The 71,921-nt window shown below is 51.1% G+C and overlaps 1 protein-coding gene across 1 annotated transcript; it reads right to left on the bottom strand.

The window, feature by feature from the left end:
- Positions 1–42,390: 42,390 nt before the first annotated feature.
- Positions 42,391–64,444, bottom strand: LOC126544479 (uncharacterized). Its single transcript, XM_050191815.2, has 3 exons — positions 63,944–64,444; positions 49,594–49,704; positions 42,391–46,355 (listed from the first exon to the last, which is right to left on the bottom strand). The coding sequence occupies exons 1-3, from the start codon at positions 64,295–64,297 to the stop codon at positions 46,014–46,016; spliced, it is 807 nt and encodes a 268-aa protein (XP_050047772.1). The 5' UTR covers positions 64,298–64,444; the 3' UTR covers positions 42,391–46,013.
- Between the last annotated feature and the right edge of the window lie 7,477 nt (positions 64,445–71,921).

Below are 71,921 nucleotides of genomic sequence, written 5' to 3'. Positions count from 1 at the left end.
TCGAATGCCTACTTCGGGCACCTATCGTGGCTCCCGAAGGAATATCGAAGAAAACGTGAGACGCTTGGTCCACAGAGAACCATACGCATACTGCTCGGTATCCTACACCGGCCCGGCGAGACAAGACTTTCCGGAGAGGTTGCGCTAAAGCGAACGTGTTGCAATCCGTCCAGTCACCGCAGTGCTGGCAGCGAGCGACTATGCATTGTTTCGTTTTCTCGTCTGCTAGCCAGAAAGCGTCCAAAAGTCTGGCAGGCGAAAATCTAGTCGGCCAGAGAGAAACGAACCCGCATAAAGTGCGCCGCGCTGTGGTCGATGCAGCACAAGAAAAACGCATGCGCTCTGGCTGGTGCCGGCAGCCCGCGGATAGCGAGAACAAGAAAATTGGAGAGGGTCAATGTGTCCTCGCGAATAAAAGTCAAAGTAGAAAAAATAAATAAGAACTTAGTTACCTTTGCTGGCTTTAGCGTCCTGACATCGATTCTTTGGCGCACGTGAAAAAAAAAAAAAAAAAGTTGATATTCTTTTCTGTGATGACGGCACAAATGAACCACCACAACGCTTCGCCTCATCGGACCTCGCTGCGTGCTTTGTCAACTTGTCTGATAGTGTGTTGATTTGCCTTGTATCTTTGTATGGTCCGATGTACGACTTTAGAAAAGTCAATGCACTTTTGGCGTCAAATGTTTATAACAGCATTAAACCCACAAAGTTCCAGAATTTAAAATCTAAATCACGACTTTGGAAATGTCAGTGCACCTTTCGCATCAAAAGGTTATGAGAACTTCATACCCATAAAGTTTCAGAATTGAAATCCAAGCGCTCCGTAGAATTGGCGGCCTCCGCGAGATGCCGAGACGAGCCCGCTCGCCATCAAAACGCCCTTGAAACTTAGTGCTCGGTGGGGCGCCTTGCGTTACGATATGCGACTCCCGATGCATGCGCGTTGCCATGGAAACCAGCCCGATTTCGCAATGTTTGCGCTAAAATATCTATTCGAGCGTGAAAAGGACATCCTAGACAAAATCGAGCATGATTTCCGGCGCCCGAAGTGGTTTCGGTCGGCGGCGCATGACAGCACAAAAAAATTTCGGGGGGGGGGGGGGGGGGGGCTGAAGCCCCATGAGCCTCCCCCCCTGGCTACGCCCCTGCAAGCCACATATTGCTGCGCAATGAAACAAGGCAAAGGTAGTGTTTTGATCGGTTGGTTGCAATGACGAGAACATGAAGCCGATCGAACTATACATGCGCGACCTTGAGGTAAACGGGAAGCCATGTCGCATACTGCGAGACACCGCGGCTACTGGACGTGGTTCACAGCTCTTATGAGGAACCTGAGATGTTCACGGGTGAACGCGCCTGGGTTAAGCAAGCTGTAGAAGCTCAGAGTGCATGTCTTCCGGTCGCAAAGGTATCTATTAAAGGTCCTTTCGGCACACTTGAGATGGAAGCTGCCGTATCGCCTACGCTTCCTCCGCAGTACCCTCACCTGTTCTCAAGTAGGTCGGATGAGATTCTGCGCGAGAAAGGGCTAATGATCGGGGAGGCAAGCGTGAGGGCACTAACGAGAGCGAAAGCTCGTGAGTTACCAAAAGCAGTCGTGGAAACAGCACTAGCTGAAGTGGATGGTGGCTCGGAACCACAGAAAGCGGAGATCGAGAATGCCTCCGCGTTGAAACCGCAGGAGTTTGGATGCAGAGGCCCCGGTAGTGGCAGCAGCCGAGTTATTGGAACAGAAGTCGCCAGATTTTTTGAAGCGCCTTTGTCGGAAGGCCTACAGTGGCTGATAGAGATAGACAGTTCAGCCTTGAAGCATAGAGAAAGAAATTTAACAAGAGCGGACACTCCCACAGAGCCCAGCGACTGAATTGACTTTAGCGCTTCAAGCCACCGACGTTAATATCTGGACCACACTACCGATTTCGGTTTTGGGCGTGCGCGTTTTGAACGCTAGCTGGAACGCGTTACGCCGGCTGTGCTTATCGGCGCGGAATTTGTTTCCTTGCATCTACTACTCAACCGCGCGTGGTCTTAGTGCGGAATCGTTTTATTATCAAGTAAAAATGATTGCGAACGATCTCTGCAAGGCCTCCATTGAATATGTGCTGCGTGTTGATTACGTGCGTAGAAAATACCCGACACATCCCAAACAATACCGTACATAACATATCACGAAAACATCCGTTTTCCAAGCATTCCCCCATTCCCGTGCTTTATACTTTCTTTACTTTAAGAGAATAAATACACGGGCGACTGCGCGTTTCCAAAATAACTTGGCTAAAAACCGACGCGATATGCGCTACGTATACACAAAGGTGGCCACAACACAGGTTCTCAACCAGACCGTTCTATACTCCTTTCCATACATAGCAGTCAACGCTGTGGAAGCTACACAAGAAGTTCGGTCAAGAAAAGTTATCACTCCGCTTGTTCCGTCGATACTCCGCTGCGCGCCAATAGCGTTCCGTCGAGCAAGCATGCACGTGAGGCTCCTCGCGACGGGTTGCAAATAAAAAACCCGTAAAGAACAGCTAAAATAAATATGATCTATAACAACTCATTAGTAGCCGTATACCACAGTGTGTTTGCTTCCAGGAGTTAAAACTTGTTTCATTCAATACTCAGTCTATGTAAAAAAAAAACAGTTACGCATAACTGCGGTAAAAAAACATCTAACTATATCCGAGTGCATGCGAACGAAGCCACTGCAAGAAGTCCCTCTAGCCTCCACAGCGTTGACAGATGAACGGAGTATAAACGCTCGCAAAATTCGGTCTACTCGCACTCAAGACAAATGGGTGAGTCCAAAGCCTATTTTCAGTCGTTTAGAAGAAAGAACTTTCGAGTTACAAGCTCCTGGGGTTTGAGCTCCTTGGCGTTATCTTTTGCACGTTCTGCCGGTGCGTTCTCCCGTGTTATAACTCTTGGCAATCTCTCACCGCGTTTTTGACAAGTGTAGTTATACACTTGTTGTAGTGTAGTTATAGTGTAGTGGGGGGGGGGGGGGGCGACAATGAATGAAACAGAGGCCAAACGCCTGGGACAAGGCGTGCCTAATCGTCCCGCTCGTCAAGACGAAAAGACTTGTCCGTCGGGTGTGTGCGACGGGAATATGCGCGGAATGTGCAAATCCTACTCTCTTCTGTCCTACGTTCAACCTCTCTATGCCACGGAGTGGGTTCTTTCCCATGACCCGCTGTGTAGGTTGACCCGACGTATCCTGACAAGGCCCTCTACCAGGGAACAGCAGAGAATGAAGTTGCCCGGATGGTGGAGGGCACAACAAAGCCAGCGAGCCGCCACGTGTGGACACATCTCTGCCCTTGCGTGCAGGTGCACGCACGATGAACAGTTCTGTATTCTTTTTTTGTCTTGGAGCGCACCGTTCACCCGTAATGATATATTAAAGTTCCGTATTTTTGTTTTTACATCACCTTTACAACCCAGGAAGAGGACCATAGTGTTGAAGCAATGAACGACAATCTTATGGGCATCATTAAGGAGTGCGCAATAGAAGTCGGTGGTAACGCCGTTAAACAGGAAACCAGTAAGCTATCGCAGGAGACGAAAGAGCTGATCAAAAAACGCCAATGTATGAAAGCCTCTAACCCTACAGCTAGAATAGAGCTGGCAGAACTTTCTAAGTTAATCAACAAGCGTAAGACAGCGGACATAAGGACCTATAATATGGATAGAATTGAACAGGCTCTCAGGAACGGAGGAAAGAAGAAACTAGGAATAGGCAAGAATCAGATGTGTGCGTTAAGAGACAAAGCCGGCAATATCGTTACTAATATGGATGAGATGGTTCAAGTGGCTGAAGAGTTTTATAGAGATTTATACAGTACCAGTAACACCCATGACGATAAGGTGAGAGAGAATAGGCTAGAGGAACTTGAAATCCCACAAGTAACACCGGAAGAGGTAAAGAACGCCTTGTGAGCTATGCAAAGGGGGAAGGCAGCTGGGGAGGATCAGGTAACAGCAGATTTGTTGAAGGATGCTGGGAACACTGTCCTAGAAAGATTGGCCGCCCTATATACACAATGCCTCATGACCTCAACCGTACCGGAATCTTGGAAGAACGCTAACATAATCCTAATCCATAAGAAAGGGGACGCCAAAGACTTGAAAAATTATAGACCGATCAGCTTACTGTCCGTTGCCTACAAAGTATTTAGTAAGGTAATCGCAAATAGAATCAGGAATACCTTAGACTTCTTTCAACCAAAGGACCAGGCAAGATTCCGTAAAGGCTACTCAACAATAGATCATATTCACACTATCAATCAGGTGATACAGAAATGTACGGAATATAACCAACCCTTATATATAGCCTTCATTGATTACGAAAAAGCATTTGATTCAGTCGAAACCTCAGCAGTCATGAAGGCACTATGGAATCAGGGTGTAGATGAGTCATATGTAAAGATACTGGAAGATATCTATAGCGGTTCCACAGCCACCGTAATCCTCCACAAAGAAAGCAACAAAATCCCATTAAAGAAAGGCGTCAGACAGGGAGATACGATATCTCCAATGCTATTCACAGCATGTTTACAGGAGGTATTCAGAGACCTGGAGTGGGAAGAATTGGGGATAAAAGTTGATGGAGATTACCTTAGCAACTTGCGTTTCGCTGATGATATTGCCTTGCTTAGTAACTCAGGAGACCAATTGCAATGCATGCTCACTGACCTGGAGAGGCAAAGCAGAAGGGTGGGTCTGAAAATTAATCTACAGAAAACTAAAGTAATGTTTAACAGTCTCGGAAGAGAACAGCAGTTTACGATAGGTAGCGAGGCACTGGAAGTGGTAAGGGAATACATCTACTTAGGGCAGGTAGTGACCACGGACCGGGATCATGAGACTGAAATAACCAGAAGAATAAGAATGGGCTGGGGTGCGTTTGGCAGGCATTCTCAAATCATGAACAGCAGGTTGCCGCTATCCCTCAAGAGGAAAGTGTATAACAGCTGTGTCTTACCAGTACTCACGTACGGGGCAGAAACCTGGAGGCTTACGAAAAGGGTTCTGCTGAAATTGAGGACGACGCAACGTGCTATGGAAAGAAGAATGATAGGTGTAACGTTAAGGGATAAGAAAAGAGCAGATTGGGTGAGGGAACAAACGCGGGTAAATGACATCTTAGTTGAAATCAAGAAAAAGAAATGGGCATGGGCCGGACATGTAATGAGGAGGGAAGATAACCGATGGTCATTAAGGGTTACGGACTGGATTCCAAGGGAAGGGAAGCGTAGTAGGGGGCGGCAGAAAGTTAGGTGGGCGGATGACATTAAGACGTTTGCAGGGATAACATGGCCACAATTAGTACATGACCGGGGTAGCTGGAGAAGTGTGGGAGAGGCCTTTGCCCTGCAGTGGGCGTAACTAGGCTGATGATGATGATACCCTGCCAAACCCTCTCCGATGGTCGACCTGGTTCAAGCTCCTAGCAGATGCTGTTGAAGGTCACAAAACCCCGTCCCCATAACACTAGTAATAAGATCACTTCCAGCCCTTATCGAATGGGTGCCACAGTGCTACAGTTGACCTGCCGAGAGGGGAGGGGGGGGGGGGGCTGAGCGCCTCCTTAAAAAATGAAAGGGGAGCCCCCCTCCCCCCCCCCCCCTGGGCCCCCCTGACTTTAAGCATTTCTATCAGGGAACGAACGGCATGCGTGTATCAACGTCACAAGGCGTTCCTGACAGGAAAGTACCAAGTCGCAGAGGTCCTTGTACCACTTTTTATCGAAGTCGAGAAATGAATTTGAAGTTAAAATAGACAATTTCGAAAATACCTTGCCGCAAAAAGTACTTCAACGCGTTCAGCAGAATCGGAGTTATTGGCAATCAAACGTCCATATACAGGCGGTGCTTCCGCTCCTTCTTCAATGACTTGCACTTCGAAGGCTACGGCGCAGCGGGGCGCTTCCACAACGCTACGCCTACTGAGCGTCACCGTGGCCTGCACTTAAATTTTGATTTTGGATGTTCACGTAGACGCCACTACTTCCGATTTGGCGCCTACGACGCGCCAAACGTTAGCCAGAGGCTCTGTTCTCGACACGCATGGCGGCTGCACGGCCGCCATTATCCGCCATGTTGACTCTCTGGTTGGCTGTCGAGTGCTCACGTGTCTTGAAATTTGTACCTGGAAACGGAAGTTCTGCAAAATCCAATTTTGCGTTTTCTTCATGATGACGAAGCAGCCGCCGTGGTTGCTCAGTGGCTATGGTGTTAGGCTGTTGAGCACGAGGTCGCGGGATCGAATCCCGGCCACGGCGGCCGCATTTCGATGGGCGCGAAATGCGAAAACACCCGTGTACTTAGATTTAGGTGCACGTTAAAGAACCGCAGGTGGTCGAAATTTCCGGAGTCCCCCACTACGGCGTGCCTCATAATCAGGAAGTGGTTTTGGCACGTAAAACCCCATAATTTAATTTTTTTTAAGATGACGAAACGTGACGTGGAGCTGCAAATTTTATCGACTAATACACTTTTCTGGTCCTTGGCAGCTAGATTGCGACGTTAGCGCTTCAAAAAGAAAGTGAGCGCTAGCGTACACAAGCAAGTGCAATGCATCTGGCAATTTCGCGAATATGGGGTAGCGATCCAAGATAGCCGCCATGCCAGCTTCCTGATTGGCTGAAGGAATATGCCATGAGGAGCGTCACAGGAAGGGCTGCTTCGTAAACGCCAATTTGATGTTGCGTGACGTTGTGCTGGGCTGCCATTGCAGAGATTTCCCGCCATAATTTGTGGTGCCACGAGCCGCGCGAATTGTGCTGAGGAGCAGCCATATGCAATGGAGGCCGAGAAGAATGCATATTGCCACATTTTCCCCGTCGTTTGGCGCCATGAAAATGGTTTGTTCATAACACGTGCTCATGTTTGCATCGCTTTCGAGTGGCGTTGGCATATCTGTTTTGGGCCATCATTTTTTAAAGGAACGCGTTTATATGAAATAATATTGGTTGAACATAGCAACCTTTCGATAACGTTCTTCACTTTTCACTGCTGCGTTTGTATCGCAATCACGTTTAATGCCTTTTCGCACAATCAGAAGTTATGACAACGACGTCTTTTTAATTTATAAAAAGGTATGTACGTAAGGCGGCGCCTTGAAGTTTCCTCACGTATCGTCCCACGGTACGAGTAACCAGCGAAGTGAACAACAGATGGCACCGCCGGCGCTTGCTTCGCGCAAGCGGACACCTCTGGCGCGCGCAGCGCTATTCGGCCGTTTCTCAGCCAGCCGAGACGGGCTGTGTCACTTGCGCTTCGCGAGGTAGCGATAACGTGGCCTATAACGTGCGCCCGTCACCACTAGTAGGTCGGGTATGTTGTCTCAAGGTATAAAACAAGCACGTTGAAGCCAACATACGATGGTTCTTTCCGTTTACCGGGGACACGCATCCTAGCTAATAAAGCAGACGACGGCTTGTACGCAGCAGACGACGGATGTGAGAAGCGTTTCCGACGGAATAATCATGTGCTTTGAGTTAGCTGCTTTATTTTTACTGAGGAGGAAAATTGTTTTGCTTGATCAAGAACGTTGGGTTCAGTGCCTTCATTTCAGTTTCTTAGGCAAGATGTCAAGTTTGTGTCACGTTACGAAAGCAAAACGGGGCCACCAGCGCCATTTTGTACGCGTCGCACCTACGTCACGCCTCGAAGAAAATGGTGAAATGTCGAGAATAGAGTCCCAGGGCTTGATTGCACGATCCCACTCATGAGCTCCAGTCTGCCCGTGCTACGTGGTGCGGCCCGGCTTTCTCCTGCGCCAGCTTCACTGACGAATAGTAGCCACATTCAACTTGGTCATTTTGAAGCGCTATCAATAGCTCAAAACGCGATAGCATTCAAAGATCCCCCCCCCCCCAACTGCTTCTCACGCTTCCCGGCAACTGCAGCGTATGTAGCCGTAATGTTTACTGGGAAACGCTCGCGGCGTACGCTGTGCACGAAGGTGGGCTTTCTGGTCGAAAAGCGGCCTCAGGGGTGAATCTCCGCATGGCTGCCATTGGCTGTTTTTAAGCAGACGCTCTTTCGACGCTCGCGCCAAGGTCCCCTTCAGTTACGGCCCTAGCAGGAGGGCGATACTTTGGCAAAATGGCGGCCCACACGATTGTTTACTTTGTCATGGCAACAGGAACAGCAGCCGCGCGGCGCCTCCTCACCCTAGCGTTCTTTGTTGTTGTTGTTGTTTTTTGTTTTTTTTATCATGATGACCCGCTCCCTTTCCACCCTTCCCTATGCCCCATGCACCTTCACTTTTGCTTTCTTTTTGCCTGTCCGCGGCGGGTTTCTTTTTTTTTTTTTAATCACGCGCGCGCTACGCTAGGCATTGTTTGTGAACTGGCGCGTGGAGCACCATGGGTTCTTTATGCGTTAGCAAGCACGCAGTCTTGTCCATATGACAGCATATGCCAGAACATATATAAATTCCACTTCCTACACAACCGATTTTTGACCTCCTTTTACTGACTTGCGTTTCCGAAAACAAATATTTTCGCTTAAGTTGGTATGATACACGCTCAGAAAATGAATAAAATTAAAAAATGCATGACATATACATGACTACTAACCAACACAAAAATTCACAGACAGTGAAATAAAAAAAACTCAAGAAAACGCGAAGGCCGTTTCATGTACACACATATAAAATATTTCTATATAATGCCCTAAAGACCAAAGTGTAGAAGAGCTTCTGATATACAATGTACTCACTCAGATATTGCACAAAACTGGATCACTTGTATGACATAGTCATGACAACTAAAGAAAGGGAAAATTCACTGGTAATGACAAAAAACGACACGCAAATTCCCTGAAGAATAGAATAAAATGCTAAGATTGTTTTATTGACAGCCATACCAACAACAAAAAAACAAGAACTTACAAACCTGAACAAAAGTACATGAAATGCGTGACATGTTCATTACTACTGAACAAAATGAAAAAAGACACGGCAGAACAAAAATAACATTGTTCTAAAAACGGAAATACACATTATCACATTATTTTGCACTTGGCTACAGCTTGAGTAATGGTGGTAAGGGGGTGCAGAAGGTAGTCAGCTTTTGCAGCAGCACATAGAAAACATTCGCAGAAAGGCCTATTCCTCAATCAACGACCAGGTAAAACAAGCCAACACGACTTTTGTTTCACCCCGAATGCAATGCTTAGCAGTAACTTAAGGCACGAAGTCATACCTACTGGGAACTCCTTTGTGTAATAAACACGAACTGCAAAAATGTGCATATAGGACACTTGCAATGCTCATGCTTTCCAGAAGAAAAAGAAAGCGTATCATGCCTACACATGAAGGTTGTTCGCGCGGTTTTCCCATCGGAGAATACTGAGGTAATATATACACAAACAAGAACGGTAATTTTTCAGCTGTTAGTACTTTTGTAGAACGGTGACACACAGAAAAAGCACTGAGGGCGGAATGGAAATCTGACCGAGTTACTGAAGTTGCAGAATGAGACTTGGCACAGAAAACCACAAGTCATAGACCAGATGACAATGAGGAGGAACATCTATTTGTCAGATTTTTCTACCGGTAAGGGGGAAATGTAGCACAATCAAGGCGGAACGACGTCCGGAGACTCATGGAGCACACACATTCACAGTACCGTGTCCGTGTACAATCGACCAATTCTTTAAAAGTTCCGCGCGAGCGTCGACACGCCGGCCAGTCAGCGCCTTCTAACGGCGCGAAGCGACGAGATGATCAGTAGTAGCGCATGCGCACAAAGTTGACTCGAAGCGCAAGTTTCATCTGCTAGGCTCTTCCTACGTGTGTGACACTGCCCCTGTCCCAATTTACTCGGCGGAAGCTTGCGCCCCGTTTCAAACTAGATCGAAAAGTTGATAATCCGCTCTTGCGCTACTCTTTCTTGCCCCTACATTACGGTTGCATTGCAACTTTGCACGTTTTGTTCATTATTTTCCTGTGCATAACCACTAGAGCAGCACACGCCTAAAAAAAAGAAAGGACGCAAGCCATGAGGCACACGCTCCTCCTGGTCCCGATAAGCCGGGATGCTTGCGTCGAATTAATCATGCCAGGGAGTGTGTCGTGCTGGTAGGAAGAGCCAAGTGAACGAAACTTGCGCTTCGAGTGAACTTGGTGCGCATGCGCTACTCTTTCTGGTCTCGTCGCTTCACGCCGTTACAAGGCGCTGGCCAGTTGGTCAGTCGACTCTCGCGAGGTGCTGTTAAAGAACTGGTTGACTGTACATGCGCCTTCCGATGTCCTTGGGTCTGCGCGCTTACCTGTTGTCTTTAGGCATCCGGAACAATTTTGCAGGGCTTGTTTTTTAGGTATTCGTGCACCACTGCACGATGCACGAGCGGTGCGAGTCGTGAAACGGGTTAAACATCGCCAAGCAAAAGCACACAGCTATCGAGGACCATGAAACTGACGAAACTACACACGCCGGGCAACGCACAGCAGCGCACGCTTCCCGATAACAGGAGATAACGAAACATGAAGCCATGCACCGGGTTAACCAGGCGCCGGGCCGGCGAGCGCGCGCACAGACAGCCGAAGGTGAGGGAGTTATGAGGAAGGGCAAGGGGAGAGGAGCTGAGAGGAGGGGCGAAAGGGCACGGCTTCCTCGATCGGCACGCGCGAGCGCGCGCCGATCTAGGAGGCCGTACAAGGGAAGTTGATTTGCTTTCCCGCCCTCCATATGGATGGCGCCAATTACCTCTGCCACCGGAGCGGCCGAGTTTCTGAGGCCGGGCAACGCGGCCTCTTGCGTGGGCCGCGATGCGGCGGCGGCGAGTGCCAACTGGAAGTGTTTCAAGGAAGCGGGCGCGCCGCTCCGTGGACTCCGAGATATTTACGCTCCGGCGTGCGCAGATGGCGGACGCCGTCTCCAGTCTATGCATTGCAGAAACGCTAAAATTTTTGCTGGTAAGTTTTCGCGTAACAGAATTATGTTTTCTCGTATATTCAAATTGCAATCCGAGAGCTATCATATCTGTAGGTCGTGTGTAAGTCGTAGTTTACAATTTTTCTGCGTAATTTAGCTTGAGAAATTCAATTAGGTCAGTGGATTCCTTGCATCACATGAACGGCCTGGGTATGTGTGGTTCGCAAAGTTTTGCCGTAATGACGTCCGACGCCGGAAGCTATACGCCGACGCGGGACGCCAGAACATGGGCTCCTTAACGCTATCGCGTTAAAGGCGAAGTCTGTAAAGGCGTCTAAACAGGAGCGGGCAGGAGTGAGCGTGAGCTGGCAAGCGTGCCTGTGGCCTGACCAAGCGTGCCTGTGGCCTGACCTTAATTTTCATGTGGTTCGTGACTAGTTGGGCACGGCCGCACCGCAGTGAGCATGGCGCTCACGAACCACTTCATCTTTCTCGTCCAGGTCCTTGGTTTATTGTTGCCCCACAACGTCTATAAACAGGATCACGGCCCGGCTTCGCTGCTTGATCTTCCGTTTGCTGAAATCCATGGAACACAGCGGATGCGCACCCTGTCCGGCGCAGCCCTCGACGAGATGGACTGGCGGGAGAGCGCACCCTACCGCTTCACTTCTACAACTGAGATGGCAGCGATACCAACTGCGTATAAATGGAGCAACTTGTCGACCGTCGGCATTGGGCACGGCCGCACCGCAGTGAGCATGGCGCTCACGAACCACTTCATCTTTCTTTCCTTCCCAAACCAAGAATCTCTCTCTCTCCAGGTGAGGAAAAACTTCGGTAAATGTTTTCGTAGTAGCAATGTGTTTCTTGTGGTGCTGCCGTGCCCATGGCAAATGTGTTCACTTGTTGCCGAGTATGGTGTTTCCTTAAGAGATTTATCGCTCTTGTCTGGAGACATAGAAAGCAATCTTGGTCCTACTATTCAAGAAGTCATGAACTAAATACGCAAGATGGCTGCAGATATTAACGACATTAAAAGCGAGAACAAGGCGGCTTCTGAATCATTAGCAACCATTCACGCCAAACTGGATGGACTGTCGCACATCGAGGGTAAGGTAGGTGACGTAGAAGACAATATTATCCGATTGGAACGAACCGTGACTAACCTAGCACGGCAGGTTGACTACCTCGAAAACTGAAGTAGGCGATCGAACCTAATCGTTTACAGAATTAAGGAAGAACAAGAGGAGACTGTCGAGTGCCTTGAAAATGAAATATGTGTGAAACTCATTCAAAATAAACTTGGTGTCACTGTTACTAAAGTAGAGAGGATTCACCGCCTTGGGGCCAAAAAAGAAAACAAGACACGTCCTGTCACTTTTAAGCTGCTTGATTCCAGAGATAAAACTGAAATATTTAAGAACTGCACCAAACCTAAAGGTACCACCATATCAGTCAGCGAAGATTTCTCGTTAAGGGTGCGTAATATTAGGAAACAACTATGGCATAGCTGCAAGACCAATCGAGAAAATAAGGATAAAGTCAAATTGATTTTTGATAAAATTAAGGTTAATGATGACGTGTTCGTTTGGGACGAAGTGGCGACAAAGTACCATTAAACATAAAAAAGCAGAACTTTGCATAAAACGGGAACAGCCTGACCAACACGAAAAGCTAACTATAGTGAACATTAATTCCAGAAGCGTTGTAAACCAAACCGAAGAATTAGAAGCATTTCTTCTGGAGCACTCTCCGCAAATAGTCACAATCAGTGAAACATGGCTGTCGTCACGAATTCCGAGCAGCGGCATCTTTCCACCCGGCTATATTGTCCTGCGCAAAGATAGATGCACCCGGGGGGTGTGGTGTTGCAATTTTGGTGAGAGACGACATTCCAACGATGCCCATGCCTGACGTACATGGTATAGAAGCACTGTGGTGTCAGATTACTGTCGGTAAATTTGTATTCTTCGTCGGAACTATGTACCGGCCCCCAAACGCCGATTGCAGTATGCTTCACGCACTGGCTGATTACATGCAACGCCATCTTCGGGATACTCATAAAATTATACTCGCAGGTGACTATGACCTAGCCTCAATAGATTGGGCAACGCTTGACGGCGGAACTGTCGATCCGTCCTGCGCAGAAGCACTGCTGGAAATTGCCTTTAACTTTAGCCTCAAGCAGATTATACATGCACCAACACGTGTAACCACGAAAACCAGCAATATATTGTCATTATAATGTCTTAAGCGACAATATTCCCGATAACACAATCTCTTGATAAACAGTCAATGGCATTGCAGATCACAAAGCATCCATATGTTCATTAACATTACACAACCGGCCGCGAGCGCGAAAGAAAAAGACTCAAATATACGACTGGACAAATGCCGATGACGTTAGTGTTCTTGACTTCCTAGAAGAATCTTACCCAGAATTCCTTCGGTGTTTCCACGATGGAAGCATGCCAACTGATAACCTATGGGTGCTTTTCAGGGCCAATGTTGATCATTGTCTCAGAAAATTCATTCCTAAGAAAATAAAAACCGTACGCAAAACGAACCCATGGATATCAAGAGAGATTATATATTTAAAACGCAGAATTGCAAGGCTCAGAAAACTTAGAAACAAAAGAACTTTTTCTTCCAGCAGGCTCGCGCAGCGGCCGCCAGGTACTCCCTGTCGGTCCCTGCGTGGGAGACGCCCACTGCGCGCTGACGTGCGTCCTGCAGGACTTCTATTAAAATTTTTCCAATCCAATCAAGTGTACAAGAAAAATTAGCGAACTTTCTCACGCGTTGAAGATAGCAGCGAGAACGGCTAAACAAAAGTACTCAGATGAAACCTTAAATAACTTCATTAAAAAATCCCCTCATAAATTTTGGCACCATCTCAAATCTAGGATTCCGAAGAAGAGCAACTTATTGCCAACAGAAGCCTTAACCAAGACTACCCAATTCAATCAATTTTTCTAATCAGTTTTCACAGTGGACAATAACACTATCCCAGACAAGGTCGCACAGACAAGTGACATAGGTGAAGTACCATGTGAGCTAAATATAGCGGAAGCGAGAATTCTTTCTTTATTACTTAATCTAGATATAAAAACATCCAGCGGCCCAGATAACATTCCAAATACTTTTCTCAGAAGGTACGCTGAATGGGTTTCCAAATACTTATTGCTAATCTTTACAAAATCGTTGCAAACTTCTGAGGTTCCTCAAGAATGGAAAATTGCAAAAATTATTCCGATACATAAATCGGGTGATGCTACAAATCCTTCAAACTTCCGTCCTATTTCACTCACTTGTACAGCGGGGAAAATTTTTGAGCATTTAATATTAAAACACATCGTAACTTTTGTTGAAAGTCATTCTCTAATTAACCCTAACCAACATGGATTTAGGAGCGGTTTGTCTACAACAACTCAATAAATAGAGACTATTCATGACCTAGCATTAACAATCGATAAGCGAGGACAGGTAGACATAATTTTTCTAGACCTATCAAAAGCTTTTGATCAGGTATCGCATCCAAAACTAATCCATAAGCTGCAAGAAATTCTGGGACACGGTATTCTTACAAAATGGTTAAAAGCATATTTGTCAGGACGTCAACAATTCGTTCATTTCGAAGGGCAATCCTCAGACTACGTTGAAGTTTTATCCGGTGTGACTCAGGGCACAGTTTTAGCTCCCATTCTCTTCCTTCTTTTTATCAACGACATAGCAAATGGCATTGACGCAACGGTACGCATGTTCGCAGATGGCTGCATTATTTATAAACCAATACAGACCAAGGATGATCAGGTTGTTTTGAATGACGCACTTAAAAATATAGCAAAATGGTGTCAAGACTGGCAGATGACGCTAAATGCAGAAAAAACTGTCTGCATGACAGTCACGAGAAAGCAAGCACCATTAACCTTTCCATACCAAATTCAGCAAAGAGAACTACAAAGGGTAGAAGAATACAAGCATTTAGGTATAATTATTGCTTCCGATCTAAAATGGAACAAACACGTGTCATACGTGGCAGCGAAATCACTCTCAGCGCTTTCTTCCCTCAAACGGTCCCTCAGATACGCTTCACCCAACACCAAACTAGTCGCGTACACGTCACTCATTCGCTCCGTTATAGAATACGGCGCCATATGCTGGTTTCCATAGACTAAGTGTGCCATAGCGAAGTTAGAGAACGTACAAAGAAAAGCAGCCAGATTCATTTATAATAAATACCGTCGTCATGATTCCCCAACTGAACTTCTACGCTTAGCCGGACTCCCAACAATTAGCGATCGTGCTAGATATCTCCGACTAAAATTCCTGTTTATTCTCCAGAGAAATGCCCTAAAAATAGACAAAAAGATGTTTTTAGTACACTCTTACGCTAGAATTTGAAGAACGAAACACAATAAACAATTATCTGAGTATAGGTTTCACAATGACACCTTCAGATATTCATACTTCCCACAAGCTATCAGAGAATGGAATATGTTACCACAAGAGGTTGTCGATTGTACAACCCTCGATACTTTTTTGCCTAAGCTGTCTAACCATATCTTTGTTGCTGCATGATGAAATGTGGTTTTTACATTATGTTCTATTGTCACCAAGAATGTGCTTTGTCTATATCGCTGTACGTGTGTATGAATAAGCTTGTTTTAAACTAAAGCCAAGGCCTCTTGTAAACGATTATCGTTGAACCCTGTGTGAATGATGTATTTTCCCTTCTATGAATGTACCCTTTCCTGCCGAAGCCTTCGTTAAGGCTAGCAGTATGTACCAAGAGAGAGAGAGAGAAAACAAGGGTAGGAAAGGCAGGGAGGTCAACCAGAACAGCATCCGGTTTACAACCCTAAACTGGGGGTGGGGGAAAGGGGAATAGAAAGAGGAAGAAAGGGAGAGAGGAAGCACTGAGTACGTGTGGGAGCGACACCATACACAAGGACACTATAAACGGTCTGTTAAGCCCGTGCACTTCAAGTACCGCACTAGTGCACGAATCGCTTTTCGAGCCAGTGACGGGTGTGGCCACGGTCCGAGTAACTTTGACTCGGTGAAAGATCTCGAGTCCAGTCTGCGTAAAGTTGCCCGCAGAGAGAGGCGTTGGACATCGTAGCGAGGGCAGGTACACAATAGGTGCTCGATGGTCTCCTCGCACCCACAGGAGTCGCACATCGGGCTCTCGGCCATTCCCATACGGTAGGAGTATGCGTTCGTGAACGCCACTCCCAGCCACAAGCGACACAACAAGGTTGCTTCGCCGCGGGGAAGGCTAGATGGCAGTTGTAGCCGCAGCGTGGGCTCCAGTTTACGTAATCTGCAATTGAAGCCACTTGAAATCCAGAGATCTTGGGACTTCTTACGCGCAAGTTGGCGAAGTTCTCTGGCAGCGTCCGACCTCGCCAAAGGTGTTGGACGCGTCTTGGTATCTTCGTGGGCACACCGGGCAGCCTTGTCAGCTAGGTTGTTGCCGACGATGCCACAGTGAGCAGGAATCCACTGAAATATAATGTGGTGTCCACTTTCCAGAGCATGGTGGTGCAGTTCCCTGATTTCAGATGTCATTTGCTCGTAAGTTCTGTGACGTAATGCGGACTTGATGCTGTGAAGGGCTGCCTTAGAGTCACAAAATACGACCCATTTCTCTGTAGGCTCTTCAGTGATGTACATCATAGCGGCATGGAGAGCTGCAAGTTCTGCCGATGTAGATGTAGTCGTGTGCGACAATTTGAATTTAACTGTAACGTTCTTGGCTGGGACGACGAATGCGGCAGTTGAGCTGGTAGGTGAGGTGGAACCATCGGTATATATATGTATGCGGTCATGATACGTCTGGTGCAGTAATATGAGCGTAAGTTGCTTCAGAGCCGGCGATGGATGATTGGACTTTTTTGTAATTCCAGGAATAGCAAAATTCACTTGAGGCTGTCGCAGGCACCACAGGGGAGAGGAAGGCTTCGCCGCCGGTGTAGATGATGCCGGTATGTACTCATGATGAGCGCTAATAACTCGTGAAAAGGTCGCTTGAGGTCTCTCGGCTGGTAGGGAGGCCAAATGATGGTCGGGGATCCTTGACAGATGGCGAATGTGCGCTCTGAGAGAGTCGACAGCTACATGTGTCTGGATTGTATGGTCTCCTGCGATGGCGATTGTCGCTGCTGTTGAGGTGCACCTAGGCAGCCCTAAACACGTGCGTAGGGCTTGACCTTGTATGCTCTCCAAGGCGCGAAAGTTCGTCTTGCATGCATTTGACAATACTGGTAGGCTGTAACGAAGGAGTCCGAGAAACAAAGCCCTGTACAGCTGCAACATAGAATGGACTGGTGTACCCCAGTTTTTCCCGCATAGAAATTAGAAGACCTGAGCAATGGCGACTAGCTTCTTCTTCAGATAGACGCAGTGAGGGCTCCACGAGAGGTTGCGGTCAATGATGACGCCCAGAAAGCGATGCGTCTTAACATAGAGTACAGCTTGACCATTGATGGTAACAGGATACGATGACATTTGTTTCCGCGTAAAACCAAGTAATGCGCACTTTTCAGTAGACACACTGAGGCCTTGCTCTCGGAGATAAGAAGCCGTCATGGTTGCCGCCCGCTGAAGCCTGGCTCTTAGCTGAGGGCGAGTCACCGCAGAGGCCCAGATGCAAATGTCGTCGGCGTATATTGAGACATGTACTGTCTGCGGTAGGTAATCCGCTAGTCCTACCAGGACGAGGTTGAACAAAATAGGGCTCAACACTCCACCCTGCGGCACACCACGGCAGATGGAATGGTCTGAAGTTGGGCCGTCTTCGGTCTGTAAGAAAAAACGCCTCTCAGTCAAATAGTCCCGAATCCATTAATACATCCGGCCACCAACTCCAACAGCCTCAAGTGAGTTTAGTATGGCCTCATGGGCGACGTTGTCATATGCTCCGTTTATATCCAGAAAAAGTGCCGCAGATAGGCGCTTGAGGCTTTTTTGATTTTGGACCCATGTTACGATGTCGATGACGTTGTCGATGGACGTGCGACCTCGACGAAAACCTGTCATGGCGTCCGGATAGATGTTGAATCGTTCTAGGTACCATTCCAATCGAGCAACAATCATTCTTTCCATCACTTTGCCGACGCAGTTCGAAAGCGCAATTGGACGATATGATGAGATCTCAAGCGGAGACTTTCCAGGTTTCAGAATGGGGATCAAGCGGCTCGATTTCCATTGTTTAGGAACGGCGCCGTTCTGCCAAGATTCATTGTAGTAGTTGAGCAGCTCATCACGTGCGTCATGTCCAAGGTGGCATAGGGCAGCATACGTGATGCCATCAGGTCCTGGTGACGAAGAACGCCGGCAGGTCGCCAACGCAGCATCGAGCTCTTCGAGTGAAAATAGCACGTTCATTTCTGGTACACGTGCTTCAGGGATGTCATTCAATGCTGCGTCAGTAATGATGGCCACGGACCCAGCAACCCGTGCACAGAACTCTTCAGCCACTTGAAGTTCCGAGCGGAGTTGGTAGAGGGCCAGAGCAGCGAAGGGCTTCCTTTGATGCGGAGATGAGCGAAGACCCCTAACCGTTCTCCATATGTGCGAGAGCGATTTGCGGGGATCAAGCGACTGACAGAATGCTTTCCATCTCTTATCTTCCAATTTATCCATGCGACGCTGGACTTTCTTTTGTATGCGTCGTGAAGCCCTCAGATCCAAGACGGACTTCGTGCGCCGATACCTCCTCTCCGCTTGTCGGCGTGCTGCACGCAGCCTCTCCAGTTCCATGTCCAAGTCTGTTCGCCTTGTTGACCTTGGAAGCGAGCAGATGGATGTTTTCAATGCCTCTGCGATTGCTTCTTCGATAGTGTGTGAGAGGCCTTCCCGACATGTGTCATCCATATCTTTCTGAAATTTTGACCAATCAACTGTACGCAAGACAGTAAAGGAGCGTTGCTCAACTCCTCTAATCTTTATGTATGTTGGTATATGGTCGCTTCCATGTGTTTCTATGTCTGTAAACCATTGGACGCTCGAGGCAAAGCGCCGTGACACCAAAGTTAAATCCAAGCAGCTACTGTAGGTCGTGCCTCGCAGAAATGTAGGGCTACCGTCATTCACGCAGCACAAATCATGGTCGGCAGCAAAGGAGGCAAGGCTCCTGCCTTTGGAGTCAATTTTAGTGCTTCCCCATAGCTGGTGATGCGCGTTGAAATCACCTGTGATAACCCAGGGGCCATTGTTCATTAGTAATATTTTATTTAGTCGTTCACCGTCAAAGTGACCCGCTGGGGATATGTAGGCTCCAATTAGTGTAAATGACACATTCTTCTTTTGGACATTTACGCAGACATATTGGTTGTTGTCATGAGGCTCTATCGCATTAGCGACATATGTTAAGTCCGTGCGGATGTAGATGATCACTTTCGTGCTCGCACCGCATGTGGACGAGACGAAAGATTCATAACCGGACAGTCTGAGTGGAGTTGATGTATTTGGTTCGCAAATGACCAGTATGGGGAAGCGATGTGTGAAAATGAATTGGCGAAAGTCTGATATACGGGTCCTTAGACCCCTGGCATTCCATTGAAAGATCGACGCACTTTTAAGTTCAGTGCGGAAGGGGACTATTGATCGAGCCATGATGCTTAAACGAAGCTAGCAAGCACTGGATTTAGTGCATCCAGGATTTGCAGAGCGCTTCGAGCTGCTGGTGTATGCAGCTTGTTCAGTATAATGCGCATTGTATTAATTAGCGATTGCAGCATATCAGCCACCTGCCTGTCGTGGTCGCACAAATCGCCAACAGTAGACGTCGGGGGTTGTCCAGCGAAAGCTTGCTGTGTGTCTGTTGGTGAATGTTGTCGTTTCGGTAGAGCCGGCCAAGATTCGGCAGATGTGGTCTTCTCAGTGGACTTGCTCTTCGCGGTCCTGTCCACATTGTCTGGCCTGGGCGGTGGAGGAGGAGGTGGTGTTGTAGGAAGTGGCATGCGCCTTCCTTGAGGAGCCTTCCTTGAGGAGCGCCGGCGACGTGAACGTCGCTTCCTGATTTTTTCGGCGGCTTCGCGATGAGATGAATGATCTCTCGCCATCTCTTTCAAGATGGCCATTTCCTTCTTAATATGTGGGCATTTCTTCGATGAAGCTTCATGTGATCCTCCGCAGTTGGAACACTTCACTACAGTCGCGCCACATTTATCTGCAGCGTGGGGCTCTCCGCAGCGGGGGCATGCTGCCTGATTTTCGCAGACGCTGCTCACGTGTCCCAGTTTCATGCATTTGCGGCACTGAAGAGGTTTCGCAATGAAAGGCCGCACTGCATGTCTGAAGTGTGCCACCTTAACATGCGAGGGTATATATTTACCCTTGAATGCTATTCTCACGCAGCGTGAACTGCCTAGCCGCTTAACATCAACGATGACCTCATCATTGGCTGGCTTGATAAGAATCGGCAAGTCGTTATTAAGGATGGCAACGTCTACGTCGTAGATAACACCGGTGACTACGTCGGATCCCAGAGGGATGTAAGAGCGCACCTGAATGCCATCGAGGTCCGTTACGCTGCGTAGAGTGGTCAAAGCAGCCGCATGCTTGACGTCAACCGCCAGAAGATTTTTTCGGGTGTTCACTCGAATGTCCGATATTTCGTTTGGCACCAGGGCTTCCAGTGACATCGACACAGATTGCCTGTTAAGTAGCCTCATGTTGACGTTGGGAAGCAGGGGCACAAATATGATGGTATTGGCGTCCGGCCTCTGCGGCTGTCTCACTGTTTGCGTGCTTGACGATGAGGACGTCCTGGTGTTCCTTCTCTTCGCTCTGCGGCTCTGCACAAGCTGGAAGTCGTCATCGGAAGTGTCCTCACTGCTGAGAGAGTAGACATGGGTGTCCTCGCTGTCGGTGTCGCTCTGCTGACCGATCTGCTTCCTGGAGGCGGCCGCCGCTGACGCCGCCGTCGCCGGCAGACGTGCGGGGTCGTTCACTTCCATTACGACCGAGCATGGAGCGAGGACCAGTGGATGAACTTAGGTTTTCACAGAAATAAGGTGGAGCTAGAAAGAACAGCGCTGTATCAAAAGACACTTCGTCGTCGTCCCAGCGCAGCATGAAAGTTGTCATGTACCAAATAAATAAATAAAATAATAATTGAGTGTACAAAACTAGTTGAATTGGCGAGATCTAACGGCTACGATGCTGATAAGCAGGTTGGCCAAAGTTCAATTCATACGTGGGCGGCCGCGGCCAAGCGTGAGCAGGCGCTAGTCAGCTTCTTCCGGAAGTACTTTATCGTAATCGAAATTCGAAAGGAGATTTTCGCTTCACCTTGTTTGTTAAACTGCGTCAATAAATGTACACAGTAACATTAAAGAAAAGCGCACCGATCCAAACACCCTTCTTGACTGAAGGCATGTTGTTTGCCAATAGCTGCCGCGGATGATAGCGATCTGCCATACTACGAAATAAAGCGTCCAGAAAATAGTGAGGAGGCTTCTGATTAAAACATAGCGTTTGAAATGTATATGACTTCGCGCTCCGCTTTCGAGCTCCACGCGCAGCGCACGACTGTAAGTTTTGGGTGCGATGTTCACAGCAGCGTGTGCTGTCCGCGGACTCCGTTTTCTGCAGCAAAAAAAAAAAAAAAAAAATTATGGGGTTTTACGTGCCAAAACCACTTTCTGATTATGAGGCACGCCGTAGTGGAGGACTCCGGAATTTTCGACCACCTGGGGTTCTTTAACGTGCACCTAAATCTAAGTACACGGGTGTTTTCGCATTTCGCCCCTATCGAAATGCGGCCGCCGTGGCCGGGATTCGATCCCGCGACCTCATGCTCAGCAGCCCGACACCATAGCCACTGAGCGACTACGGCGGGTGTTTTCTTCAGCAAGCCTGAGGGCTGGTTCAGGACCCCTTTAAAGAAACAAAATGTGCGCAAAGTCGACAATTATTGTTTGGGGACCAGATAAACCACGAATAGTGTGTGTATATATGTATATATATATATATATATATATATATATATATATATATATATATATATATATATATATAAATATATATATATATACACACACTATTCGTGGTTTATCTGGTCCCCAAACAATAATTGTCGACTTTGCGCACATTTTGTTTCTTTAAAGGGGTCCTGAACCAGCCCTCAGGCTTGCTGAAGAAAACACCCGCCGTATATATATATATATATATATATATATATATATATATATATATATATATGTGTGTATATATATATATTTTTTTTTTCGGAGTGTACATGACTACGGGTGAGGTACACATGTACACTCAGAAGATAATGCTGAGCCGTCGAGGTGAGCTTCCGGAACGCCTACCGAAGGCTGGTAGGGGCAGGGTGCTGGAATGAAATTTTTTTCGTTCTGGTTTTAGTTTCGTTCCGCTGAAAAAAAGGTCCGTTCCGGTTCTGCTCCGCAACCAAAAAAAAAAAAAAATGATCCGTAACGTTTCATAACGGTTTTGGTTGGCATGCAAAATCTGGCATGCAAAAGCCAGATCAGTGCCTTGAGCCAAGGCACTGAGCATGATCTGGGAAGCAGCGCGCCATCGAGTGTACTCACCTAAATGCGAAGCCCCTGTTCCGATAAAACGAAATTGGACGAACATAAACTAATGATAAATCTTCGGTAACAAAGTGTTGCACCCATAGAAAACGAAACAATTCTCAGAGTTCGCCGGTGCCTGCGAACTCTGAGAATTCACCCATCACTGGCAGCACAACCAGTGGCACATACTCAGTGACCTAAGTTGGCGAGAAGTTCATTCAAGAGCAGCAGATACCCAGCGTATTCATGACTCAACTCGCTAAAGCATTAGCGTGAAAAACGTTCATTGAAAAGCGGCGCACGCCCAGTTATTTGCGACATGGGTTCGATTCCGCTCAGCATCGCATAAATTTAATGGGCCCCTCACCAGGTCTGGCCATATTGAGCTGACAAGCGCAGTGCATACAATGTGCGCTGACGATTGTGCCTGCTAAGTATTACATCCCTACGCGCCGTCGAAAAAGCTTAAATTTCAAACCGAATTCCGTGTGCCCTTGTACTCGCGGGCGCCGCGCTTTCAGCCGCAAAGTCGACATCTATCGCACAAGTACGCCTACGTACACGGTAGTGCTGTGACGTCGCTCATGGTGACAGTTCACCTCAACAATTATTCAAGGCGACATCAGTGTGGGTAGCGTCTCAATACGGCGATGAGCATTCCTTGGACATTTACCACTGCAACCCTCCCATTTATCAAAGCCTATCCAGAAGCCGACGCAGCGTTGACGCCGACTGCTGACGGATCAACAAAAGACCCCTCTACCTGAACCTGACAACATGAACTAATTGATGAAAAGGGCCAAAGTCGAATGCTACCGTGGGAATGGCTTAGACTTCGGATTCTCAGGTTGCTACGCGCTTGCGCCATATGCAGGGGCAAAGGTGCAACATAGCAGACGAAGTTGGGCGGAACGGTGCAATATCATGGGCGGGATTTTGCGACCCATTCGGCGATTGTGACTGGCCGCGACACAGTCATCAGATTCCCTAGTCTAGTCGCCAAGGGAAGACGACGCTATTAAAAGATCTTTGGTGCAGTGAGGGTGCTGACGTGTCCTGATGTGAACTCAGACGTTTAATATGCTCCTCCATAGAGTGGGCCTCCGTATCTGTAGCCAGTGTAAACAATGTATATTAAACCCTTTTTCCTTCTTTCCTACTACCGGATTTACTCGTCAATGGGCTTGGTGGTTTCCTGGCCCAAACGCCTACTCGAGCCACAACAAACTGGTTGACAGTGGCGAGATCAAGTAGGCAGTCCTCCCGATCTGGGATCGACGGACCTGGGAACCTCCGGAGCTTGAAGTAAACTACGGACGGAAGAGCGACTTCTTTGGATCCGGGATCAGCAGCGCTCCTCTTCGTGGCTCATGGAGACAAAACCGTCGCAGTGACGGCGTGGAGTATTGGACGATTCGAGTAAATTTGAAAAAAAAAAGCAGCAGAAGGCAGTCCTCACGATCTGGGATCGGCGGACCTGGGGACGGGGCTCCAGGAGACACGGCCTTCGCAAGCTCGAGGTTGGGTGAGTGTTGGAGCGATTACGTTATGCTGGACGATAAGGACAGGGTCCTATCGCTCAATTAGCTGTGATTGATCGCCACCGGGTGTGCGGTCAATTCAAGGGAAGTTGTAGTTGGCTTTCGGAAAAGCATGGATATCACAGAGTTAAAAAGAAGAGGAGCTGCTGCTGTTGGTAGCAGAGTTCGGTATAGATATTAACCATAAGTTGAGGAAGCTCAAAATTCGTACTGCGATTGACGGAGTGGGTTTCGATGAGGACGAGCTCACGGATGCCAGGGAAAAGATATGCTGTGAGAGGAAAGAAAGGGAGGAAGAGAAGGAGCACGAGGAGGAAGAGACGGAGTGGCAGGACAAGAAAACATGCAGGTAGAAATTGAGAGAAAATAAAACTAGAGCAAGTGAGATCAGTGCGCAGTGCGGTTACGGTGCCGCCACAAATAGAAAGCGGGAAAATGACCAGTTTGCTTCAGCCGTACCAAACAGGCGATGACATCGGTCTCTACCTGATTAATTTTGAACGGATTTGCGAGAAGCAATCATTTCACCAAGACACATGGTTGCTTTCGTTGCTGCCAGGAGAGTCCTCGAATGTCGTAGCCCGACTGATCGCAGCCGAAGCAGGTGTGTACAGTTCAGTGAAGTCAAGTTTGCTCGCAAAATACAGGCTCTCCGCAGATGAATTTCGGAGAAGATCTTGAGAGGAAAGAGAAAGGCCTAATGAAAGCTTTGTTGAGTTTGCGTGCCGCCTGAAGGATAATTTTGCAGAGTGTGTGAAAGGAGCAGGGACAGATAACGTCGGTAAACTGGCAGACTTAATCTGCTTAGAGCAGTTTGACGAGACCCTGCCGAATAACGTGCGCTTTTCGGTTAAGGACAGGCAGGAAGGGATGTCTGTAAAGAGTGCAGCACAGCTTGCCGATGAGTATGGGGCAAGCAGTGGCTTCAGGCCACAGAGCAGTAGTACCCAGAATATCAAAAGCCTTCCCCAAGGCCCCAATCTTGCCCTCGTGGGCAGCAAACCACACACACACACACACAAAGAAGATAAAACAGCTAGCTCCGGAGACCTAGTTAAGGCGGAGGAGAAACCTTGCCGATTTCCCCGGCAGAAATTCAGGAACAGGGTGGGCTGACATGTCCTGATGTGAACTCGGACATTTCATAGGCTCCTACATGGAGTGGGCTTCGGTATCTGGAACCAGTGTAAATGATGTAAAATAAACCATTTTCCCGTCATTCCTGCTACATTCCCACTACCGGACGTACTCGTCAATGGGCTTGGTGGACTCCAGGCCCAAACGCCACATCGAGCCGCAACAAACTAGTGGCAGCAGTGAGATTCGAACCCACGCCCCCGAAGAGAATGGTGAGATGGTGCCACATTTTGCAGGAATACAACTCCGGGATCAAGTATAGGAAAGGGAGCCAGAATAAGAATGCAGACGGTCTGAGCCAGGGATATTAAGCGACGAATTCCAGGTATTTAAAACAAGTGCTTGGAGTTCATCGTGGCTTGAACCTAGTTATACGAGCGAAAGCTCTGTTATGTATGGTTAGACACGGTTTTGTTTATTTGAATGTTTTATTGCACAGTGCTTCAGTGCAGCTTCCCGGCGAGCGAATCGGCAGGGTGCTCAGACTGTCAGACTCAGCCGGGCGCCTGTGGCGAAGAGTTGACGCAACCGGCGTGTGCTTCATCCATGGCGAGATTGAGCGACCAAGCGTCGTGCGAAGCAGCTGTTACACCCTCGCCTAGACACGTGCTACACACCGGCGAGGCTCGAGCGTGCGCAGCTGCGACACCTCTCCGCAGCGGATCACGTGACATAACGTCACACCTTCACATTTGCGCGCCGGCGGCGGAAGGGTAAACGTGCGCCGAGATTGACCTTGGGAGTTGTACATCGAGGAGTAGAGCTTTCACTTTATAAAAACGTGGTATATCGATGGCACCCTGCAATGAAGTTTGCCGGTACATGTCGCGCCACCTAGCAGCTGCGATGAGCACCCGCGGGTAGGTCCTCACCGTCATTTCACCATTGTCCGTGATGCGCTCAGGCCCACCTGCAAGCCTGCTTTTCCAATTTTCCAATTGATTCACCGCGGCCTCTTGGCAGCTCCTTCGTGATGAGTGTGAACAAAAAGATCAAGCGCAGATACTGCTGCGTTAAGGATTAATTCTCACAACCGCGAAGGGGATGTCGGCATCAAACAGTACTGCATCCCTTCAAAACAGGGGGAAGCATCCCGGCGGCTGAAGTGGGTCGTCCCGGTTCGTGTTGGTCTTGCGAATTTCTGTTAAACGAACTAGAACGTAAATGCAAAAACAAGAAAAAGAATTTAAAAAAGAACCAGCAGCTGCATCCGTAAAAACACACAATAAAGCGTCAACTGCATAAAAACGCGTGAACTGATTCCCGGTGTTGTAAATCAGTTTTGATAGTTGTTTAGCTCGTCTTGCTCCAAAACAAGCGCGCAATGGTTGTTAGGTGTCAAATCTAGCTTCGTAAGCGATCCGTGCTGGAGCTTTGTAGGCGCTGTGCTTTTTCCTGCGCCAAGATGGTTTGTTTCAAGTATTGAGTAAAAATTTGTTATCTTGCTGTGCCACTGCTATGTTCAAGCTCTGTTGACCTGATTTGTATTGTTTTCGTTGCCTATGCTATAGTGTTCTTTACATATGTATTGTTTCCCACCCTGCTAAAATCCCCAATGGGGATTGCAGTATTGATAAATAAATAAATAAAGATCAAGATGCGAATACTGGAACCGAGCTCATTCGTGCCGATGTTTTCTCGCGCTTAGAACAACAGAACTATGGTCGAAGTGCACTGCAGCACACGTCGAGTATTCGAAAAATAGCATTTCCCTCGCGCACGCAAGCGCATATTTGTTCAGTCTTCACGTTGTTTAGTCTCAGCTGATTGCTCTCTCTGATGCTTCAGTGGTAATATGACCTGTCACATTCGAGCCCGAACGACAATACCAGAATATGCTCGAGGCACTTTGTCAACGGGGAAAAAAGCACTTACCTGCCAATTCGCCAAAACCTCCACAGTTGTGAGGTGCAAAGCACGCTCCAAGTAATGAAGCGACAAATGACAGTTCAAAGACGTCCACTGCCGTATTTGCTGACGTAAGCGGCATAAAATAATTATTTGTTAACTGACTTTGAGTTCGACGTCGTAAGCATGCTTGCTTTGTTGTGATAAATACTTCGCGACCTGCGGTGGTTGCTTAGTGGCTATGGTGTTGGGCTGCTAAGCACGAGGTCGCGGCATTAAATCCCGGCACGGCGGCCGGATTTCGATGGGGTCGAAATACCAAAACACCCGTGTAATTAGATTTAGGTCTACGTTAAAGAACCCCAGGTCGTTCAAATTACTCCGGAGTCCCCCACCACGGCGTGCCTCCTAATCAGATCGTGGTTTTGGGATCCAGAACAGCATAATTTAATTTAAGCACTTCGTTGTGATGTCCGTGCTGTTTACTTCTTTGACACGATATACATGGTTGTAGTCGTAAATTTGAGGTCCTTTCTCAAGCGTCGGTGGTCCAAAATGGGCCTCGATGTTTTCGATTGCCTTAAAACCGCAATTTAGAATGTCGGTAGTAAAGGCAAGGCGCAGAAGACCAGGACTCGGGAAGAAGAACACAAACGACAGGACCGGCGCCACTCGAGACTGGCAAGCTGAGACGGCGATCAGGTTGACGCACAATATGGCAGGATCGGTGCGAAAGCTTTGTTGTAAGAAAGGGCCCAATGTAGAAGAAATATGCTCAAGTAAAACTCTTGCTTGGGCTAGTTGGTTCATGCTTGAAGTAGTAAAGGCAAGGCGCAGAAGACCAGGACTCAGGAAGAAGAACACAAACGACAGGGCCGGCGCCACTCGAGACTGGCAAGCTGAGACGGCGATCAGGTTGACGCACAATATGGCAGAATCGGTGCGAAAGCTTTGTTGAAAGAAAGGGCCCAATGTAGAAGAAATATGCTCAAGTAAAACTCTTGCTTGGGCTTGAGAAAAGCCCAAGCAAGAGTTTGCCGCTTCATTGCCGCATTCTTGCCGCTTCGTTGCGGCAAGAATGCCGCAATGAATCGAGGGCAGGGACCCCCAGCTGTGCAGTGGGCTCTCAGCCATCACATCGGAAGGGAACGCCGATGATTCGGGCAACTTGACAACTGGTCACCTTCAGGTCGAATCTCCTGCCAGCGGAGGAGTCTGTTACGTCTCAATACGGCGATGAGCATTCCTTAGACGTTTACCACGAGGCAACCCCTCATTCATCAGCGCCTATCTAGAAGTTGTTGTGCCACACTGCGCGTCTACATCGAGGTAACGGGCGTTCCCCCTCTTTACCTCGTTCTTCTGAAGTGCTTGCCTTTGGTGACAACCCGAAAAGTTCCAGGAAACTGCCGAACCTTTTCCGTGGCTCGAACTATGGAGTGCGGGGACACAGAGCAGCATGATGAATTTAGTGGCAGCCTTCAGAATTCCACAGAACTGCTGACCCCTGCCGTGAAGACCGGTTTTACGCAGCTAGAGCTTCCCCTTTGACGGAAGAGGAAAGCGACGCGAAGTCAGCACCGGTCCTGCCTCGGTCTGGCTGTCGATGGGACGCCCAAAGGGATTTAAGGCAGAGCCGGCCCATTGTTAAAAGAGAGAGAGTCGCCATCAGCCGCCTCGTCGGTCTGGTGCGCTGTTCGGCTCCCCTACTTTATGCTATTACCTGCTATATTGTACATACTGTATAAAGCTTTTCGTATCCTCCTCGTCAGCTCCAAGAGTCCGTCTCTCGCCCTCGACCACGAGTCACAATAGTGGATGGCAGCTATGGGATTGGCGAACCAATATCTCAAGAGCTGATGGCAAGCTGCGAGATACGAGGACCGAGAACAGACGCGTGGATGCCCGCTGCAGACGCGACGCCCGGCGCAGGAGGAGCCAGAGCTGGAGGAGCCTCTGCTCTGCCATTGAAAACAGTTCTAGGGCACCCCTGGCTTGGAGACTGCTCAAATACCTCACCGGTAGGAGAGCAAGCCTACAAGCTGTCCTCGCCGTGGCCATCAGAGAAGAGGCCCTTGCGGAACTCCTGGCCGACCAGTTCAAGCTGGCTATACCGTGCACTGCAGCCATCCTGCCGGTAGGATAGCACTCTACCACCCGGGGTGGACATCGAGCCAGGTGACGGCTATCTCCAAGACCCGCTGACGCTGCACGAGCTCCAAGTGGCCCTGAAGAGGGGGAAGCGTCGCAGCGCAGCAGAAGCCGATGGAGTGACGATCCAAATGCTCCGCAACCTGGCCGCCAGCGAGCAGCAGCGCCTGCTCGACTGCTACAACGACATCTGGCGGTCAGGGCAGGTGCCGGAGTCATGGCGCACAGCCATCGTGGCCCCCATCCTGAAGGCCAGGAAGCCGGCTGGAAACCTGAATTCTTATCGACCAGTCTCCCTCACCTCCGCCGCTTGCAAGGTGATGGAGGCCATTGCTCTGGTCCGACTGGTCTGGGTGGCCCGTTCCCATGGCTTCCTGTCCAAAGAGCAGACAGGGTTCAGTCGGCGGCGATGCACCGCGGACTCCATCGCGGACATGGTATCTACGCTGTAGGAATCCAAAGCCTGCGGTGACGCCGTGCTCCTGGTGCTTATCGACATCAAGGGGCCTTCTACGACCTTCACCATCCAGTTGTTCAGCAGGCCCCGGACCTCCTTGGCATCAACGGGAACCTGCGGCGGTTCATCTCGTCGTTCCTGGAGCAATGAACCCTCACGGTACGAGTGGGCTGATAGAGGAGCTCCCCTCGACCGGTGGCAGCGGGCCTCCCACAAGGGTCAGTGGTAAGCTCTTTCCTGTTCAACCTGGCCCGGCTGCCTGTTGCTCTGCCGACGAACCCCCACTACCCAGTGAATGCCTCCATCTACGCGGACGACATCGCCCTGTGGGGGCGAAGTCCACGAAAGACCCTCCGCAGTGCGCGCTCGGCCCTGCAAAGAGCCCTCGACACCGCCGCTGCTTACCTGAGCAGCGTTGGCCTTGCCATCTGGGCAAGGAAGATGGAGGCCATGCTACTCCACCCAAGAGCAGCCGCCCGCCGCACAGCTGTCCGGCTGCACCTGGAAGGGTTCCAGTTACTCTGGAGCACGGCAGTGACGTACCTGGGGCTGCGCATTGATCACCGGCTGTCCTGGCTGCGTGCTGTCAAGACCCTGCATGTCCAGGTCCTCCGGGTTCGCAAGGCAGTCTCCCAGCTTCTTGCCGAGGACAGGGCTGTACCACCAGGTGGGTTCTGCGGCTGTACGATGCAGCAGCCACCTCACGCCTGCGGTGGGCCCTCCCACTCGTGGCACTACCACCTGCCCGTCTCAGTAAGCTGGAGCTGCAGCATCGGACCGCGATTAGGCTCTGCCTGGGCGCTCCCCGCAGTTCTCAAGTCGCTGCGACCTTGGCCGAGGCGGGAGCATGGCCTCTGTCCCTCCTCCTCCTGCATCAGGGGCTACGCTATGTTGACCGCCTCCACCATGCCCCAGACGGCAGTGCCCTGTTGTCCCGACTGCACTCGCGGCCCCACTCACAGATGGCAAGACTCTGTCAGCTGTACGAGGTGGTGATTTTGAGGCCTCCACCGAACAACGCACAGCTGCCTCCTCCCGAGAGACCGCCCATACCCATCACCACAGAGCTGCCCGACTTCTGCCCTTCAGCAGACGGCTGCCTCCCTCCTGCATGAAGAACACAGAGGACACTTGCAGGCCTACGTTGACGGCTCGGTGATGCTGGATACGGGCTCGTCGACTGCGGCCTGGGTGGCACCCGCCCTGCGGAAGAGCAGGCAGTCTCGCCTCCCCGACCATGCGACGTCAACAGCGGCAGAGGTAGCAGGCCTCCATCTGGCTGTGGACGTACTCGCGGAGGAGCTGCCAGCGACCCCAGTGACCATCTACTGCGACTCCACGGCGGCACTTCTCAGCCTGCAAAAGCCAGAAAGGGGCAGCCTTGGGGTCGCCCTGCTCTCGACTAGGCTGATGGCGCTCCAGGAGGCAGGCTGCTCGGTGTCCCTGCACTGGCTCCCAGCCCACGTGGAGATACTGGGCAAGGAGGAGGCTGATGCACTGTCAAAGTGCTGTCAAAGGCCCCCACTGCGTGGTCCCGCCCAGCCTGGCAGTGACAGCTAATGACTTCACAAGCCACAGGCTGCGACGTCATCTGCGGGCCTGCCATCCGGACATTTGGATGTCCTTGGACCGCCCTCTACGGCCACCTCTGCAGCGTGGCCTCGCACGCAGGGAGACCTCCCTCCTATTGCAACTGAGGATTGGCTGCTGCTGGAGGGAGGCTCGCCGCCACCGGCACGGCCTCATCGCCTCTCCAGCTTCCGCCGCCTGTGGGGAGCCCCAGACCCTGGAGCACCTCCTGCTGGCCTGCCCTGCTTACCTGCAGCAGCATGGGCGCCTCCTGCAGGAGTTCCGACGCCTGGGGATTCCTTCTGCACGGCAGGAAGACGTCCTCTTCCCTGGTCGCAACGAGCTACCAGCCCTCCCGAGTGTCGTCGAGTACCTCGACTCGTCGGGGCTCTCGGCGAGACTCTAGGATTTTCTGCCAAGACGGATAGCCTCACGGCTATCCAACCCACTCTAGGCTACTTGACCTGCCCCAACCATCTGGCTCCGGCTGAATCACCACCCCCTGGCCTTTCACCAGATTACCATTCCTTCCGGACCCACTAGGCCTTTCCTGCCGGGCTGCTCAGCCGCTGCCATGGCGACACCTTAACCCCCTACTCTCCTACCTATTTTCCTCCCACTACCTCCCCCACCCTTATTGGCGCTGAGCCGTGCTCCCGCAAGGGCTGCAGAAGATAGCATCAACTTTTCTTTTTCCCCTCAAGAATCACTTCTCTCTTGGAGACGCCTGCTGCACCGCTTGATGAAAGCTACGAGACCAACCGGCGTCAACCACTTTGGCTAGGTGAGTGCCTGATGTTTGCTTTCAAGTCGCCAGACCTCTCTAGTACAGGTAGATATTAGGAGAGTGTTTTGCTCTTGTTTTTTTTTTTGGTAGACTATGAATTAAGAATTTACCTTCTTTGAACAGTGGATTTTGTTTTGAAGTAAGGTAAATTTAGTGGGCCAGCAACACGAGGAACGAGATTGAGGAATTCCAAGTTCAGGACCTCATTCAAATTTCCGAGGAGTTGGGCTTTTGCGCCGGCTCCGCTAAAACAAAGAAAGCGATTCTCGACGTAATGCAGGCAGAGGACGTTACTGTCGCGGAGGCTAACGAGGCTTGGGAGACGATTGTTGAGCGAAAGCTGAAGGCAAAGGAACGCGAGGAAGCGGAGAGGCGTGAGCGAGGGGCAACGCGATTGCAGGGTCTAAGGATGAAAGAGCTTGATCGGGAAATTCAAGCGCTTCAATGGCAGCGAGCCCGAGGCTATCTTCACACCTTCAGGACAGGCGACGATATCGTTAAATTTCTCTCTGATTTTGAACGAGTGTGTGAAGTGTCAGCCCGGATACGTGTCAGCCGGGACTTCTGGCTCAAGAAGTTGGTCACGTTACTCCCGTCTAAAGCTGCGAGTGTTTTGGAACGCCTGAGAATCAGGACTACGATGAGGCTAAGAAGGCTTTGTTGATGCATTTCGAAGCTGTAAGTCAGACCGACTGCGAAGGCCAAGTTGTTAGCGACAATGCCGAGCTTTTCGAAGACAGACTGCCTTTTGAGATGCCTGCTAGCTCAGGATGCATAGGAAATGTTGTGGTGTCATTGGTGCACAGACTGTGTGACGAGCGCGAACACAATTTTGTTTCGCCGTCTAGAAAGCCCGCTTTGAAAACAGTGGCCCACTGCGAAGGCCAAGATGACAGTAACAAAGCTAGCCTTGATGGAGCTAGTTCAGATAGCGCCGAGAGGGCAGTGGTACTAGTAGTTCACGCACACAAAGACAAGCGCGAGGAAACTAGTTTCGCCATTTAGCGAGGCTGTTTTGGAAGCAAGGCCTGCGAGAAGTTTTGCATGCTGTCGAGGGCAATAATAGACCTAGGCCAGCTGAAGATAGACTTTATGATGAGCTAGCTTGCTCAATGGTCAAATACAAAAGCAGACGCACTGTAGAACCGAACTATAGGCAGCGCAAATGCAAGCACGTGTGCCCATGCCGCGAGCTCCACGAAGCATACCAAACAGAAAAGGCGCAGGCCCAAGTTGAGAATAGGCATGAGGCGCGTCGGGAAAGAAAGGATTTCACAGAAAATCAGGCACCGCGAATTCCGCTTGATCTCAGCCGTGTCAAGGCATTATAGGCAGAGGAACGTAGCGGCCCGTCAGTGATGCTCGAAAGTCTGCTTTAATGGCCGCTCCCTTCCTGTGGGAAAGAAAGGCGACTGCCTAGCGAACAAATGGACAACGTGCACGCGGGTCCGTGAATGCGTCGCTCTCCCAGAATTTGGGAGGGAGGCCGCAGGTCGCAGGTGCTTCGGGCAACTCAGTTCTTGTCTCGCGATTGTTCAGTGCACAGACTCAAGAATGGTCGACCCACTCGAGCGAGTCTAAAAACGTGTGTTTGCGCACACCGAGGTACTTTGAAAGCCCTTATGTTACCTGTAATTTTAGTATTCCTTTTCTAGCCTTCTTTGCGATAAAGTTTAGTCGCGTGTTGAGCGTATGAAAGCGTATGAGATGTCAAGAAGAGCGCATTGTTTTATAGTCTGTTCCTTTCTTTTCGGAAGGCGCATGTATTTTTTTGGTTTTTTGATGGTTTTTTTTTTTTTTTTACTGAGTCCTGATTGCTGAACGCTTGAGTAAGGAAACCGTCAGTGTTTCCGTTTGTTTCTTGTATTTACTCATACGTAGACTAGGAAGAGCCTAAAGGCTTAATTTTGATTGTGACTTGATTTATGTATGGTATGCTTTAGTTGTGTCAGTGTAGAATTTATATTCACCTTTGTTTCTGTCATTCGCGTGAGTTTGAGTATTTTTCTTTTATGGCGTTTTTCACTGGTCGATTCGGAGCAGGATTTCTTGCTCCGTGGCAACGAACCCGAGTTTCACTGGTCGATCCGGAGCGGGTTCGCGCTTTCCGCTGGTCGTTTCGAATCAGCTCGCTCCGCGCCGGATCGCTCTCCCTTGCTCCGCCACCGAGGCGCTGATTCGGGCGGAAATAGCTCGCGTCACTTCTGTCTTCAAGCGAAATCGGTGCCCGGTTGGTACGCACAACATTGTGTTGCTTCGCAAAATGGCTGCGTTCGGTGCTGCGGCAGAACTCGCGTTAAACGATGAGAGCTCGGACGACAGCGATTACAAGGTGACGCAGGTGCTGTACGAAGCCTTGTATGCACGTTGTCCATGCACAATCCTTGCGGGCGCGACATGGAAATGACGGACTCTGCGACTGCCGCGGTCAAAATACGCACGGGGGACGGCAACTTTGGTTGCCGTGGAAACGTACAGAGCGGAAGTTGGGCATGGTTTCCGGAACCGGTTTGTGTAACGTGTACGCGGACTTCCTGTGTGACCCCCCGGGGAGCGTTTTTGCGCTCCGCTGGCCGATTCAGATTTGTGAAACCCGAGCGCTGGCTCGAGGATTTCGGCGGCCGCTCCATTATGGGGAACAGGCCGACGGCCTCGTCAAAATAGTTCTCAAAACGGATGATTTATGACCAGCGCGAGAGTACCTCGTTCAGGAGAGGTTTGAGCAATTAGCATGATACCGCCATCACTTGTCAGCCGCACAAATTGGCATGTCCAAGCCGGAGACGCGGTCAGTGCGATAATACGGCCATCATCTGTCAGTGTACGAACGGAGTCAGCGTACGTTCCCCTCCTTTCCCTGTTTGTGCCCAGTGATGCGCATGCGTTTCTGACCAAGTTCCATTTTTAGGGAAAGGGCAACCGACCTCCGGATTCGTGGGATCTGATGTCATCGGTCTCCTGACGCCAGATTGGGGGAAGTGACTGATCAATTATCACGCAAGGCATAAAAGGAGCAACGGACGGCGGTAGTGAGCGGCGACTACAACTTCATCATCAACTTTTCTGTATTACTTTGCATTTTCTTGTTCAATCAGGTGATAGAGAAATGTGCGGAATATAACCAACCATTATATATAGCTTTCATTGATTACGAGAAAGCGTTTGATTCAGTCGAAACCTCAGCAGTCATGGAGGCATTGCGGAATCAGGGTGTAGACGAGCCGTATGTAAAAATACTGAAAGATATCTATAGCGGCTCCACAGCCACTGTACTCCTCCATAAAGAAAGCAACAAAATCCCAATAAAGAAAGGCGTCAGGCAGGGAGATACGATCTCTCCAATGCTATTCACAGCGTGTTTACAGGAGATATTCAGAGACCTGGATTGGGAAGAATTGGGGATAAGAGTAAATGGAGAATACCTTAGTAACTTGCGCTTCGCTGATGATATTGCCTTGCTTAGTAACTCAGGGGACCAACTGCAATGCATGCTCACTGATCTGGAGAGGCAGAGCAGAAGGGTGGGACTAAAAATGAATCTGCAGAAAACTAAAGTAATGTTTAACAGTCTCGGAAGGGAACAGCAGTTTACGATAGGTAGCGAGGCACTGGAAGTGGTAAGAGAATACATCTACTTAGGACAGGTAGTGACTGCTGATCCAGATCATGAGAGTGAAATAATCAGAAGAATAAGAATGGGCTGGGGTGCGTTTGGCAGGCATTCGCAGATCATGAACAGCAGGTTGCCATTATCCCTCAAGAGAAAAGTGTATAACAGCTGTGTCTTACCAGTACTCACGTACGGGGCAGAAACCTGGAGGCTTACGAAAAGGGTTCTACTTAAATTGAGGACGACGCAACGAGCTATGGAAAGAAAAATGATAGGTGTAACGTTAAGGGATAAGAAAAGAGCAGATTGGGTGAGGGAACAAACGCGCGTTAATGACATCTTAGTTGAAATCAAGAAAAAGAAATGGGCATGGGCAGGACATGTAATGAGGAGGGAAGATAACCGATGGTCATTAAGGGTTACGGACTGGATTCCGAGGGAAGGGAAGCGTAGCAGGGGGCGACAGAAAGTTAGGTGGGCAGATGAGATTAGGAAGTTTGGAGGGTCAACATGGCCACAATTAGTACATGACCGGGGTAGTTGGAGAAGTATGGGAGAGGCCTTTGCCCTGCAGTGGGCGTAATCAGGCTGATGATGATGATGATGATGTTCATATGGAAATATGAACGTGTTTGCGAAACGTCCTGAATATCGAGGCCGGCCTCACGTTCACTCACTCCTCCGCGAGGCCAAGTAAATTCCACGTCTTCGGACGCCCAGTCGCAACAGTCCAACCGCTACACCCCTCTTGACCAGTTTAGACTGATTAGAATCATACGGCATTAGTGCTTTCTTAGACCGGGGTGAAAACATCCAGCAGACATGGTCATTGTCGTGAAAAGTTAGTTGTAAGTAGTGGAATCTAATGCCTTTAATTGTTATCCCGCAGTTCGTAGTTAAAATTTAAACCGCGAGAGCATTCCTTAAAACCAGATAAATTACCCTGTGCTATACTATCTACTATGTCCCCTGGTGAAAGCCTTAAAAAGATCAAAAATCTTCAACATATCTAAACACACGGACCACGTGATCGTTGTTCAAGGATGTGAAAATGGGGTTGTCCATTTTTGCGTGGAAAATACTGCATAGCACTGGGGCAACGCTAGACCCAATCCCTTTCTTTTGTACAAATACGCGACCCTTGAACTCAACCGGGGTACATTCTAAATAACAGGACAGCAATTCAAAAAACGCTACAATGATCATTCCTACTAGGTTTGGAAAACGAACCTCCCCACTAAGTTCAATCGCTTCACGCACCGCCACAAACAGTTCATCGTGGGGAATTGAGTAATAAAGGTCCTCTATGTCTAAGGAAAAGGCTGTGCTGGCTCCAGGTTGGTCTTTAACACTTCTACAAAGTCCGCTGAACTTCGGAGGGCGAATGGGTCCGCTGTCTTAAAGGTGTTCAGATGACGCTGAAGTAAGCTGCTCATTGGTTTTTGCCATGATCCACTTTCTGTCACAATAGCCTTGTCACAAAAGTATTGTGACTCTTTTCGGGATGGGGTGTGACTAGGCTTTTTGTGTGTGTGTGTGTGTGTGCGTGTGTTGATCTTTGACTATAAACCGTGTTATTGTTCTTGGTTTTCTACGCATGCGTGGCGGAGATTTGTGGAATGTATTCGCAATAAACTTCGGTTTGTAAGTCCAGCGTTGTCCTGTCCGTTCCTTTTACTTGTGCTCGCGTCTCTACTCGCTGGAACCCCCTATACGTTCACAATGCACCAACTGGACCAGCAAAACACACTACTAACTTGAAGAAGGTATTCATTATTCGGTGTCTATTCCGTTCCGCGAACTCAGCCAACATCTCTCCTCTACTATTTCTGGAATCGATGCCGTAGTTACTAATTGCTTGTTCCCCAGCCTGCTTGTTCCCCACTTTTGTATTGAAGTCGATCACTAATGCAGTGTACTGAGTTGGCCACTCTCTCATTGCTAATTAAACATCTTCATTCGTAACCAACTAGTTGCCCAAGTTGGCGTCAAATACGTTCACTGAAGAGCGACACCCACCTCATAGATAGATAGATAGATAGATAGATAGATAGATAGATAGATAGATAGATAGATAGATAGATAGATAGATAGATAGATAGATAGATAGATAGATAGATAGATAGATAGATAGATAGATAGATAGATAGATAGATAGATAGATAGATAGATAGATAGATAGATAGATAGATAGATAGATAGATAGATAGATAGATAGATAGATAGATAGATAGATAGATAGATAGATAGATAGATAGATAGATAGATAGATAGATAGATAGATAGATAGATAGATAGATAGATCGATCGATCGATCGATCGATCGATCGATCTCAGAAAGCGTATACCCTAAGAACGCTAATGCATTAAAATTTTTGTTACGAAAAAAAAATTACGTTCTTCGTTCTATCTTCCATTACAGTTAACTTGGCACAGCTTGGTTGACTCGCTGGCAACATCGAGGAGTGGTGCAGTGCAACATGCAAATAGAAAGGCCAGCTTTACCGGATGGCAGTTCGTCGACAGTGCATGCGTAGCGAGGTGGAAAGCTGGGCTAATTGGTATGGTTCCACTGGTTCCGGCGGCTGAGCTAATATTTAGGTCAGCTAGTATGTGCGCAGCGAGCGCATCGTTTCGGATGGTAGATATCGACGTGGCTTCCGTGATACCGTCAGGTGAGACGGTCAAGCGTCAATATGCCTGATTGGCATTTCGTTTACATTTAGGCGATGACCGTTTGCACCATTGGTCATGTCACGTGGAGGTGCGACCTTAGCAGTTAAGAAAAAGACCTCATCCTGCTTCCTCCCAGACCTCGCTCACGAAACAAGATGTCGCTCAGCGGACCACAGCGGTAAAAGAAAGTGATAAGTCATGAATAGAAATTCTGCACGATTCTTCGATAATCAAGAATAAAACTCAGATATACATTCAGAAGTATATTATGAAAAGTATTTTTAGGCTGTTCCGCGTGACTTTTCTAATCATTTTCGCTGCCGAGAGCGACACACTGACTTCTGTCATCACACAGGATGTTGCAGTAGTTGAGACACGCCCCTTGCATTCGATGTCTGCGAGAAGTTGAAATGCTGATAGCTGCAGTTTACAATCGTTTCCTTATTTCCTCTATCCGCCTTGTTTCGGTTGATTTGTTCTTCAGTAGAATTTCGATTTGTTCTGCAGCAAGAGTCTAAACGCTTAAAAAGCGATCACCAGCGCCGGTGCCGCAGTAAAGTGTATGGCGTTGTGCAGAGGAGCTTCATATCGGCAGACCTATAAGGAATCGTCTAGCGCCAAAAGCGTGTTTGATAGGAGATTGTAAGTAAAAATTAAGTAATACCTTTACGAGTGCACACAACCTGCCTTCCTTTCTCATCAGCTCAACAAAAATGCGACGACACCCGCCTCGCGTGGCTGTGGTGTTACGCTGCTAAGCACGAAGTCCCGGGATCAAATCCCGGCTGCGGCGGCCGCATTTCGATGCGGGCGAAAAGCAAAAACACCCATGGTCCCGTGCATAGGGGCCACGTTAAAGATCCCCTGGTGGTCAAAATTAATCCGGAGTCCCCCACTACGGCGTTCCTCAAAATCAAATCGTGGTTTTGGCACGTAGAACCCGAGAATACAACTTTAAGATGTGGCGACGGGGGACGCTTACCTCAATTAAGGTGCCAACATGTTGACGAGATGCTACCAGATGCTTTTTCGCCCGGACGCACATTTCAAAGCTGCAAACAAAAAAGATTAATATTCCTCTTCATGTGAATGTCGGAGTGTGAATTCTGTGCACTTAATAGCCAAGCAGGTCAAAACCTGAGACGTAATGGCAGAGACGCCACTGCAACGAGGGAGGTGGAGTCTTCTCGAATGAGGAACTCTTTCTCGCTACGAGGCACCTTACCGCAGTCAGAGAAAACAGTCCTGTACATAGCGTGCACCGTTTGTACTTTTTTTCACATAACCATAGGGCCCACAATCTCGGTTCCGCTTTATTCAGTTTTTTTTTTTCTTTCAAATGCAGGTTTGCTCGGCATTTATTCACTTTCAGAAGCACAGCCTCTGTCCTGGTGAACTTCCCAGCCGAAATATTGGAGCGCGCTAGCGATTAGCAGTGTGCCCATGTGTGGGCTTTATAAAATGAGCTGGAATACGTTTAACAGTTAAAGCAGCACTATGAAAGAAGGGACCTATGTGAGAAGACGCAGGAAGTGACTCGCGATTCCCGATGTTTGCCTACACCAATTAATGAGATCCGCGAGTCATCTTACCTTGTTTCCCTTCCATTAAAAGAAGAAGAAAACAAAAACCAATTCCGTGCCGTTTGCGCACTCGCGTATGCTTTTGCAACAAAAAAAGTTCAATTTTCATAAGAGATAATACAAGGCGCCCATGTAGACTTCTCTGTACCAGTGTCGTTTATATCAATCAAAATGAAATTCTGCTGTTTTACGTTTCAAAGCCATGATCTGACTATGAGGCACACCGTACAGTGGGGGTCTCCGGATTAATTTTGACCACCTGGGGTTCTTTAGCCGGCACCTAAATCTATCGGTACACGAGCATTTTTTTTTTTCTTTTAAATTTTGCCCCCTCAATATGCGGCTGCCGCGGCCGGGATCTAACTCACGACCTCGAGCTCAGCAGTGCAACGCCACATTGCCACTGGGCTACCGCGTCCGCGGGCATACGTCGTGTGAGCTCATGGAAGCGTGTTATACCATTCGCTGGAAGATGACGGATGTAAAAAAAGCACTCGCACCGCTTCGCTATTGCGAAGTCTCGTTCCGATCACTCCACTGATTCGATCAGTAGCTGCGTGACTTGAGAGCGACGAAAATCCAGTAGCGAGCTGCCCACCTAAGACAGCAACTTTTCAACGAAAGTGACCATATGCGCCCTTTGCGGCTCTTCTATGTGAACAGGCCACTTACTGACCATTTATAATATATCAACGTATAGCTGTTGCTGTCACCGGAATGCGAACATGCAAACAGCCGCGAAAGGCCGTCGTCAGCGTGATCTACGAGACACTAGTCCGGAATGTTGGCGACCCATGGAGTCCGCGCACATCGGCGACTTGTTTCTTATATATTGAAACCAAACTGGAGCGTATAGTCTTCCGCATATGCGATGAGCTCGGTAGCTCAGAAGCGTTCACGTGCAGAGCAGCTCGAAACCGAGCCGTATACAGACGCGTCGTGCCGCTCTTGCCTTCCGAAGGGCCGTGTTGTGCGACCGCCTCTCGGAGTCTCGTCAGGTCAGTTGGCGTGCCTGTATGCCGCGCTCTTTGAGAGCGATGTAGTCAGTGTGGCGGCAGGGGGAAATAAAGAACGCCAGACAAGAAGCGGTGCAAAGGCGTACAGCCGGCCCATTGTCGGCGGCGACAATGGGCCGTGGGTGCATGCATGCAGCGCGCATCACGTGCTTGGCAGAGCGTCGCGTTGAGCAGACCGTCGGACAGACTTCATAACAAGCTGTGGATCGTGCACTGTCATGTTCGAGCGGTGACACATTATCCCCCTCACCCTCCACATTGCTATGTCTTGAAAGCATGAAAGCCGCTGGTTTCGTGAGACACCGGTTCTATTGTAGCATTGAGAATTGTTTAATAAATAAATGTCCTGCCTCGCTCAACGGCCTAAGGTTAGTTACTTACAGCTAAGCATTTGTAGTCTCTGTTTTATTCGAAAAGCTATGAAAAGAAAAAAAGAAGGAACGCCGGTTAATGGGTGGGCCCCACAAATTTCACTTCTGAAGGCAAGCAAAAGACAGCGGTGGTATTCGGAGCGTTTCGTTCGCTGTCCCTTTCGGAGATACGAAGCCATGGCCCACGTCGTGTCTGTACACATACATACGATTCACGGCACGCGGCAGCAGCGCAGAGAAGCGGAACGGTTCCTCCAGGTGATGTCAACCCGCTCTGTTCTCCCTTGCTGAAAGGAAGCCGTTTTATAGCGAGCACATAGCCCAGAGTCCACGTCATCGCAATCGGGCTCACCCACGCGATATCAGCCGCCAGTCGCGCCAAGACGGCACCGCGAAGGAATAGCAATGAAGGCGGCGAGGGGGTCACACACGGCCGTCCTTCAGGGCGCGCGGACACTCATGCCTGGAGGAGCGCGCCCCGACGTCGGGGCCCCCGCGTTTTCGGGCGCCGCTGACGCCCAAGCATCGTCGGCCGGAATCTGAAGCGCTGGTGTGTACCTACAGCTTGCTTCCGGGTCCGCGGAAGGGCACCACCCGTGAGTCAGCCCCGAGAGCGCGCCGCTGGTCGAGCGGCGCATCCCGTGGAGGAGGCTGCGTGCGCGGCGAAGGTCGAAGGGCGACTGTTCTGATCGCGCCGGGGGCCGGACGTGACGCACGTGGGACTCCCCGCGGTCCCCTTCCTTTGTCAACAGTGGCCGGCCCCTTTGTCTTTGCTCCCGCCTTTACCGCGCGACGTCATTAATCAGCGCCTCGTCCCCCCGCGCGCGCCGTCTTCGGGGCGGCCATGTGCGCCAGCAGGTTCCTCTCGGCCTTGGAGGAATCCCTAACGCCCGCCGGACCGCGGGCCCGGCTCGGGCGGTTGACAAAGGCCGATTCCCATAACGTCGGACGCCCGTCCGGGGCCATTGTGACCACGCTCGGCTAGGCGCTTGAAGTGTATTAGGCGAGTTCCGCCCTCGTATTCATAGCGGTGAGGAATGATCGCGTGTTTAATGTGGCATTGTCTGGCCCGCGGTTCGGCTCTCCGGCCCAGGAGGCGCGAGATGTGTGTCAAGTGGGCCCACCGCCGCCAGCTGCGTCGGCGCGCTGGGCCGCGCGCACACACCGCGAGCAAGAAGCAGACACGCGGTGGCGCCTCTCAAATAAAACGCTTTCATTTATTTTGAAGCACTCATCACATGGAGGCAGCCTCAATGCGCGACGAAGGAAAAAAAAAAAACTAATTACTCGAGGCTGGAACGCTTTGAACTGGGTATATGTACAGGTGCTTCTCCGCCTCTCGACGGAGCCGCACGAGCTTCGTTCGCTTTGTGGCTGCGGGTTATTTACAGCAGACAACGTGCGCCAAAGAAGAGACGCGCCGCGCTCCTCCTCCGCCGCGCGGCTGAGAAGCGCCGCCGCGCTCATGTCGGAGCCAAACGAGCACGCGTTTCTGTCACCTGCGTCGTCGGCTGCGGCACGCTCAGCTCGCGCCGTGAATGGCGGCGGAGCAGGCTCTGGAAAGGAGACCTAAATGCACAGCTCTGCGCTTATTTTCTTTCGACCTCCCTTCAACTTTGTCTGTGTGACCTGCACATGGCTAGAAAAAAAAAAGAAAGTAGATATCACACCCGGGTTTACTTACATTACTCCTCTATCTTTTCTTTTTTACCTCAGAAAGCCGTAACGACCTTCTGGATATATCGCTAAGACGTAAACTGCATGCCAGGAAAAGAGACCTGGAGCTTCTGCACGGGCTGATATATAGACTTCACATTTGCGATTTTATTTTTTACAGACTTTTGATGAAGCCCCTCCCTCCCCCCCCCCGACGACGCAGACCGCCGAAACACACATTTTGTTTGCGTAAAAGAATGTTTCTTTATATTTCAACATTTGCAGCGAGCCTAAAAAAAATGTAAAACAGAATAACACGTTTTTCATGCATGTTCTCTGGTTTAAGTAGAGCGTCACACGCCACTGAATAGATGGAACATAAGACTGGTAGCACCAGAAATTCCGTCGTAATGAAATAACACATCAATGTATGTTTTACATGCCATGGTGTCGATGAGTATTAAATAACAATGGGAGGGCAATAGAATACAGAACGACAAAGGTGCCGCTGCAACTTGGCAGCATGTGAACATTGAAAGACAAAAAAAAAAAAGAAAAGAATACAAAGCAACTCTTCGGCTCAAATTTCAGGGTTAACATGGAGGAGCAGCCTTGCTTTCCCTACGCGGAACAAGTGTTCACAACCGCAAAACAATAGTGTATGTGTGGCAGTTCCGTCGTCCGGGTAACAGCGCGAATGTAGTACCGTACCAATGGTTCAAGTGTATACACGGACAAAGAAATGGGGGGGAGGGGGGGGGGGGGGCTAACTTGTCCACAATTTGCGCTCCCGTTTGCGCGCCCTGCTGGCGACGTGGATGGAACCTGATCTCCCCAACTTGGTTATTTTTTTTTTTTTCGATTCTATTACAACTTCCCACCATGACACTGTCGGCAAACCACGACTTTACGCTGTGGACAGGTTGGAGCAGTTTGGCACAGCGACTGCAAGCTCTGAAAACCGATTTTCCTCTACTCTATTGAAGCAAAGAGCTCAGCAGTTTACGAAACAGGGACGTTATGGCGTACACGCACAATGGCCGCCGTGAACCGGGTAAGGTGAAGCAGGATCTTCACGTTTATTTATTTTTTATTTCATTTTTATTTTGCTGAGTAACGTGTAGTTTATAGAAACTGGGATGAAAAAAAAAAAGAAAACATTAGGAAAACAGGTCGATTTCGCCCTCTACTTGCAGCCATGCTAGCCTTAAAGCCAGAGCGGGTGCGCGATACGCGTGTTGTTCCCGCCTTCCAAGCTGTCGCAGCCAGCGACGGTTCTGTGCCTTCCCGACTCGTGCCTGAATGTTAATTTCTTTTTTCTTCATTTGGCTTATTCTTCGAGCATCGGTGGGATCGCACAACGTAGCGTGCATGTGACCAACGGGCGATGCGAGCACTATTTTATATATGTGTGACGAGATTGTTGTGAGTGGGTACCGGTTATAAATAGCTGCCGCTTGGTTTCCCGATACAAGCTGCGTAAAAGACATGGAAAAAGCACCGGACTGTCCCCACGCTAGTTGTTCCGCAACAGGGAGATATGAAACAAAATTTTAAACAACAAAGATAGTCATAGTCTAGTATTCTTTTTTTTCCTTGAGTAAACGCATAATTAGGCGTCTAAATTTGGTCGGGCTCTATGATTTCCATATTTCCGAGCAGCGTTCTCATGTGGTCAAGGTGTTCGCATGCGTATATGCTTACAATGAACAGCAGGAAAGAAAACCGCGTTGCGTTCATGATTATGTTCCGGAAATGAACTCGCGCTTTTAAACTGCGACGCTGAATCGTATTTTGTTTCGTTTACTTTCACCGAAGTCAGGATCACGGAGAGCTATCGCAAGCTGTAATTGATCGCTCCCAGTTGCTCATATCCCCCCCCCCCATCCTCTCCCTCCACTCTTTCACACTTAACGAACGCGTAGTCGGCGTTACACGCGCATTGCCTTTCTTGCGCCAGCTACGAAGCTAATAGCGTCGGGCGCCTTATACTTTGCGAGGGCGAGTGATGCCCGATTGCTCTCTTTGACTGAACGCGTGGTAAAAAAAATGCATGCTTCGAATACGTTTGCTTTTAAACGGGTATCGTTCTTTTCTTTCCTGTCAGGCGGCTTGACTGAGCGACTGGCGATGTGCGACACACGGCGACTACACTGTGCACGTGCCACCGGCTTCGGCACGTGGCGGCGCAGCCTACCTACGGTGCCCGACGGCGTGCGGGAATAGCTGCTCGGCACATGCGAGGGCCGCACGCGAAGACTGAGGTAGTTTCTCCAGACAAGTCTCTTGTCGGAAGGGTGCACGTTGCAGCGAGTACAGGTGCGAGACTAGCGTGCGTGACCATTGCTGCCGGAACGGGGGAATCGCGCTGTCGGACAGTTCACCGTAGACACTATACACATAAACACGCACAGACGCCCACAAACATTCTTATATCTACAACTTCAGCGCAGGAATGTCTTCTGTTGCTGCGAGAGCAGCGAATAACGAGTGGGGAAAAAAAAAAGTTTCAAGTCAGGTCTCTGCCATAATATTTGACGCTAAAACCTCGTTTTCAAGAATTATCGCTCCAGCAAGTTATCTAAAATCAGATGACGCCAATAAAATGACCGCCCTATAACGGAGACAAATACGTCGAATAGACGTAAGCTCTTTTTGCATGCTAGCTTAAAAACTGGCAATTGTAAACCTTTAAGAGCAAGTCCCGTGAGTATGTCGTTGCCGGTAGCAACCCTGGGTCTTTACACGCGACCCGTAAGTGGACATTGAAGGAAAGTTTTACATCTCACCTCCCTGCGAGGGCTGAAAATTTCAGATCCCACTCTAGCTTTTTTTTAACCTTTTTTTTCTGCTCTTTTACCTAGACACAGCCTACTGACGAGAACTACAACGGGGGAACAAGGTCGCGCGCAGGCATAATACATACGTGCACACACACACACACACGCACACACACACACGACAGGCGCGCACTGGTGGTCCGTCCGATAAGGAAGTGTCAATTCTTTGGTGCTGGAGGCGGCGGCGCTGGGGCGCGCGCGCACACAAGTCACGCCGCACCACGGGTTCCGCCACGGGTGGCGAGTGTTCCTTTGTCAATAAATTAATAAATAGGAATAAATTAGGAGGCGGGGCGGCACTGCACGAGCGTCCGCGGCGGCGCCCTTAGGAGTGGTCCCGCAGGTAGGCGAACAGTTCGGAGATGTACCGGGTGAGCCGGATGTACTCGCGCAGGATGATGTAGTCGCGCAGGTTGCGCTGGCTGTCCTGCTTGATGTCGCGGTACTCGTGCGACATCACGTCGCGCAGCACGTCCGGATTCTTGGCCACATTGAAGTGCACGATGCCGATCTGCAGCTCGCACAGCAGCTGGCCGAGGTTCTGCTGGATCTCCAGGAAGAGCCGGTGGAAGGGCCCGTTGTGGAAGATCTGGTCCAGCACGGCCTGCTCCAGCCCCACGGCGTAGTACTGCACGTAGCCGAACGTCGTCTTGTACGCCTCTTCTTTCTGCGAAGAGGAGAGATTCGTTAGATTTCGCACCGGTGACTCAATGGCGATACAGAGTTCAGAGACCGAGCACCATCGAGGGCTGCGGTTTCGAACACCGCGTGCGGGAAAACACTGGCGTGTACTACGATTTGGGCACATATGGAGAACGCCCCGTGGTCAAAATTTGCCTGCAGCCCTCCACTTTGTTGACACCATCAGATGCCCAATTAGTAGAAATTATAAAAGACTACACACGCCTAAGTTTTGTCGAAATACAAGATGAATACTTCGCAGAAATTTTTGTGAAGTTTTAGTATAAAGACTGCCATTCAAAACGGCGGGTAGTGAAGAAGAATAAAGCCCGTACATGCTTTTTTTTTTTTGTCTACACTCCACGGGCGTATGTGTTCATTGTCGCAGCATCCACTCGGTTTTGAAACGTGCAGCTTTCTTATAGAGAACATGCTTTACTAGCGACTTGTCAGCGTTCCCCAGAAGCGTGGATTCAAATTTTACCGCTCATTCCAAGCTCTTGTTCGCGACAGCTTTGATAGCCCCAGCTTCTAAACATGTAGCAACCTACCTATACGCCCCACTAATTGGCAAAGTTACTTTAAATAGAAGTAATTCTACAAGGAGCATTCAGTAGCCTGTATCTTTAGAGAAAAAAACGACAGTATTCCACCGTCGTTGCAATATGAGATAAACACATACGAAATTGGCACGTGACTGCGTAGACACATATTTATCGGGAGATCAATACAACAGCCAGGCACACCGAAAACTTGCTTTGGTTCACACTTCTGGTGCAGCCCATAGACTAAGAATGGTGGGGAATTGTCCGCAAAACAAAGCGTTGCAACCGTCCCGATGACGAAGGGAACGAAACCACCGCCTCGTTAAAGAAGACTATCTGCTATGCGCTCGCAGCAGCGCGATGGTGGCGATGCGCCGTTTGAGCGTGCGCCTGTAGCCCAAGCTCGCAGCAGGATGTCGGCGATTTATGAATCTCTCGTCTCGAATTAGCCACATGTTGCTGCTATTCCGCGGCCGCCAGCCGCAGACGCCTGGGTCCCTCTAATCTGATTTGGTAAGGGGATAAACGGGGACGTAGTGGTATACGGGTGAAATACGGCCGGCTGTACAACAACACCCAGGCCGTAACGTATAGGACGATAAATCTGGGCCACTGTCTTTCAAAGCGAGGCCCCTGCTGGCCGAGGGTCCCTTGAGATGGTGCCGCTCGGCGAGCGTCTGCTTGGACGCTCTCCAAGCGGCCAGCGTCTCGGGCAAACCGGGCCTTTCGCGCGCGTCACCTGCGCCGGCTGCTGTTGGGCCCGACAGCGCGTCCCCTCTCGGCCCGCCGTCGCATGCAGTTCTGCACGGCCGGCTAGCAGCCTCGTTCAAAGCACTTGCTGCTAGCCACATTCGAATTAAATTGCCCTCGCTGTACACGAGCGCGACAGCAAAGAGACGCTGTGTGCCGCGCACACTAACGTACTTCACGGACAGAAACTCTGAGATTACCTTTGCAATCTCGAGCATTCGACTTCTCGGGATAAAAGTATGCACTGACGCCTTCACTTGTTCGCTAACCAGGCGACGGTGCAGACTAGAAACGACGCGATATTCAGATCTCGACGCGTAGCGAAATTTGCGAAATCAGCATCGCGGCTACAGTGTGCAAGCCAGCGATTTCCACTGGCAGGAACGGCTGCTGCCAGTAGTTGATCTTTAATCGCGACGCAGCGAAATGCACAGGCTTCGCTTGACCCCCACCCAGCCCCGCGTCCTTTTGACTCCAAAGTGGGGCCACCCGGGGAGCGCTCTCCGGGGCACCGGGCGGGAAGAGTCGCCCTCCCTCGGGAGACAGAAACAAAACGGGGCCTGCATTCCGGCCCATTGTTCCGGCCCGGTATGACCGCCTCGGGGCACCCACAACCGCGTGGGAAAAAAACGGCAAGCGGCATGAGCTCGCTACGACAGGCCCCTTTGGGACAGCGGATTTCACGCAGCGCGGCTTAGACGACAGGGGCCTTGCTCTATCTGCCCACTTTATCTCCACTGATCGCCGTGACTTTTGCGGGCTCCCTCAGTAGTACCGGTGTCAACAAATTGCCGCGCTGTCAACGGTGTGATAGCCGAGCGACGTCTTGTTCTCGTCCAAGTGCGTACGCCCCCCTCCGCTGCGAAGCTATTCAGTGCCGCTCCCCGTCCCCTATTAGGGGACCCCCGCGAGCGGGGATTCCACGGCCTCCGAGGCGAGCTCGTCTCCCGCTAGGTTCGAACACCGACCAGGCTCGCCGGGGGAGCGCATCGTACAAACGGGCGCGCATTGTAGTGTCGTGCCGGAGAGGGCGCCCGCTGCTCGCTTCATGCATGCATCTTGTCTTGACAGATACCTGTGCGCCAGAGATCTCGCGCCGTTAGCAGCACAGTGCGTAGGAGCGAACGTTCAGTGCGGTTCGCGGCGATGCTCAAGAACACCGCGAGGTCAGTGGCCGTGGCGCCGAAAGACAGAAGTACCGACGTTTCTCTTTGTCTGCCCGCCGAAGCCCTCGGCACAAGTGCTGGGCTTGGAGTGTGGAGCCGCGAGAAGCCTCTCGGTAGACAAAGGGCGGCTCGACGAGCGCGTCCCGGCTTGGCCGGGCTCTGCCGCGCACCTGTTCGCGGGGGCTGAACCAGTTCTGGCCAAGGCGCCACTTGTGACGCGCCCGCGGAGCGCTCCTCGAACCGCCTTTTGTTCGCCGCCGGCATGCACAACCGACCAGACGCTGTCATACCACGCTTGCGTGGTCAAAGTGCCTGACTGCGAATTTCTTCCGGGGTTTGTGTCTCCTCCTGATGTATCTCACTGCACTGAGTGACCCAGTACAAGCGAGAAGCCGCGGGATGAACCGCCGACAAGAACAAAATTGACGGGATCTCAGCCATTGGTTCAACGCGCGGAAAGGACAAGCTTGACCTGACTTTAATTTGTGCCTCTTTAAAAAGACAGAAACACGTCATGATCATGTCTTTAAAAGCAAACTCGATGACATATCACGTAAATCAGGTCTGTACACTCCTCCTCTTTCTCAACTTCAGTCGCGCAAAGACGAAGAGTAGGGAAAAATGGGCCAAAACTGAGGCACGCGTATTGACATGTGTAGAGATGTGCGCGTGCAATTTGGTCCGCTTCCTGATTCCTCACGTGTCGCGAAGCTGTGTGAGAGGTTCATAAGGGGTGCGCTCTGAGCGGAAAATGCATACTCACTGTCATGGACTTGAAGTGATCTTGGGACGGCGTTGGCACATTGGGCAGCCACGACTGCATGTAAGAGGCCACCGAGTCCTCGAACTCGGAGTCCGAGAAGGTCCTCTCTAGCTGCATCAGAAGAAAAGAAAAGAGGCAGGGCGGTTAGCCGGGACGCGCCACAAATCCGGAACTTCCCTCAGCGGCTGATTACAAGAACACCAGACAGGAAAGCGCTCGTTGGGCGGCCTAGAGAAAGGAGGAGGCCAAGTCAGGAGAAGCGGGAGGGGGGGTCGCACGGGGCTGCTGTGAGCGCGTTGTGGGGGGCGACCTGAGCGGGGCACCTGTTGGTGGCTGGACGCACGCATTGCGCTGTACTGTGCGTGATCTCTAGTGCACGGCAACTAACAGCGCTCACTGGGGAACCCGCCACCGATGAAGCGAGCCTTGCTAATTACAGGGATGGGTTGGCTCGGCCGCTGCATGGTTGAACTGTCACCCTCCCTCCCCACCTTCCCGGTTTTTGGGCCAGCGGAGCCGAACTCTTGTTTTTCCAGCAGGAAAGAATGTGAATTGAATATTTGGAATGCCATTGCTGCTGCTGGCGAGGCTCTCGTCTCGGTTGTGGCGCGCGAGCGCCTCAGAACCGCAGCAACAGCGTTTGCGTGCAGACAACCAAGGTCAGCTAGCGCAGAGCCGTTAAGACAGGGCTCCCCGAAAGGCAAGCACTCTTTGGGCGGCAGCTGTATGAGGGCTGCGCGCTGGTGCCGCGTCTGGGACTGGGGGTTTTCCATGCGGAATCACTTCGAGTATAGAGGACCGCCTGTCTTTACAGTGGCTGTTCTCCAGTGCGCGCTAAGACAGGGGTTCCAAACTCTTAAAAGAAAATTTGCTCTTACACTGGACCGCTGATAGTCCTTACATCGTGGTCTGCGGCTATAGGCTGTCGGTTGCGAGGAAGAAACAGCGGATCCGAATGCCCCTTGAGCAAACTTCGCTCCGTACTTCTACCGTGACATTCAGTAAAGTTGTAACGAAACGCCAAAACGCACTTAAAGTTATCGCCAGCACTTCAAGTCAGTTAAATCGTACCAGAACTCCCGTACTAATGGTGCCGCGGACGCACTCCGTTTTCCAACGTTCTGCTCTTGTCTGAAGGCCGCCCAAGCGAGACGGCGTTGTGCCTGTCGGGTGGCGGTGATGAAACACGCGCCTGAGGCACAGTCGACTGCGAGACGCGCTGGTGGCTGCCCACGAGCGCAAATTCACGTATACAACCGCAGCATGTGTGCCGTCAAAGCGTTTAAATATATACGGTGGCACGGACATAGTGTTGCGCAAACGTAATCGTGCGGCCCTTCCAAGCTGCTCACTGTGGGCGCCCGGCAGCCTCATCCACGAAGGATCTCGGCTGCTTCCCGTTGCTCGAGTGCTAGCCATGCTAACGCTGATTACTCCGTTACATAGCGCGTGTAGCACCGAGAGGAACGTGTTACGCTGCGAGATTTGCGATAGCGTTGTTGCTTGTTATCAACGTTTTCCTTCTCGACCTCTCTTTCCTTTTCTTTTTTTTTCTTTTTGCATACCCTTCAAATGAATCCCCAGACGCTCCATCGATAATTTTGCCGACAACTTCTATTCAGGCAGCTTAAACGGCCATGTTAACCTTGTTATTATGTGGTGCATGCTTCCGTTCAGTACATTTGCGTTTGTGAGGGATTTTAGCCTGTTCTTTTATTCACAAGAATAAATAAGGGGACGTTGGCACCAGTAGATGATGCCGGCTGCTCCTTTTTCATATTTTAGTCTTATCTTGGCTGGCGTGCACCAAATAAGTACATTTGGAAACTATCAGCATGTTGATCACATAACGTAGCGTGCACTTGTTGCAGTCAAGCCCGAAGATGCATAATAGCGACGTCAACTGATATACCTACTTTTACCGCATTTTGCGCAATCGCCCACTTTGTACTAATGAATGCTGCATTAATTATCTTATTCATTAATTCATTCAGACGTCCAATCTAAATTTTGGTTGCAGAAATGGCGGTATGCACTCCTCGGACTGGCTGAAGGAGCCGCTCGATTAGCTTGGGAACACCTCTTTTCTATCCGTTCGTATTTGGGTAACGTGGTCAACAACTTGGCTATATCTCAGACCGGGCGCTCGCCATGCATCTTCTATAGCACGCGGAAACCTACTCAGCCACCGCTGATATAGTGCCGTCAATCAAGGCTCACCACAACAGGTCTGCTGCTTCTTTTTCAAGCAGTCGCTATTTATGGAAGACTGAAGAAGGCGCTGGGAAAGGCAGCGCGGTTGCCTACTATGGGTGTCAATGTATGCGTCAGAGCGGTGAGCAGCGAGCGCACCGGAGCGTGAGCACAACGCTGTCACACTTGAACAAGTTTAATGAGAGTGACCTCATCGCTGCTACGCGCGCGGTGACAGGCACGCACCTGCGTCTCACTTTCCGGGCAACAATGGATGTGCACCAGTTACATGTAAAAAACACTCGCAACTGCTCGCGCCGTCGCCAGTTGTTTCTGTACTCTGTTTACATAACAGAGGAACACGTGTGATCGTCTACACACTCAGCGCTACGGATGATTAATGCTTCAAGCCCTACCTCAGCTCCGCCACTGAATTAATAGTGGCTGCACCCGAACGCGTGGACCTAAAGTGTCAGAACACCATGGAAGGAATTTCTGATGTATTTTCGGCATGTCGATGCCCTATTGCGCGGCCATTTTATATCTGCATGACTGTCACGCCGTCTTTAGGTCGAAATACGAACCGTCGGCGTGCTTCTCTGTATACCGCATTAAACATATGTCGCTCGGAAATTCATCGACGCGAGGTGACATCATGCCGAAAAAAACGTCGGAAATGTGCTTCATGTGATGCTGCTTAAGTCAAAATAGAAAACATGCAGACAAGAAAGTCTGCTTCGAAAGAGAACGTAAATGCGCTAGGATCACAAGCTCCAGTGAGCAAGAAAGTGAGCGGGTCAGATCGGCGAACTCAGTTCACGAGGTGCCGAAAGCGGTAGCTATCGCACAGCGGCCGGAGGAGAGGACCTCCAGGTAGCGGAACCCTCGCCTCGGCGCTTTCCCGGAGCCCGCGCTCCGCCAGTCGTGATCGGATCGCGGCCTCGCGCGCGGCTCCTGGAAACAGTGTTCACCGAGCGCGTGTCTGCTGTGGGCACGCCCAAGTCTGCTCGGTGCTCCAGACACGGCAGCATGGAAGAGCTCGACGCCGAATGCGCACACGCCTGGCGCGGTGCGCCTTTGAGCGGTGAACGGCATTTGCATAAAGGCACCCATTCCGTGCCACCCCCCACGCGCGGCGCAGAGCCGCATTTCGTTCATGCGGAAGATCACGCACGCGCGTACAGCGCACTGGATACTTGTCGCTCGCTTCGTCATCGCGCGGAGAGCTGTCCCCTCTCGAGGCGACTCACGCACGCCACTTCGTTGCCACGGTCACTGCAGGTCAACCGGAGAGTGACAATTACCCAGCAAACATACAACTCCTATGCATGTAAGAAATTCCATGAACGGAGATGGCGAGCATGCGCTTGTTCTCGAACGTTAAAGTCGAAGGTGTCATTTGCAGGCTTGCGAGGAAGCTATTTGTCAACCGTAACGGACGTAAACTAATAACGCAAAACAGTTGTACTCACAAGCACCGACTCGGCAATCAACGCAGCTCGCAGCATTCAATTCCAAATTTCAAGTATTTTTCTGCATCTTTGATTTTGACCCGTGCGTTTGTTAGCACCGGACATTCGCCCTCCCAGAGGCTCCCAACGGGCAGTGCTGCGTCAGGATACGGCGCAAAGAAACGAGGTCGTGCATCGAGTTGCGCACATGTGCATACATTTGCTGCGACGAGATCGTCTTCTGAGCAATCGGGTCGCGCAAATTCCGCGTAATCGCGTCCAGGGAGTGCTCGCAGGCGCGCGCGTGACGCAGCCCCGGTTTCTCCCCACGGGGCCAACCGTCGTCGCTCCGCAGCGAGGGCTCCCACGCCGCTGCGCGGTGCGCCGCCGGAAGGCGCACGGAGCGGGCGCCACATCCGCCGGCTCGGCAGCAGCACGGCCCAGCCCGGGGTTAACGCGCCGGTCCTTGCCTCGGCGGCGTGGGCTTTGCCCGCTCTGGGAGCGGTCCCTCACCAGCGCGACTGCTTCCAAGGAACTGCCCGCCTGACCGACGTGGGTGGACACCGAGGAGCACCACGAGCCCTTTCCAGCTCGCGGCGGCCACTCTCGGTTTTTGGCGCGCCATCCATCTTTCTGAATAGGCCCGTCAACGAAAGTATTCGGGCACAAAAGACAGTGTAGAGAGAGCCAGTTAACCGGCGGCAGGACGAAGACACCGGCCGCGGCCGCCGAAGACCACTCATAAAGAAAACAGACTTCAACAACAAACAGCATGTATGGACTTCTATAGAAGTCCACACAGGCTGTTTGTTGTGTTAGTCCACACAAATTTTGACTACCACTTTCGTTTACAAAGGAACTACGACTTCACAAGGCGGCGGAAGTAAGTCTCTTTAACTGTGCAGTCAATCATGTGCACCAGCTCCATCGGCCTATTCTCGAACATGTCTGAGCCCACCGCGCTTTTATAGAAAGCACGGCTTATTTGTGGTCTGTAGACTGACGCATTTGTTTATAGGTTCTGTATAGACCACATATAGCCCTCATAGAAGGTAAGGTCATACGATTACAGGCTGTATTTAAACGGTCCATAGATTTGATAAAGAAAAGTCAGAATATTCAGCAGACTGCCTAAATACACCATTGCATGAAATTGTCATCTGGGAAACAGGAGCAACCGTGATGGAAAGGAATCAGCTGAGGACTCAACACAACCGAAGGTATTAGAAGGTTGGCGCGTGTGAGTGAAAGAGCGTCCAACGGAAGCTTGACGAACTTGAAATTGACAGTAAACGCTCTCAATGGTGACACGCACTGCGATAGTAGTATCCACTGACGTTCTTACTTGTCTATAGCGACCTCAGGAAAGCGGTGGTCCAACTGCGTCACCTGATGTTCCATCGGCTTGTTTCGACGTGCCGTTAACAAGATCGCATTTTTGTGCATTAAGGTTCTTGCGATCTACGGGGCTTCACGACAGACTCTAAGAATGCCGCCCCCTACCACTCTGTAGTGTACGCGCTTTGTTCGTGCTTGTCTCCCTTTCTTTCTATCTCACCCTTCCACTCTGTTTCTCTTTTTATCCCCCTTAACCCTTCCCCCTGCGCAGGGTAGCCAACCGGAACTACCTCTGGTTAACCTTCCTGGCTCTTTCTGCATTATTTTCTCTCTCTCTCTCTTGTGCATCACACTGAAAACGACAGTACGTATATCATGCATCTGCTGCAAACATCTGCTAGAAAGAAAAAGAAAACTATTGTCCATGCACAAGCAGAAGCCAACCAGCGCTCCCTACACATATAGTCGTGTCCTCGCGGAAGACTTCACGCACACATCTGTGTTGCCGACTTTAACTATAATGCTACCGCCAACCGAAATGAGAACGATACGACGGGTGGTTTCCACAAACCTTGCCGAAAGAGAGAACCTTGACGTTGACCTATAGCATACAGAGATCACTCATTGCCACCGTATATAGATACATCCACCAGCTGCCACTTACGTGGCAACCGCGGTCTGGAGCACCAATGTGTTAACAGCCGGGAGTGAGTGCCACGTGCCACTATCTGCTTTATAGTATATTAGGTAGAATGACTGATTGCACGTCATAAGTGACGTAGGCTCCCTTCCTCAGCTCCACAGAGATATAGATGGTTTCACTCGCGCGATAACAGCAGCGAGACAGCGGCCCCAAGAAACTTCCGGTGACGGGCCTTACCAGTCCGCTGCGCCGGAACACAAAGCGCGTTTTTAAGTTCCTCCACTTTGCGAAAAGTCTATTTTTAAGTTTTGAGATAAATGACATACGCGTTGCGCCTTAAAATTAATACATAAAATTTCTCGTATAACTTACGGCAACCTTGACTTGTAAAATTGTCGTTATGCACAGAGGAAAAGTGCTGAAAATCTACGGGCTTAGATTTTAACGCACTCCTGTTACTCGATATAGCCGTCAATGCTTTTCCTGCTCGCTAGATTTAGCGGACTGCGTCAATGGGCAAAACAGGAAGCCGTCCAGGGCCTATGTTTGTGAACAGCGAAAGGGTCTATACTTAGTGATTAATATGAAGTGGCTCATCAATGCATATTTGCTTAGCATGCGCATGTGTGCTGTTCAATTAATCATAAGCGAAGCTGAATGCAAACGTGGGAATAGACTGAGTCAAGCCGACGGCTCTTATATAAGGCAAGCCTACCAATTGAATCTGCAGACAATCGATCGGTATAACTTTGAAAGCGGCTGCATTTATATCTTAGAAAGCTCCGATTTGAAACTAGCCATTTCCCTTTCAGCGCGTGTCGCGAGGCTCTCTGGCAACGCCGACTCACGCTATAGTCATTCGGCAATAATGGAAAACACGTCACGATCGGCCGATATACGCAGCGGACGTTAACGAATGTACACAGTCCGAAAGCGGTGGGACTACGTGTCTGCGCTCGAAGTTCTCTAACTACGCGAGCCTCTGCTCTTCAAGGGCGACTGGGTCGATTCGAAACCACGCCGTGCGAGGGCGTTGACCTTGACCGCGTCTACCCAGAATGAAACTGGGTTACGACCAAAGCCTGCATGCAGGGCGGTTACGCGGCGTCCCTCATTGTTTCTTCTCGTGTCCCAATCACGCACCACTGAAACCGCTTCATTTTTTCCCATGAGGTTAGCCAAGCCGAGACAAGCGTTCCTCCTGCACTTCGGGGTACTCCCAGGAGGGGTTCATGCAAGTAGTGCGACAGCTTCCGTCGTGCGCTATGTACATATAGCCGTTATGCGTGACGCCTGCTTGCAAGAATGCCGGCGAGCACAGGGAAACGAAGCACCTGCTGTGCGCTTCATTGCACCCGTCCACGCATTAATCAATCCTCCTCTTTCAGTAATATCGGCGATACACTCGACGTTGCCCTCACAGCTCAGCGCCACCTGTCGCAGTGCCGCACGTAAGGCGACAATGTTTGATGACGGGGCCCAATCGCCCAGTCACTCGGCGGCAGGCTTCCGCCGATTGTCAACATCTCCGCCGTGCGGTCAAAAGCCGCTTCGGCGGCAGAGGCGTTCGAACCCGCCGTCAGCATCATTGCCCCCGCAGGGGCGTCACATCCAGACAGTGAACTGGCGCGCGTAAGCGAGCATCGGTCTCTCGACCCGCGGGGCGACGTACGCGTGCCCTTTGGGGCGAGACGATGAGCGCGCACCCCGGCAGGTGCGCTCACCGAAGTCCGAATTCGAGGCAGCCTGTGAAGCACAGACAACATGAGTGCCAGCCGAAAGCTCGAACATCTTTGCAAGTACAATGAAAATGTGCCCTGTATAGACTGCAGGCGACCCATCTACAGAATACGTGCCGCTTGTAGAGCCGCAGGACAGAGCGATTGCGTCGCCAGATTAGTATCGCATGCAAATTGGAGTCAACCTGAACGCGTACTACAGAGGCGACGTTCTCTCCGCGCTCACTTGTAGCAAAGTCGTGCTGTCGAGTCAGATCTGTCTCGGCGATACACGGGCCGTGTAGAAACGATACAGGCGTCCCAAGATCACTACAATCTGATCCCTGAGCTACAGAGTAGGAATGCTTCATTCGCGAGGCCGATTTAAATTTTTAAACAAAGAACGGATGAAGAAAAAAGAGGAAGCGATAAACAACAACGTGCCAAGGCGGTCGCAAATTTTCAGCGCTCGGGTGAGAAGGGAGAGAGCCCTCAACGAGAGCGCCAACAACGTTGCGCGCCGTTTTTATAGTGCGCCTCTTCTTTAACGAGCTTTTGAACGGCGGCGTCGCTCCCCCCCGAGTTGCCCTGGCCGAGCGCGCCCGTGACGCCGCAGGTCAGCGGATCCCGAAGCTGAAAAAAAGCCTCCGTTCAAGTGCGTAGACCACCGCGGCGAGATCGCGCACGCTTTGTCGTTCGCGCCTCGAACACGGTCGTTAAAATTCTTCAAAATCACTCCTGGCGCACGTCACGAAACCAATATACCGCGAGGATTAGCGACAGCGTCCTTGACGGCCGAACTAGTGCTTTCTCTTCGGGCGGCCCCCTTTTTTTATGCGCGCCGTCGGACTCTTTATTGTTTCGTCGATGGCTGCATTGCGCTCCATTGAGGGCACGCGGGCGCCCAGAGAAGCGCAGCACTGCGAAGATTACTGCTGGATGCCTCGCGCGAGGCATGCAGACGCCCCCTGTGGGGCGCACGAGCCAACCGGTGATTCGCCACGCGTATATACGCTACACGCGGGGAGCAGTCTGGGCCCGCAACACTCTCGACGTCCGGCGGCGAGCACCCGTGAGCGCTTTTTATCAGGCACCTTGACAGGGAAATTCCGCGCCATTACGTCCGTAGCGAATGCAGTGCCTCGACGCGTTATTTGGCTTGCAGGCGGCTGTTGATTGATGCGACGCGGTGCCGTAGATGCGAGCCTCGCGTCTTTCGGTCCACGTTCCGACAGGGGCGCTCTCACGAATGTAGATTTCTCCCAAAGAGCGCGCGAAGTCAGCGTCGTAAAGTGGTGTTCCTGGCGGCTTCCTAGTGGTACCTGTCAGTGGTACAGGTTCGGTTTGTTTGCATGTTAACGGCAGTGCGTAAAACGACCGCTGCGCCCCCATTTACCGGAATTCTTTGCCGTTCGGCACAAATTGGTCTGTAAAAGGCGAACTATACACAAACGCCCGCGCAAAGCAGGGGCCACCGTGGCGACCTCGCCGACTTCCGTGGGCACGCACGCGACCGGGTTCGCAAGCTGAACCGGGAGGGGGGTGAGATTACTACCAGCTCCTCCATCTCGAGTAAAGTGGTAGCCAGACACGCTCTCGGCACTAGGAATGCTTGACTCTCGAGATCTGGCCGCGCCGAAATAAAAATGAAGCAGCGCCGCCAGACGGGCTCTCTCGCCGCTTCCTCGAGTTCACCGATGCCAAGGGCGGGGGCGCGGCAGAACCTAATTGTAACGTCGTCAACGCTCAGGGCACCGCCAGATTGAGACGCCTCGAGCGATAAAGGGATGCCATCCTCCGCGTGGTGTGAAAGAACAGTGGCGCAGCTATATATACAGGAGAGCTCGTGCACTTCTCCGCAGAGCGCCCACGCATGTCTTTACTACGTCACTACGTCATTGTTGGCTTCGTCAGACGACAGCTTGTTTCGCTGCCAGCGAGAAATAGGTGGCAAAAGGGCGACAGAACAAGCCCGCGAATTGAGCTGTACAGCCGCGGGGGGATGCAAAACAGAATGAGGGTGTGCAATGCGTGCTTGGCACGCACAGCCCCACCGGAGCCCTTGGGCCGGGGTCATGCCATGGGCAGGAGCGTGCCCCGCTTGCCTTGAGCGTGTCGCGGAGATTCCCATTGAGGTGTCGACAAAAGCGGCCGCCACTGTTGTCGGCCGGAGTCCGTGCATGGGGCTTCGTCGCGGAAGCCAGCGGTCCGGTGCTAGCGACCTCGGCGAGCCGCAAGTAAACACCGCGTTTCGCGGCCGAGCACGCATTGTGCAGCCGCGCTATATTTGGGTACGCCGACTCTCAGTTTTTTGGTGGCGCTTGAGGTGAATGGCAGTGTAGCCACGCCAACGCGGCTGGCCCCCTCGTTCAACGTACGCGAGCGGCGCCTCGTCACGAGAAAAAGACCCGCCGCACGGAGGAAACACTTGCTAGCGCGAACGCGTGCCAAGCCGGTCAATGGCGGCGAATTTTGGACGACATCCAGGGAGGAAGTGTTATGGTTCTTGCACCTCGACGTGTTTCGCAAACGGCCCCTCTTCCGCACCGGTGCTGCCTAACTCCTCTAAAGGTTGCCGCACTACGCGCGACGACCTGCCATACGTTCTCTTTCCTCGTTGATTAGGTTGGTTCTTACGTGGAAGCTACTGAAATGCCGCGCGGGACATTTCCGAGTGTTACATCGTTGCTAGTGCTGTTTTCGCCTGGCGCGCTTTGTTTCAGGTGCTTCCGCTTCACGCCTGTGGCTCAACGTTACCATCCCGATTTTTTTTTTTAGCGACTGAATACCGTTTTCTCCACAGAGTCTTAAGTAAGGCGTGAGAAAATAATGATACTCCGATGTTGCACCATGTAATTTGACACTAATATCATTACAATGGCAGTGCTTCTTTGTGTGCACTGACCTTCATGTAGCTCTACACTATTCACAGTGGAACTAGGACCGACGGGTTAAAGCAATCGTCCTACGAGATCGGTTGTTATGCTACTCACTTAAATGATTACTGACACAGTGAGTTTTCCTTGGTTTCCTTTAATGAAGAGCTGTCTACCCATTGATCGCAGTATGACTGAAGTTAATTAATTTAACATGGTCGCATTCTAAAGCGACCATTTTGAAAACACCTGCCAGGTGCAGCGAAGCTTCAGGCTTGAAGATGGCCACAAAACACATAGAAGAGTCATTCCAAAGGTATGCGGTCCCCTGTATGGGTACTTCACGGCCTGCGCACCATGACCAAGAGGCGACGCACGACCATTTAGCCTCCTGTGTTCAGGGTCGACACTGTCACCCCTAATCCACGAACCCCTTTTCTCCTTGGTATTTCCAGTCAGACAAGCATACCAGGAAAATAGGCTTACCATGAAGCTGCACTCCACTGCCACCCCGCTTATCCCTAGGCGAGGTGGCCGTGGAATGTCGGGCTTCATAGAGAATTTTAGGTTAGTGGACGCGAGCCGCACCCAAGCACTGGGGGATGCAAACTCCATTGTGGGCCCCTTACGCTCTTTTGTGCTCGCTTTGGGTTTCTTTTTTTTTTTTTTTTGTGCGCCCGGTGGTTTGCGTGCCCCAACGCTTGTATCCCCTAACATAAAACTCCCTGATAAATCGCACTTTTTTAGTCCTCATGAACGTTTAACTATGACTCCTTGTAACATTATGGAGTCCAAAGGTGGTGATCACGTGGTATCACAAACCTCTGACGCGCGCGTCAGTCAACTCAGTTCACCGGTCGCAGAAACATCGTGACCTTGCCGAAAGCTGAGCACTCGAATGATGACCGTAGAGCAGAGAAGGTGAGAGGGTTCGCTGTACGTTCCCAGATCCTTTACTACAGAAGCGACAGCAGAGGGCCAGGCCGTGTCTAATGTGTAGAAGCTCAGAGCGAAGGAGGAATGAATGGCAGCGGTACGCGCCTGGCTTTCCGCGCCACGCTCTCACGGTGCGGGACTTGCGGCCACTGCGCCAATCTTTTTTCCTACTCTCTCGTTCTTGCCTTGGAGAAGAAATACCGAGTTTCGGCCTTGATTCTCGATATCGTGACTACCAAGTCTTCAGCTGCATAATTAAGCAAGAAAGTGGACACATAGAATATTGAGCAGGTAGTCTTTCAAGGGTGTCAGTGTTCTTCCTATATTATATTTAGGCTTAGGTAGCTGGAAGTTCCCACTGCTCCTCTAGCTTCGAAGAATTCTATCACAGTCTCGAAATCAAAGCAGTCTAGGACATTTGCGAATATATTTCGCTAATTTAGGTGGCTCGCAGAATGCGCCACACTGCTGCTCAAACACTTTCGCAACGGCACACGCGAACTGGCCCCAAATGTACTTACAGAGAAAAAGTTATTCCCGAACATAAACTCTCGTCCATGGATCACGTACATTTCTTGTATTGGAGCGGTCCTTCCATGGATGAGCACGAAGGCTTTCCGAGAATTACTCCGAAAATTTCACGTCGTCGTAGTTCCTCCACAAAATTTTCCCCTAGCGACAGCAAGCCTATCTCTCAACATTCAATTACTTTTGCCACCGCCGTACCTTCGCAGAGTAGAGAATGTGCGCGGGGTCGGGTGGCGGTAAAGGCAGGTTCGTCGGATGCGAACAATAGTTTATTTTACCAGTGTGGGGCACGTGGACGAGAGTTCTTATAACAGCCTTCATTCCACATGCGCGCCATATATCTTTGCGAATGAACCTCAGTCCCACCTACCCTTCGCTACACCGACGACTTGCGGGCACAGATGGAGCGGTTCGAGCTCGTCGAACGGAGAAAGTCTCCTGCGGCAGACGCAGTAACATGACAGGGCTCTGTAAGACCATGTGCACCAGAGTCGGGGGTTGCTTATGGCAGACAGACAGAACAAAAGCCAAAACTGTTTGTGAATGTCGCCAAGCAGTAAAGAATACTTTGCTGCATCGAACGATTCGACAGAAGCGAACTCGTGTTCACGAAACAGTTCGTATGCTATTAGAGGAGCCGGCCAGTGACGACAGTTCTTGTGGATGAATGGTTTCATGAATTCAGCGAGCTCACTGAAGTGATCATAAGTGTAATGCTCACTTTACTTTGCAGAGAAGGCAGTCCATCTTGCGTCAGCTCATAGAACATTACTGCGCTCAGAACTTTTTTTTTTTTTTTCGAATAAATGCTTATTCGCGAGTAAGCGCTTGTGGTGTCTACCTACTTCGTCCTCGTTTGTCGCGCTACCGTCATTTCGCAACAGTAGTTGGCCCTTGAAGATAGAGGCAAAACCACAGCATTGGGAAGGCGCTGCTGCTTCCTATACGAGCTACCTTACAGATACTAATATTGTTTACCACTACTGAATGCGCCACTTGAGCGTCACCTTGCGCGGTGTGCTTGGAACATTTACATGGACGGAGTGTACATACGTGACACGTATCACAACATTTAACCTAGCGCTCATAGTACTTGTAACACATGCAGTCTACATACATTACAAATATACATTCATAATATGCGTAGTGTTCTTAATATACATAAGAACAGTGACGCATTGTACATATTGTCCCAGAATCTGAGGTCTCGCTCTCTCTCTCTCTTTTTTTTTTTTTTTTGAATCTTGACAACTTTCTTCCAGTACACAAGCAAATAATAGTAGTAGCCGGCTCCTCGTAGTTAAGCTCTCCATTCACAAGAAATCCTCACGCTTTCTCGTATCTCTCGCCGTCACGGCTTTGCTTAAAAACGCTTCCACGGCACACAAGAGGCCATGTGCATGCCACTTCCGAGAAATACGAGAGTGAGCGCGTGCCAGGGGATTTCCAGCAAGCGTCGAAAATCCCTCGGCTCATTGAGGCGACATTTTGCTCGCTCCGACGACTTGCGAAGCACCCGCACAGGTCGCGCAGGCGGAACGAATTGCAGGGAAGGCCCCTAGCGCGCGCTGTAGCGATATTCGATCTCCTGTTTGTGGTTACTAGTAGTGGTTGACAATGCAGGGCTTATTGCTATTATTGGTCGCAGATGTAGGGGGAAGAAAAAAAATAGAGAGAGCAAGTGTCCCTGGTACAAGACCAAAGCCCCGGAGGATAGCTGAAGTGAGAGACTATACGCGTTGATAATTGAAATGGGACAAAAAGATAATAAGAGCGGAGTACGGAGGTGGTTTTCTTACGCATTCATGGCCCAAACTTCGCCACACCGTTGTCACGTAAGGATGGAAATCGGATCCGCGCTCAGTCGAACGGTTCCTGCTGCACGAGACCTGCACCGGTGCGCCGCTTAGCCTTGTCCGCGGAAGACGCTTCGTTCCGATGGCCTAGGGAAATGCGGCCGACGATGTTGAGGCTAAGCGATTAGGTCGATGCGGCGCTTTCGGCACGAAATGTAAGCTCGTGGCAATGCGGCCTTCGCGCTAAATGTAGCACTTCTCAGTTTCGCTCTCGGTCGAACTCTACGTGTCGATCTCAGAAAGCCATGCGGCGACGGCGCCACGCCCCCTTCCTCGGTACGCGAAATAGCGCGCCGCTTCGGTGGGCGGGTGGCTCGCTGCGCCGTGGTGACAGCGCTCTGACTGCCCGGCGTGCTGCTTGCGCCTTTTCTCGGTGTACGGAAAGTGATTGCCCTGCCTGAGAAGCTTCCCCGAACGCGCGTTCACGTCCCCAAGCGCGAGACTAGCCGGCGTTCGTTAATGTGGTCAGCAAGCAGAGCTAATAGCATTCGCCGAACGCAGTGATCGGGATCGCAGCATCTCTTATGCATCTGGGTCTTCGAAGAAGCGGTCCGCCTGGCGGCCTGCCAGCACCTGGTCCTGCTCATTACGCGCATGGTGGGCCGCCGGCCGATTGCACGATGAAAACAACGCACAGCGGTCGCTGACACGATTTTTCGCCCGTCGAAGGACGCCCGACAGACTTCTCGTGGAAGTCGTCGGTCTCCCAACGCCGTGGCGCCCGCGAGTCGGTTCCTCGCGCGCACCTCGGTGTTCGAAGCATGCACACACACAGCACACACAGAGCGGGCAATCCGGCACGGGTACTCACAAATCGGCGCTTGGCCTTGTCGGCCTCCTCGCTGGCGACCCGGGCGCGGTTGGCCACGGCGTCGAGCATGTTGCGTACGTCCTGCGGGCTCAGGTGGTCGGCGTGTCCGCTGGCGTCGTCGGGCAGGTTGCACGGGTTGACCCAGAGCGGGTGATCGTTGCTGCTGCTGCTGCTGTCGCCGGTCCGCGAAACGGGCGCACTCATCGTGGAGTGGAACAGCACGGCGAGCACTGTGACCCAGGTCCGGGTATCTGCGGGCAGGACAGACGCCGGTCGGTGGAACAGCCAGCTGGGCCAGGGCCGCTCGGCGCCCCAGCATGGCTCCTTCCCGGCACGCGCTACTCTCGATTTCATGCTTCCATGACGCTTATCTCAAACAAATGGCGTGCATGTTTCCCGCAACTTGTTCATAAAAAGATAAGGGGACATTTTCCCTCCCCTCCGCCCCGGATGTGGATGTGACGTAGGGGCGAGCGGCCGTCATTGGCCGGTCCCCCCAGGTGCGCCAGCCGATTGGCTCCTCACCCGTGCAAGACCGCCCCGCACGTGGGCGGCGAGCCTTCGAAAGAAGAGCGCGCTTTTTTTCCCCGTAGCCGTAGGTGTGTTCATTGAGCTCGCGCGCGCAGGTTGTCGGCGATGCCAGCGCCGCTCACGGGACTCCGCGGCCACACAGCCGCAGACGGCCGCGCGCCTCCGCGCGCGCTAGACGCGCAACAGGTGTGCGCGCGCGTGCACGGGACGTCCCGGCGCGGGAAGCCCCATCTACGTGCGTTGTCCGGTTCGGCTCCCCTTCTCTGCGCCGTCGATTGTGCCGGCTTCGCGTTGTGACTAGCCGCCGCTGCTGGATTCCCGCCGTGTGAGTTCCGGGAAGCATTGCTTTATTAGTAGTTTCAATAAAGTTGCTTCTGCCGCTCGCTTCCTCGAGTAGTCATTTTGTGACGTATCTCGCGGTCCCACTCGCATGATCGCATACGAGTTTCGAACAGACCTGCAGCTAAGGAACTGAAGTTTTTTTTTTTTTTTTGTAGTTAACAAATATTTTCTCGAGTTAACCCTCTTTCCAAAGCAAGAAATCACTTAAGACCCCATGTTGATTAGTGGCGGAGACGGACTTAATTTGAAACAAGAACACTGGTTGCAGCACGACTGACCCACTCTATATGCTTTGTCATCCCCCCTCCCCCCACTAATTGTGCTAGTAATAAAAGCTTGCCTACCGCCATCGGATCTCCTTTCTGCATGATGTGTTATAAGCTATAGTGAACAATGTGAACCACTGCCTTATTCTCTACTGGACCAGACATGAGACAGTTCCTCTTTTTACCCCTCTCTCTCCCCCCCTGTATATCGTACGATGAACCAATGCAAGAAACGGGCCAGTACATTCAATGCGTTGAATAGCGCTTAGAGCAATATTATACGTGCAGTCGACAAGCAATGAAATGAAAAATGGTGCACTTGCTTAAACAGCGGTCGTTTAGCAACACAGATACCGACGGCGTGTCGATTGACTAGATTTGTTCTTCGCGTATACTGCCGTGAATTTGACAATTTGAAGCTCCTCAACGTGTGCCTCACACTTAGAACAAGCATGGTTGACTGCCTAGTTGCACGACTTGGCGTTGTTGTAGTATATATTTTAGGTTATGCGATATAGCTATAAGCGGTTTCGATGCGTCGCACGGCTTCACTGGTACTACAGAAGCATTGTAAGAACGGGTTCAGTCAAGGAAAATTGACAGACCAAAAAAACTAAGCACTCTCACATTCTTTTCTCTCTCTCTCATTCTTTGTTGTACAAGTAACGTGAGCCAACGGGATGGATCGACTTGCCGTTTGACGAGAATATACATATATATTTTGTTTTATTTTATCCACTTTCTATTAGTAACAATGTAACAATGAAGCCAGGATGAACAGCTGCTAAAACTGGAGAATCGATCCAGTCGGTTAATGTTGTTAAAGATTTAGCGCTGAGTTACGACAAGAAACCGAATAATGGACTGTACGGTTCGCGGCGAACAATAAGGCAGCGTTCTGTTGAGCCACGCAAGAGGAAAACGCCGCTTCGTCGCCACTGCTTGTACCGATCGCGGGAGACAAAAATCGGCTCCCGGCCGCCCCTCCGTGTTTCATGGCTTTGCCTGTGCTGGGCGTGTGTGGCGGGTCGAGGTCTCTGGCAGGGCAGCCCCTTCGGCGGCCTCCTCCGGCGGCGACAGTGGCCCTGGCCAGCGCTGGCGGCCCCCTCCGATGGGCCGGCCTGACAGCTTTAGCATCCAGCCTGTAACACCTGGTCCCGCGGCCGATAAATAACGGCATTCCGCGGGGAGCGCCGGCGCTGACCGGGTGTCCCTGGGACGGTCGGCCGTTGACAAGCCGCCGCCGCCGCCGCTGGCGTATTTATTGGACCACGGGCCGGCGCGCGTTTCCCGTATGGCACCGGCGCAGCGGGGGCGAGCTCCCTCCGGCGCCGGCGTCTTCGTTCGGCCGTCGCGACGCGCGCACGTACCCGGTGCCTTCTCCATCGCGTGGCTCTCGGCCACCGCGCAACCAGTAGCGGACGCGCGAGAACGAGAGGAGTCGGCGAATGGTGTCCGCATTGTCAAAGCTTACTTACACTACGCTCAGCTGATTTGCGCGACTCTTAGGAGGACCGCACGACATCTCGATGTCAGGGGCGCGCTTACACTACATCTCCCAAATCCCGCGAATGCGACGTGGGCTGCGGAAGGATTAGCGGCGTCCAACTGGCGAGCCTTTTATCCCGGAAAAACGTACGTTATATTCCTTTCTTATCGGGCCTCGCGAATACCGGATGATCCCAGAAATTACGTCAGCGCGGCGGCAGGCGAGCGAATCGGAAGAAATAAAATCATTTGTTACTAAACTGGTTGTCTGTTATCGCCCCTGGGTGGCTGACACGACATGCCGGTTTCGCGGCATTGCCGAAAACTTGTGTGGCGTAGTATCGGTAATTCGCCGGTGCCGCAGTAGCTTTCCAAATACCGGTCGCTTCGTAATTACGTGAATCACGTGAGAAATTGCACGGAACGCGCTCTTCAATTAAGTTTTTCCCTCAGGCCATAACATGTTTCCAGCTTTCCAACCTCTATTTCATCCACCCCAGTGCTGGGTAGCGAATCGAAATACTCTCATCAGGCTAACCTCCCTGCCCTTTCTTTCTTTCTATTTATCTCTCTCTTGCCAGAAGAAACGCCTCCTCTACGTGGAGGCACCGCGCCTGTTAAATAGCTTCGTGTAATTCTACCATTACCAATATTTACCTATTTGCATCACTTTATTTTGTAATGTACTTTTCATGATCCTTTTCAATTGACAATGATCCATGAGGTTTAAAATTCTAAAGCAAGCTTCTACGAAAGACGACATAGTAGAGGGCTCTGGTTTATATTTGGCCACACGGCCTTCTTTAATATGCACCCAGAAGCCCGATGTGTACGCCAGTGCTTTTGCATTATGCCCCCACTGGAACACGGCCGGCGCGGTCGCGAATTGAAAAACAGCAAAAAGCCGAGGCAACTGGGCTTCCGCGGTGCGTGCATGATGATTTGTGTACCGCCTATATATATCACGGCGAAACTTTCGTCACAGTTTCGTCAAATATTCTTGCGTTACACGTCAAAACACGTTACACGTCAAAGGAACGTAGCTATATCGTGAACAGACAGTTCACTTCTGCAGACGGCCCATGCTACACCCCCTCCCCCCCCGCGAGGCGCAGCAGCGTTAGCGATGAGAACATAGAGAAGACGGTGGCAACCTTCGTGGACATGACAACTCTTTACGGCGACTGTGCATGATACGCAGCCGGCCGTTCACCCCGATGGAAGCACTGCCCTGTTGGCACAATCCCTTTCTCGCGCCGCAACAGGAACGAGCGTCGCGGGGTGCGCGCACCTGCATCACGTGTGCAGCGCTCAAGGCTGCGCGCGGTCGCGCGACCCCGGTGCGCGCGTCGACGCAGTGAACCCGAAAAGTCTCGCCGGCCGCCGGACCCCTTGGCCCGGCCGATCAAAACACCCTGTGGTCGTCGGCGAGGCGGGCCGGAATGTGACACCACTAATTGGGCCTCCGCTGGCTAGCGCATCCACAGGGAACGCGGCGGCCGACTCTGCGCCCCGGCGAAGGTCGGTTCGGAAACTCGGACTGGCTGTGTTTTCCCCGCGCGCGCATTGCGTCACCTCGCGATGCCACAAAAGAAAGTCCGATCCGGGATGTACGCGCCCGGTTTATTTTTGGCCCTTTCTAATGGCCAGGCTCCTCCTTGTGCGCTGGGCGCGCTGCTTTGTCTCGGGACGCCCATCTCTGGGACGACTCTCTCTCTTTCCTCACAGCTGTCCCTTTTTTACTTTATGACGCCTCTGCCACGGCTCACTGAGCGCGCTGACTAAGTCGCTCAGGTGCCTTGTAGGTCGGAACCGCTCGGTTGCGCGCCGCATACTAGTAGAGGCAGAACGCACAATAGACGCCGCTTCAGCGGCTACGCGAGAACGTGGCCAAGGGCGTCTTCCGCTGGTGGGACATCACGGACGCGCACGAAGCCACCATAATGAGGTCGTTGCTTTCGTCTTATCTGGGGAACTGCTGCACACCGGTAAATTGTGTGAAGATCTTGCCCAGTGCGCGATACATAATTTAGCGCTGAGTATGGAAATATGATTAACGAAGACGGGACGAGTGCAGAAGGGGCACGCGTGGCCATGTCGCCTTTTTTCTGAGGCGCGAAGAAAAAGTTCTCGCTTATGACAAAGGGTCGAATAAAGAAAGGCGCGTGGGGGGTTGTGCAGGTTAAGGACAAATTACCAAAGCATTGAGCAATTGCGAAAACAAAGACGAACGCGCCAGCGGGCACGGATTTAAGTTATTGTCTAATTGCTTTCCTACTGGTTTTATTCTTCCGTTCTTCCTTTGCTTTCTTTTTGTTCTGAGAGCTGTGTAATATGCTGTATTCGTAACCGAATTCCTCGTCCGACCTGTGTGCGCCGGGAGGCACCACCTCTTTGCATAGATAAAGTGCGCGCTGTTACTACAGAGGCGTACATTCGCTCGATTCTTTTCCTCGCGCGGTGAGGCTGGCGAGACCGGATTGTATGGCAGCGGAGAAAAAACAAGTACAACCAGAGCGGAGCACCGTACAGCCCGCGATATAGTGCGGCCGGTAAGGAGCGGCTCGTTTAAGGCGCCGCGTGACGATCGAGAGAATGATTGGAGCCATAGATCTTGTGGCGCACAGCAAGCGAGACGGGCCGTTACCGGAGGCTCGGCTGCTGCCGCAGCGCAGTCTCGAAGCGCTGCTGCAATTAGGCACAACGGGAGCAGCGCGGTACGGCCTTCGCGCCCGACGCCCCAACGTCGGTTGACCGAACCGCTCGGCTGCAGCTCGTTGTGCGTGTTTCTCTCGCGTCAGCGCGGCTATCGGCACGAGATCTCGGGTGCAGGAGACCACGCCTGCAGTTCGCCAGAGCCCGGCGCTCGTCGCCAGGCCGGTGCACACGTGGCATGTCCTTGCTGCTGCATCGCTGGCGCGGTGCGCCGTGTGCTTCCCTGCCCGAAGGGAGCCCCACGGGGTGCCGCGAAGGCGCGCTGCTCGTCTTAAGTTTTGTTTGCACGCTCGTGGTAGAACTATGGCCAAGCATCCCACGACCCCAGTAAGGTAAAAAGAAAGTGCAAGAAAGAAGTACAAGAAAAAAAGTATCGAGCATCAACCCGACTATCATTCATTCACTGGGAGTCTTACAGAAAGCGTCAGCTTATACCCAGGTTAGAGTCTCCTTGCCAAATTCCCCGAGAAATTAAGTTGCTAAGTGACACGGAGAACCGGCAACAGCGAATTCGCAGCATACACGTCAGTTGGGCCTGGCGCGCAATTTCAGCAGCCTAGTGACAGGCCTGTTCCGTAGCTTAATGGCAAGTATTTGCAGTTGCGATTCCTCTCTGTGCTCGAGCATAACCTTTCGCTTCACAAACATGCCTTAGTGCATACGGTGTAGACCCGTTATTATGCTCTAGACCTCCCCCCCCCCCCCCCAACTCTCCTGACGGCATGTTTTTTTTTTCTTTTACCTCAGTAAATCAGGGATCACAAGGAAAAACGCAAAACCCCTTTGTCAGTCGCTAGAATCATTCGCAGAGCATTCATTTTCAGAGTGACAGCAGCCCTCCGGATATTAGCTCATTCTATTCTTTCTCCCTTTTTTCTCTCTATCTCTCTTCGTGGGTCATTTTCTAGGGCCCTGCGTCGTTCGCTGCTATAGTCGGTTACGAACTTCTGTAACCAAACAGGCTCGTATAGCTGAAATACTAATAACCACAAAAAGGCCACAATCACTTCGGAAGTTTCCGGCTGCGCAGCGCCATTGAGCTATTCGCTGATCGGCGGCGGGGGGCCGCGCGTAAAGTGAGTAGCCGAGAGAAGAGCATGAATCGCCGCCGGTCGGGGGATGGCTGGGAGGCAAGAGGGGAGGGTGTTCACGCGCAGTGATCGTGATGTTTTCCCCGCGCACTCCCTCTCGCTATCTCAGCAGCGAGAGCACGCTCGGCGCGAAATGAACGCCGTGATTGAGAGCGTTTAGCCGCCCCTAAACGCTTTTAATAAAGCGGCTCTGCAAATGCGTCTGTTCAGCGCAGGCAACGGTCCCTGACTGCTGTTGCGCGACGCGTGCGCTGGGGTGGGCGTTGGATGGAATCTAACCACCGAGCAAAATATTTCTTTCATTCTTTCTTCATCCGCGTTTTTTTTTTTTCCGGAATAGCGACACAGTGCGTCATTTGTTCAACAAGCGCTCGTCGTTGTCTTAAAGTGCTAGAACAAGAAGAGTGCAGTGATTGCACTATACATACATATATTTGTACTTTTTGTTAAAGGGCCATTCCGGATATCTCCATCTGTCAAACGAAACTCGCGCTCGGCGAGGCAGGTTCGCGACTTAGCAGCCCGACGCAGCCCTGGCGCTTCAACTCGCGCGGCCGGAACCGCGTTTCCCACGGCGGCCACCGCCGCGGCCCTCTCTGGACGCTTATCGCGGCCGCGAATCGGAGCCGCGACCCACGCAGTCTAATTTGGCGCCTAATGCCGTCGGCGGAGCAACCAGTCGGCGCTCTCTCGCCGGGCCCTAATCGGCCCCTGCTGCGGCGGAGGTGTCTGCGGCGCGGCCAACCCTTTCGCGGCGACCGCGCAAAGTATAGGTTCCCCCCCGAGAAGGGCTTCCGCGCTCGCTCCCGCGGGCGCCCCGCGTCGGCCCGCGCGCGTGCTCGTTAGTGCGTTCGTTATTTTACGGCCGCGGCAGTTTGTGAGCGCACGCAGGCACGTCGTCGCTGGTTAAGTGGCCGCGCATCCATCCTTCCGCGTTCTGTGTCTCTTCCATCGCCGTCATTCTTGTCCAACAGCCACTCGCCGTTGGCTGCTGGCCGCCCCCAGAACCCCTGCCGGCTTGGAACCAGAGCCGCGGCGGCCATGCGCCGGCTACGAGAAGATACCAGCTTACTCATACGCGGACATTGTGCTCTCGTAGGGAGGCGCTTCGTCTTGGGGCCCAATTCGCAGCTTTTTTCTTCGTAGTATACGTCCTTTTCGCCATTGGCCGGCGTCTGCTCTTACGAACAGTGCTAGCGTAAGAATGTTCTTTTTCTTTTCTTATTTCTTTTTTTGTGAATACGGGCCTCGTTTCATAACTCCTGCGCGCCTCGCGATGCGCCTAAACGTCAACGACGTTTTATCGTTGACCGCGACGCTTCAAATTGGATACGTCTGACCGCGTCGTTGTGATGGGGAACGGAACGCAAAAGAACGCCCGCGTGCGCTGAGGTCTCGGTGCTAATGAGAAAATCCCAGGTAATTGAAATGGTCCATCTATGTCGCAGGGCATGCTTAACGATAAACAGAAAACAACAACAACATTGGAATGGCTTAATGCCTCGTGCCGCATATACCAACGGCATACATTAGTGCACATGCGTT

The sequence above is a fragment of the Dermacentor andersoni genome, chromosome 1, assembly GCF_023375885.2.
Source record: "Dermacentor andersoni chromosome 1, qqDerAnde1_hic_scaffold, whole genome shotgun sequence".
Taxonomy (NCBI): Eukaryota; Metazoa; Arthropoda; class Arachnida; order Ixodida; family Ixodidae; genus Dermacentor; species Dermacentor andersoni.
This window is presented reverse-complemented; position numbering and strand designations above follow the sequence as displayed.

Coding starts and splice junctions, on each gene's coding strand:
- LOC126544479 (XM_050191815.2), bottom strand. CDS start 64,297: ATGAAATCGAGAGTAGCGCGTGCCGGGAAGGAGCCATGCTGGGGCGCC. Junction 49,705..63,943: donor ACAAGGCCAAGCGCCGATTT/GTGAGTACCCGT, acceptor CTTCTGATGCAG/CTAGAGAGGACCTTCTCGGA. Junction 46,356..49,593: donor ATCACTTCAAGTCCATGACA/GTGAGTATGCAT, acceptor TCCTCTTCGCAG/AAAGAAGAGGCGTACAAGAC.